Raw genomic sequence first — 72089 nt, 5'->3', positions numbered from 1 at the left:
GTTTATGATGATATGATGTTCATTGGTACTTAGGTATTGCTACGTGAAAATTGGGGATTAAAGAATCTTGCATCTCTCTCTCTTTTTCCCTCTTTACCCTTCTTAAGCAACTAACCTGCATATGTACTTATGTTACAGTCTTCATGGGTTAATATGTGGTGAAAACATGAAGCTAGTTTGTGATTCTGATACAGGTGGTCATGTACTTTTTAACAATTCCAATCTTACCCTTTTGGCCCCTTTTGCTGATTTGAAGTAATTTTTTGTAATTCTATAATTTTCATATCAGTTATATTTTCCAGGTGAAGTATTTAGTCTCCTTCACTATTCACAATCACCTCAGGTAAAGCATGTCTAAAATTGTATCTGAGTATAATTTTAAATTCACGAATTCTTTACAATTTCAAATTCGTGTTTGATGTTTTATTTACTTGAGTATGTTTGTTTCATACCACTTTATGTAGAAAGATCTGGATGGTAAGCCACTACCTGGAACATTGTTGTTTAGTTTAGGTGATGATGATGAAGCGATTGAAGTTGATTTTAGTGCATAGTATTTAAAAGAATTTGTATAATTCTAAAAAAAGATAACATTTTTATTCATTTTCTAAATTGTATATGATCTTTGATCTTAAGGAATGAGTTGGTGTGGTAGAAGATCAGAACTGGACCAATTGCTTTACATGCATGTTTACCATTCTATTTAAGGTTAGTTACCAACATCTCCCCTCCCATGTTTTTCAATAGTTCCTTTTCCCATTGTTCATTAAACCCAAATCTGATTTACCCGTAACATTTGGGGTAAAAAGTTGTTGTGACATTGTTCTAGAGTAACATTACATGAATTTATGAATATATTCAGAAGAATTGGGTCAATTGACAACCGCTGCAGCTAAGGTCGAATTCTATTTTTTTCTTTGCTTCAAGTAAAATTTTCAGTCCTCATTCTTATCAAGAATTTGATGTTCATCATCTGGATGTATGAAATTGCAAACATCTCATTTTTTTAAGCTTAATATTAGTGACTAAGTTAATGAGTTTACATTTTTTGTCAACTTTCTCACTCTTAAGAAAAAAAAAATGTTTCATAATTTGCCATACTTAAGTTGGAAAAAAAATATTGAAATGAAACTTTTAAAACATAAAGTTTGATTTTTGTTTAATTTGTTAGTCAAAACGACCATTTTCACCTTTTTATCCGATTTTGTCCTTTTATTGGATTTTTTTTGTTTTTTTGGAATTTGACCCATTTAAACAGAAAACAAAAAAAAATCTGATATGAAGCTCTTAAAACAGGAAATATAATTTTTTTTGCTCAAAGTATTCATTTTCACCATTTTGATCAATTTGCCCGTTTTTCGCCAATTTGATCTTTGTGAGCTTTTTTTTCTCTTTTGTCATTTCAACCATGTAAGCTAAAAAATAATGTATTATAGCAATTAACTTTCTTGATATATGCATATGCTGTTGCAGGTATATGAAGTTAGTTAAAAACTATGGTTTGGAGATTTCTCATATTGGAATTGAACCCAATAATGGATTAACATGGCAAATGACAAAAAGAAAAGGTGATAAAGAACTCCACAAATATGTTAACCATTTTTTATTTTAATTTCTTATTTTTAATATCAATATTAGTTGAAGTGTGGTAATCCGCACTATGTTTCTTCAATGTAAGCCTATTGGACTATGCATAAGAAATGAATCATATGGTTCCAATTGTTGTAGGATATGATTCGTTGTATGTTGGAGGGATTTTTTTTAATGTAGGATTACTTCTGATTTGCTTGATTTTAACTTAATAAAGTAGCATCTTGGGACCCAAAACTCTAAATCAACTGTTTCTGGTTTTGTACGTCTTCCAACAAAGTGACAATATTTTTTGGACCAAAAATGTTGCAACAATCTCAATTAAGGGCTTCAATGCATCATTCAAATGACTAGACTCTACGGTTAAATTGTTTACCAAATAAATTGTGTTTTAATTCCAATGCATCTACTTTGTTTTCAAGACCTACAAATACAATTTACAAATACTCACAATCTTTGCATATAGTCGTTCGCAAACACAGGCCAACGAAAACAGAAATATCATAAAAAATTCCATGAGAGATATATGATAATAGTATCTACATCCATTGGCCACAGGAAGGCCAACGAAAACAGAAATATCATAAAAAATTCCATGAGAGATATATGATAATAGTATCTACATCCATTGGCCATTCCTGTGGCCTATCCAATCCCGCAAAGCGGGACTCTTCCATAGTTCAAATTAATTGCAAGGATGCAATATAACAATTAATAAAACGTGATTATTCAAATTTATAAAACTCTATTATAAATAATATTAAAATATTTAAAATCACTGTTTAAATAATAAATAAATATTCAAATTCAAATAAATATATTTAAATGTTATCTATTTTCATATTTACACAATTAAAATTTGACATTTATTCATATTTATCAAAACTTCAAATTCGAAAAATGAAGGAAAATTCGAAAATCCCGAATCTGCTGAGTTCACGTCGTGAACAGCTGGTTCACGGAATCCTAAAAAAAAAGAGAGGGAACAGAATCACTTTCTTTCAGTGACATATCCACCAGGGTAGGTGCTTTCTTCGCGAGTATGTGAACCCCGATTAGGGTTTTATCACATTACGAATTTTTTGATTACTCATTCATCATTCAGTTTCAAACAAGTATTTTCAGAAAACATGGATGTAGGGTGATCGTAACTATGAACCAATGGCTCTGATACCATTGTTGGGTAATACATGCATCAAATACACTCTATAACTAGGCAGCGGAAGAATCGAAACAACAAAACGATTTACCTAAGTGTACATGCAACCTATGGATCTATGGCTTCATACTATTATACCCTATAAAATCCGAAAATACAAGGAAGAATATTAACCTCTTTAGCAGCTAATGATCTTCGAGCTTGACTCCTTGTGCGTGCCACCTTGTTTGGATGATGAGGATCCAAACTAGAATCCCTCTCTTGGTTCACACCCAATGAACTCAAAAGAGTAGAAATAAATATTAAACTAAGAGGGATGAACTAAAAGAAAGTTCTTCCACAATGAGGGAGAAAGAAGGTGGCGAATACTCAAGCCAAAAAATGAGCACAGAGGAATGAATCCCTAAGGCCCTATTTATAGCATTGGATACCTCCTAGGGTTTTATCCTTCCATCCATGTGGGATGGGATAGGCTAAGAACGAAATTTCCTTTATCCAAAGGGAGATTTCGTCCAACCCCCTTCCTTCTAGGGTTCTGGAATGTTCCCTGATCAACCAACTATTGATTAATTCACATTCAACCCTTCTATTAATTAAACTGTTAATTAATTCCCAAATTGTTTTCCAATTAGTTTCTAACTAATTATTAAACCATAATAATTAATAAACTAATTACTCCTATTATTTATTCTACTCAATTTTGAGTCTTGAGGGCAACCCAATAGGACCCTGCTATTATTAGAAATATCACCAATTAGTTAATGACCTTGGACACACTTCCAACAAGTTATTGCTTTGGAGTTTGTATTTGTATGTTCAATAGAGAAAAACTTAGATCCAAAGCAATTAGGGTTGCATGTGCACATAGGAATGTTGTAATTCTCAAAACCTATCAACGTGTTGAGTCAAAAGTAATTATATAGGGTTGTGGGGCTCTTCAATACCTTTCTGTGCATATAAAGAACGCCAAAAACGGAGTTGAAACGAAGAAGTTATGGTTGTTTGAAGTTAAGCTGGAAAAGGAAGTCTGACAGTACGTTGGGCATACACTAGGTAGTACGCTGGGCGTACTAGGTTGAAGAGCACACATTTTTAGGGCGATACATTGGGTATAACTTATGGTACGCTGGGCATACCACCACGGTGTTAAAATCCAAATTTCATAGTTTTGAGCCTTATTTAAGGACTCTAACCCCTTAGGGTCGTTCCTAACATCAACCTCCACCCTCTTGAGCCTCCAACTCGAAACCCTAGCCCCTAGAGCAAATCTTGACCCCTTTTATGTTTTTGGGTGCATTTTGGATGAAAAAGAAGTTCAAGTTTGTTGACTGTTGAAGCTCAAACTTGTGGATCCAGAGCCTACATTGCTTTTCTCAACTCCAGAAGGTATAAAGCTTGAACATTGATGATGCATTTGTTAGATTTAGCTAGTTTTGGGTTTTATGAGCATTATGGTCTCATAATCTTGGTATTCATGAGTATGGCTTACTCTAATCCAAAATGAGTTGTCCTTTGAGACGTTTTTGGGTTTTATGAGTCATAAAATTGTGATATTGGTCCCTTTCTTCCTTCCGTGGAAGAGTTATGATGCTTTCGTTTATGTATTAAGTTAGGGTTTTGGTGTATGGACTTCTTCTAGCCATGGAAAGTCATAAAGTTGGAAACTTTATGATTTAATATTATTTGGAACTAGATTTGAGCTTTAGATGTGAGATCTTAATGGAATAAGCACTTAATGAAGAAAAATAGAACTAGGCATACCTGGTGGTACATTCAGCATACCAGGCTAGAGCCCTGTAACCAAGAATGGATCTACTACACTGAGCGCACTTAATGAAGAAAAATAGAACTAGGCATACCTGGTGGTACATTCAGCATACCAGGCTAGAGCCCTATAACCAAGAATGGATCTACTACACTGAGCGTAATGACTAAGTACGCTGGGCGTACTCAGTGTGTGTTGACCTCTTCACTTTTTCCCTCTTTGACCAGAAATTTGACGAAGTTTGACTTAGGGGCATTTTGGGTATTTTTAGCAGTAGTTTGAGATTAAGTCATTGTTTGTAATATAGGTGATTTGTAGAGTTGGCATTTGGAGCAACATTCATTTCTGCTATCTTTTAGATTGTGATGTGAGTTTCTCCTCACTGTACTCGTGGGTCGAAGACACCAATGTCGACCCACTAGGTTATGTATCATGGTATATGGGATGATGTTATGCCGATTATATGCTAGATTGGTAGATCTGTATGATTACCTATGTTTGCTAGTTATATGTTATCCATTACATACGTCGACATATTATGGGTGGGTTGAGACTGTACTACTTTGTGCTGTCGGCCAACAAACCCGGCAATCCAATCGGAAGATTATGGGCCAGTGGCAATCCAATCAAGAGATTGTGGGCCAGAGTGGCAATCCAGTCAGGAGATTATGGGCCAGGGTAATCCAGACGGGGGACTATAGACCCAACATGCATTATGTATATTGTTTGGTTGTGTGGTACTTTGGAGAAACTCACCAAGCTTTGGCTTACAGTTTGATTGCTATGGTTTCAGGTACTTTAGAGGGCAGGGGCAAGGTGAATGCTTGATCGCGTATATCCTTTGTATTTTATGATATTTGATTTTGGGATACTATGATTCATGATTATAACTTTTGGAAACTATGTTTTGTAAACATTTATGGTTTTTAGCTTGGTTTTGAAAATGAAAATTTTACCTTGCTTTTTGGAATGCTACAAATAAATAATCAATTAGTAGTAAATTGCTATAAGGTGTGACCCTATATGATCATATGTCATTAGCAAATATCATTTTATAATGCCTCTTGGGAATAAAGATTTTTCAACATGGACCAACAGTTTTGAGGATGACGATACAATCTTCGTTTTTGTCTTTTACAAATTTCAAGAAACTCAACCACATATTTTATGATATTGAAATCCAAAACGCTCTAAACTCTATCCAGATCTCGTGTATATGAAATATCTACCAAAAAAACATAAAAATATTAATAAATAAAATATATTATAAAAAATACATGATTTTTTTAAAAAAAAATAACATTTATTAACTTGAACTTCATATTCGACAAACTTCTAATGTGGTTTTCAACAACTTATAGTGTAGTTCCATCTTGTAGACTAAACACCTCACATGTACTTCTGCGACTCTAATCCAACTCTTTCATACATTTCTTAAGCTTTGTCATTATTTGAGAGGATTCACTTACATATCTAATGGATTTCGACACATTCCATATGATAGTTGTGTACTTTTAGCCCATCTTTGACATTAAGGTTCAAGATACGAGTGTAACACCCTGTTTATTTATTAAATAAATAAATTAATTAATGAACGAATAGAAGCCCTAAAATAAATAATTATATATAAAATGATGGTCTCGTAGAGCTAATTGTCACACTCTAAGAGATTGGGGGTTAAAAGTGTAAACTCTGGACTTAATTTGTAAGTTTTATGGAAGGCAGGGACTAAATGGAAATTATTGGGACTTCATTGAAGAGATTTTGGAGGCCTAGGGGCTGTTTGGTAAATCAGGTATCAAATTTGAAGGGGATTTCCGAAGCTGGGGTAGAAAAGGTAAAATTTGGGCTTAGTTTGAAAAAGATCTCATGGAGAGGGACCATTTGTGACATTATGGTAAATTAGCTTAGGGTGCCGGGTATTTAGTCATTGCATAACCCTAACTCTAGAGGGTATCACAAGCCGCCACCCTCCTTATGCCTTCCCTTTCCCAGCCGCTGCCTTCCCTTCTCCTATGTTCCGGCGTCACCACCACTTTGTCAAGGTCGCTAGCCGCCGAGCTAAGTGCAGCCGTCGCCTTTGTCGTTGCGAATGAAGATGAAGACCAGCGGAGGCGCTGTGCAGTCGGTCGTGGAGAGGGTCGAGTCACAGCCGCCATGCCGCTGTGGTTGCTGCTGCTGGATTACGCGCTCATCGCCGGTCACCGTGACCTTTCTTGCCGGGGAAACGAGCCATGGAGGAGCCGCTGCCCTCGGTTGAAGTCGCTGCCACCATTCCTTCTTCTTCGTCTTTTTCTGTCATTGTTCACAGCCACACCCGGCTGTTGCCGGTGCTGTTCCAACCACCGCCGTTAACTGATGTCGCTACCGTGTTCGTCGACGACAACCACCGTCTGCCGCCCCGAGCGGTCACCGAGAGTGGCTGCCAACCGCCATGTCCGACGTACGCCACCGTTTAGGAGTGGTTGAGTTTGTAGTTCACGAATCGGGTGTGCATGCTGTGGTATTGTATTAATTCGTGTGTGTGTGTGTGTTGCGTGACCGGAAGATGCAAATAGAACCACCACCACCACCGTGAGGTGGTGGCTGCCGCCAAGCACCGCCGCCGGCCACCATGGTGTGGCTGTGTGTGTGAGTTAATTAGTGTGTGAATTAGTTAGTGTGTGTGTTAGTGAGTGTGTGGATTATTTTGGATAAAGTTTGTAACTGTAATTAGCATTGAATAATAAAAAAATAATAATAACCACCACCGTAAGGTGGTGGCCGCTGCCGTGAGCCGCCATGGACCACCACTACCCTAGGTGGTAGTGGGTGGTGCCCCGCAAGCAAACCCTAATTGACCTATAAAAACCCTAATGGGCTTACGGATTAGTTTTGTTTTTAATGGGCCATGTTTGGGTGAAAAACCCTAATTAGGGTTTAGAAAACCCTAATTGTGAGTATTTGGGCCTTAGACTTATTGGACCCACTTTTGGGCCATTAAGATTGGATTGTGTATTAAGCCCAATTTTACCATATCATTTATCTAGTAGAGTAAAGGACTTAATGGATTAAGTCCTTAATGGGTTAAGTAAGAAACACTTAACCCTAGTTATCATTTTATGTGAAACCCTAATTTCACTTGGGCTTTGTGTTGGGCCATCCAAGAACAAGCAAATGGACTAGAATAATTTAATGGGCTTTAGGGTAAGGTCCATAGGAGGGTGTGGGCCCAATTTGGAAAATTGGGCCATAGATGGGCCATAGTTTGGGCCTAGATGGTTGTATGATATTGGGACCTTAGAATGAGACATGTTGGACTGGACTGAGCAATTGGGCCTTAAGGGAAGTCCATGTAGAGGTTGGGCCCAATTTGGAAAATTGGGCCAAAGGTTGGGCTTTGAGCCATAGTCGGACTTTGGGCCTTTGGATTGGGCCTTGGGACTGAGTCAAGTTAAGTTAAGGGTAAAGTAGTCTTTTACCCCAAGCATGGAATTATGGATATGTGATAGAACCTAATTATTAATTGGGTGTTATTTTGGTGTTGACAGTTCGGGAATCTGTCATCCAGCAGCTGGGGTTGAGTCTGCGGGACTTCAGCAGTGTGAGATTGTGTCTTCGGGACTTCAGCAGTGTGAGGTGAGTTTCCTTCCAGTAGGAACGGGTCTACGGCCACAATGCCGACCCGTTATTTAGCAGTAGTTCCGGACTTCGGTCTGATGCAGTAGTTCAGTGTGCTTGATGTCTTTGTGATTCAAGCATGTTTTTGTGTTATGTGTTTCGGACTTCGGTCTGATGCAGTATGCAGTATATGTGTTTATGCCAGTAGTTGTGATTATGCTATGCTATGTTCAGTTAGTTCCGGACTTCGGTCCGATGCAGTTTCCGGACTACTGTCCGATGCAGAGGGCAAGGCCCTGGTTAGTTCTGGACTTCGGTCCGATGCAGTTTCCGGACTTCGGTCCGATGCAGAGGGCAAGGCCCTGGTTAGTTTCGGACTTCGGTCCGATGCAGAGGGCAAGGCCCAGTAGTTGCTTTATATGTTATTGTATGGTATGTGGTAGTTTGGGGGAGCTCACTAAGCTTCGTGCTTACAGTTTCAGTTTTGGTTTCAGGTACTCAGTTTTCAGAAGAGGAGCTCGGAAAGATTGCAGTGCACACACCATTTGTTCAGCCTGGGATGTTTATACTCTGATATACATGACAGTTGTTATATTATTCTGAGATACAGTGTATGTGTATCAGCTTTATGATAATTGCATGCTAGTTTAGGGCTAAGGATCTAGGAAGGATGCCTTATGTGCCTGTTATATGTGTACCAGCTTATTGAGAACTGCATGCTAGTACAGATTAGTCAGTATGATAGCCAGAGTAGTATATGCTTGATTATGTGTACTCAATGCTCGAATGCTGCTTGCTTTGTGCTTTTAGGAGTTCTAGTTGTCTTTCACTAACTAGTAAACGAATATGTTAAGTTACATATTGCAAGGACTAAATAATTTCAGAAGGTTAGGTCTAGCTCTATTTCGCAGCTCTTGTTTGAGTCCAACCGTTGTAGGGTAGGATCTCTCATTCGAAGAATTATCTAGTCTGAGTAATATGTAATAGTATTCGCGAGCTAGTTATGGGAAGAAAGCAGGGACTTCTTATGCAGCTGATGGCGGAGAGTGGGTTGGTTATTACCCTAGGGCAAGCCAAGGATGAGATTAGCATGAGATCAGCAGTAGTAGTCGAAGGGACTTGGTGGAGTCGAGGCAGTACCTGAGGAAAGTACGGATAGATGTGGAAGGTAGTATGGGCTCGTACTACTGAAAGCAGAGGATCCGTACTCGAATCAAGGAAGGCTGAGATGAACCCAGGGAACTTGTAGTGTTTGAGATCCCTCGAGTTTGGATGAGTATTGTGATGTTAGTGATGGTATGTTGTCGAGTATAGTGACGCTACGTGGTAGACCAGATGGTAGTTCTGGTGTCGATGAGGGATCAGGATCGGACTCTGGAGCCGGGCAGATTGATGATCAGATGAGGGAGTTCATTCTATCTGAGGGTACGCGTAGTATCATTGATCAGACTCCTATGATCTTCGTTGTGATCAAGGAGAGCAGTTTAGAGATTTGTGATGAGAGGCAGAGTGCATTCCGCACTGAGATGGCAGTCATGATAGAGATGCGTACATTGATGTGACGGGAGTTCAGAGCTTTTGAAGCCTCAGATTGTCATGGGGGTTAGGGACCCCATTGTTAGCAGCAGATGGTTGGCAGATGTCGCCAACACTTTGTGTACCAGACATTGTCTCGAAAGGAGACAATATATGACCTACTTCCTGTCTCCTGAGGGATAGAGCACGAGATTGATAGGAAGAGGTTGGTAGTGAGTTGAGTGATGATGCTGTTAATGCCATGTCATGGGATGACTTTTAGACCAGATTCTGGGCAGAGTGTGCCCAGACGATTGAGGCGCAGCGGTTGGCGCAAGAGTTGTTATGTAACACCCTGTTTATTTATTAGATAAATAAATAAATTAATGAACAAATGGTAGCCCTAAAATAAATAATTATATATCAAAGGATGGTCTCGAGGAGCTACTTGTCACAAGCTTAGAAGATGGAGGTTAAAAGTGTAAAATCTGGATTTAATTTATAAGTATTATGAAAGGCAGGGACTAAACGGTAATTATTGGGACTTCATTGAAGAGATTTTGGAGGCCTAGGGGCTGTTTGGTAAATCAGGTATCAAATTTGAAGGGAATTTCCGAAGCTGGGGTAGAAAAGGTAAATTAGGGGCCTTGGTTCGAAAAGAATTTTATGAAGAGGAACTGATCTTGACATTATGGCATTAAATTTGAAGGGCACGGGTATAAAGCCTTAACATGTTCCAGTTGCCACAAAACCCTAACCCTAGCTAAGGATGCAGCCGTCACCCACCCTTATACCTCCCTTCCATTGCCGGCACCACCAGTAGTCGTGACATCACCACCGAGAGCAGTAGAGCCACCGAGGCTGCTGCTGCCTTGCGCAGTTGTTATTGAAGCCGGAGACACCGAGAAGCGTCGTTGCTACTCCAGTCGCCGACGAGGACGCGAGAAGGCGCCTCCTTCTCCTGCTGCGGATGCTGTCGTCGGGGCTTGCCATCGTCGTCGCCACCCTCTTCGTCTCTTCCTCGACGCCATCGTCAGCTACGACCTGCCGCCGCTACCATCGTGAATCAGCCGCCTGCCGCCGCCTGCCGCCGCCTGCCGCCGCCCCCACTGCCGTGTCTTGACACCACCGGCCACCGAGGAGGCGGCTGTGAGTTATGTGGGTGTGCTTCGTGATTTTATTGTGATGTTCGTGTATTGCTGCTTCAAGCCTAATGTTTGAGTGTGTGTGTTTGGCTGCAAAATTAAGGAGTTAACCACCATGGCCGCCAGCCATGGTGGCTGCCGCCACTCACCACCGCCGGCAACCAAGGTGGTTATGTGTGTGTATGTTTAACTTAGTTAGTGGGTGTGTTACTTTGGTATTTTCATTGTAATTGTAACAAAAAAATGGAATAATGAAAAGAACTTGAAAACCACCACCTTAGGGTGGTGGCTGCCGCCTCCTGCCGCCACCGGTCGCTGTGTCAGGTGGCGGTGTGCTTAGTTGTGTTGTGATTCGGTTGGGATGTTTGGACAAGGGACTAAAACCCTAATGGGCCTTGTAAGCCCTAATGGGCCCAATGAAGCCCTAATTGACATTAAAGCCCAAACATGTGTCTAACGGGCTTAATGGACCCTAATGGATCTAAGGACTTAGCTAACGAGCCTATTGGGCTAAGATGGGTTGGAAACCCTAATTAGGGTTTGGAAAACCCTAATGTCATGAAACCCTAATTTGGGATTTATCGGGATCGCATCGGGATTAATTAATGAACTTGGAATATTAATTAATAATAATTTACAATCAACCCAAGTCAACATTGGACTTAATGGATTAAGTCCTTAATGGGTTAAGTAGGAAACTTAACCCTAATCATCATTTTATGAAAAACCCTAATTTCACTTGGGTTTATTGTTGGGCCTTCTATTGGGCCTTGATGATTGGGTTATTAATGGACCATCCAAGATCAAGCAAATGGACTAGAATAATTAATGGGCTTTGACGTAAGGCCCATATGTGGGTTGGGCCCAATTTGGAAAATTGGTCCATAGATGGGCCATAGTTTGGGCCTTAATTATTATATGATATCAGGCCATTAGAATGTCAAATGTTGGACTGGAATAAATGGTTGGGCCTTAGAGTGAGACCATGTAAAGGTTTGGGCCCAATTTGGAAAATTGGGCCATATGTTGGGCTTTGACTCATAGTTGACTTTTGGGCCTATGGATTGGGCCTTGGGCTTGAATAAAGCCAAGCATGGGGTAATGTAGTAATGACCCAAGAACGTACTTATGATTATGTAGTGGAACCCAATTAATAATTGGGTGATATTTGTTATTGACAGTTCGAGAATCTGTCATCCAGCAGCTGGGGTTGAGTCTGCAGGACTTCAGCAGTGTGGGATTGTGTCTACGGAACTTCAGCAGTGTGAGGTGAGTTACCTTCCAGTAGGAGTGGGTCTACGGCCACAATGTCGGCCCACTAGTAGGAATTGTTTGTTAGATGATTGTCTTTGTGATAATTATCTGGTGTGTTGTTATATGATATGCTTTATGTGCTAGGATGCTATGACATATGTGTTAGTAGTGGTAGGGGTGATATAGCCCCTAGTTACCGGTTGAAAGATACCGAAGGGGTAGATAGTACCCATGCATGCCTAGCAGTATGATCATGATATGTTATTATGTGGTAGTAGTAGGGGTGAAATAGTCCCCGGATACCGGTTGAAAGATACCGAAGGGGTAGGTCGGGCACCCAGATATGCCTGACAATATATTCATGTATGTTATGCTATGTTATTATGTAATAGTGGTAGGGGTGAAATAGTCCTCGGTTACCAGTTGAAAGATACCGAAGGGGAGGCCAGCACCCAGATATGCTAGGCAGTTACCGGTTGAAAGATACCGAAGGGGAGGCCAGCACCCAGATATGCTAGGCAGTTACCGGTTGAAAGATACCGAAGGGGAGGCCAGCACCCAGATGTGCTAGCCAGTTACCGGTTGAAAGATACCGAAGGGGAGGCCAGCACCCAGATATGCTAGGCATTATGTGGTTATATGGTATGTGGTATGATGGGGGAACTCACTAAGCTTCGTGCTTACGGTTTTCAGTTTTGGTTTCAGGTAGTTCGTTTTCAAGGAAAGGAGTCGGCTCGATCGCAGCGCATCACACTATGGTTTTCCGCACATGAGATCTTTGGGATTACACTCTGATATTGTTTTATGATAACACGTTTTGATTACTTCTACTTTGGTTTTTACATGACATGATATTATGTATGTTTTCTTATACTGTTGGTTTTATAATAACTTATCTAAAAATGAAATTTTTGGCCTTGAATTTTGGGATGTTACAAGTTGGTATCAGAGCCTTGGTTTGAGGGATTCGGACATACTCCCGGGTGTGTCTGAACTCAAACTAAGGGCTTGGTATGAAAATTTTCAAAAGTAAAACCATTTTATAAAAAGGAGTTTGAAAAGAATCTGAAAAGAGAAAAGAACTTTTAGAAGAACAAAGTGTGTGATGCGTGCAATCAGCCGAGCTCAAGTAAGTTTTCCCCAAGATACCCATACATGTTATGTTATGGTATGATATGATATGATTATGAGAATTGCATGCTAGATTAGGGTAAGGATCTAGGAGGATGCCTTATATGCCTATTGAATGTGCTTGTAGACTTGCATGCTAGTACTGATCAGTCAGTAATAGGATAGCCTGTTTAGGTTATGCCTGATTGTATGAGCCTTTGATTTGCATGTACAGATTCCTGATTAGAGGATAGAAAGGTTTGATTGGATTATGATGGTTAGCTTTTCCATTGTCTGAATGTTGTTTGCTTTGTGCTTTGTGGGACTCTTTGTGATGTGAGTTAGCTATTAAGTGAATATGCTAAGCCACATGGGACACAGGCCGGGTAATCTCAGAGTGATGGACTTGACCCTATTGCGCAGCTCTTGTCTGAGTCCAACCGTTCTAGGGATGGGTCTCTTACTCGAAGGATTACCTGATCTCTGTTGCATGTGGCTATATTCATTAGGTAGCTAGTTAACATTACTGGGAATTTTTCAGCAGCTCAGGACTGGGTGAGTTCGGGAACCTAGGAAAGCCTAGGATACGTTTCAGTGGGTTAGTAGTGAGGATCAGTGAGACTTGGGTGTACCAGTTTGAGGAAGTGACTTGGAGGATTCAGGAGGATTGCTGAGGGAAGTATGGATAGGTGTGGAAGGTAGTATTGGGCCCGTACTACTGAAAGCACATGATCCATACTCGAATCAGTGAGAGTCTTGAAGAATCTGAGAAGCTTCTGGGAAGAGTTAGTGACCCGATTTGGGGACAAAGGATGTTCCAGTTGTTGCAGCTTAGCCATGGGCAAGTGAGCTAGCGAGCGTGATAGGGTGTCAGACTCTGAAGGATATGACTTCCAAGAGTTTGTAGATGCGAGATTGGTTTGGAGTGCCATGGGAAGAGAGGGTCGTGAGTGCCATGGGAAGAGAGGGTCCTGCCAGGCGAGTAGAGGGTCTCGGGGAGAGACTCGTGACCTCCGATCATCGGGTGAAGGGCCAGTAGGGCCGGAGTCAGTGCAACGCGTACGAGAAAGTGCACGAGGGAGTTTGTCACTCCAAGGGTTTAGACTGCTACAAGTGTGGCAGGGTTGATCATGACAGTTGAAGGTGATTAGTATTCCACCAGATGTTGCGGGTATGTCATATTCTACTGCTAATGGATGGATGTTGGGGGTACGTATCGCGTTGGAGTTATGAGTGAGTTTGGATAGGTCAGATCTCGGGTCGTTTTTCTGCTAGTGTTTGGTTATCAAGGATCGTATATGCCATCCTGCATGCTGAAAGGTCCTTGATGAACCCACAGTGGGACGCATCTTGCGGAGTGGGTTCCACGCGTACCGTTATCATTTCGGATCTTTGTCGGGATCTATGCAGGAGTATTATTTAGAGGATACTCAGTCAGGGTTAGAGTGATAGTTCTCCAGTGAAGTCAGCGTTTAGGGGTTCTATTATTGTTCAGGTATGGTCGGTAATTGTCTATGGATGAACTTCGGAGTTCAAGGCACTACCGTTGCTAAGACAGGACTGGTAGCATGAAGATAGTGGAGCCAGTTGCGGGTGTTGGGCGCATGGGTGTTCGGTCATTGGATGTTCAAGAGAATTGCATTTCTCGTGTGGGCTATGTTTTGTTAGAGTTCAATGGTGCTGCAAGATTGGAAGAAGGAACGAGGATTCGTCAGCTAGACTGAAGATTAAGGTCTTCAGTAAACAACATGGGAGATGATCTGAGGTGTCAGACTGTACCAGATTCAAGAGTACTCTTCATGATTTCAGAGGATGGACGATCCCAAGGTATAACCGATGATTAATCGCTAGCATTGGTAAGCACAGGTTGTCATCAGTGGGATATTAGAAAGCGAGACGGATTGGGAATCCTGCAATCCTCGCGTGCAGTGAAGACTTAGTCGAATCTAAGTGGGGGAGAGACTTTTTGTAAAGTTCTCCAAATGTGAGTTCTTGTTGCGCGAGGTGCAATCTCTTGGGCACCTTGTCAACCAGAAGGGTATTCTGGTCGATCCGGCCAAGATAGAGGCTGTGATGCAGTGGGCGATTCCGAGGTCTCCAACCGAAATTCGGAGTTTCCTGGTCTAGCGTATTATTACCGGAGATTTATACGGGACTTCTCCGAGATTGCAGTTCCTTTGACCCGACTGACCAAGAAATCGGTGGCCTTTTCGTTGAGGGCCTGAGAAGCAGACAACCTTCGAGACTCTCAAACAGCAGGTTTCTGGAACCAGGGTAGAGCTCCAGTTAGGACTCAAGTTCAGTTGTGTGTTAGGTCGAGTGCGTGTTCGACCCGGTAGGGAAAGTGTTGTAAGACTACGGGGGAAGCTGTAGCATTCACTAGCAGTCAGATAGTTTGGAAAGTGTTGTAAGACTACGGGGGTAGCCGTAGCATTCACTAGCAGTAAGATAGTTTGGAAAGTGTTGTAAGACTACGGGGGTAGCCGTAGCATTCACTAGCAGTCAGATAGTTTCGAAAGTGTTGTAAGACTACGGGGTAGCCGTAGCATTCACTAGCAGTCAGATAGTCTAGAAAGTGTTGTAAGACTACGGGGGTAGCCGTAGCATTCACTAGCAGTCAGGTAGTATGGGAAGTGTTGTAAGACTACGGGGGTAGCCGTAGCATTCACTAGCGGTCAGATAGTGATAGAGTGTCGTGAGACTGCGAGTGTAGTCGTAGCATTCACTAGGTTGGTAGATGGCATGAGCATGTTGTAAGGACGCGGAAGGAATAGTAGTACCCACCAGTTTGGGTGCAGCAACGAGGATATGGAAATCCACGGAGTGGATTTCGGATTTACCCAAATGGATTAGATATGGTTAAGCCAGTAATGAGACTGTAGGGACGTCACTACAGTTATGAGATCAGGGAAGCAATGGAGTGCTTAAGGTCGTTTTTTATATAAGGCTACCATTGGTTAGGTAGCAATTACTTTTAGTCTTGGATTTGATGATGACAGGATTCGACGCATGGACCCGATCGGGTAGATCAGGAAGTTGTTAGAGTCGTTGTGGCATGATAACTATTGGCAACTAGTTCCAGAGAAGGATTTCGTTCAGAAGTCGTGTGAGACTACTAATTAGGGAGTCCTTTGGCTCCACAGCCGGGCCGGAACCGGTATTTCGGATGCTTGGCGAACGAGTTGAGACCAGGGAGGTCTCGGTAGATTTTGGAAAGCAGCCAGGTGGTAACCTACTGCTTCAGGTAGATCAGTGTTTGGGCAGTTTCAGCGTTTGGGCGGTATTAGTATTTCTGTTTTGGGTTGCAAATACGGACGAAATAGCTGGTTTATTGAGGAGTGACATGTCAATCACAGCGGGATTAGCTGAGCCTTGGCTAAGTATTAGTGGTCTGCAAGGATAATTGGGTTTGTGACCCTGTTTTATAGTGGGAACATCGAGCTATCAGAAGTTGAGTAGTCAGTTGAGGGATAAACATGCTAGAATCAACGGTAATGATTTAGTATGAGTGGTCTGTCAGGGATTCAGACCATCTCGAGACATCAGATTTCGGACAGAGTACATGTGGTCTTGTTGCAAGGAATTCGGCACCTGCGGATTTTAGGGTTTTATGAGGATTGGTCATGGCTACCCTCGGAAGGCTAGGGCGTACCCAGGTTAGTGACCATGCTACTAGAGTGGTTGGGCGAGTAAGGAATGGTAAGGAATGATTTCGAGGACGAAATCTAATTTAAGTGGGGGAGAATTGTAACACCCTGTTTATTTATTATAAATAAATAAATTAATGAACAAATGGTAGCCCTAAAATAAATAATTATATATCAAAGGATGGTCTCGAGGAGCTAATTGTCACAAGCTTAGAAGATGGAGGTTAAAAGTTTAAAATCTGGATTTAATTTATAAGTATTACGAAAGGCAGGGACTAAACGGTAATTATTGGGACTTCATTGAAGAGATTTTGGAGGCCTAGGGGCTGTTTGGTAAATCAGGTATCAAATTTGAAGGGAATTTCCGAAGCTGGGGTAGAAAAGGTAAATTAGGGGCCTTGGTTCGAAAAGAATTTTATGAAGAGGGACTGATCTTGACATTATGGCATTAAATTTGAAGGGCACGGGTATAAAGCCTTAGCATGTGCCAGTTGCCACAAAACCCTAACCCTAGCTAAGGATGCAGCCGTCACCCACCCTTATACCTCCCTTCCATTGTCAGTGCCACCAGTAGTCGTGACATCACCACCGAGACCAGTCGAGCCACCGAGAGCAGTCGAGCCACCGAGGCTGCTGCTGCCTTGCGCAGTTGTTATTGAAGCCGGAGACACCGAGAAGCGTCATTGCTACTCCAGTCGTCGACGAGGACGCGAGAAGGCCCCTCCTTCTCCTGCTGTGGATGCTGTCGTCGGGGCTTGCCATCGCCGTCGCCACCCTCTTCGTCTCTTCCTCGACCCCATCGTTAGCTACGACCTGCCGCCGCCGCCATCGTGAATCAGCCGCCTGCCGCCGCCCCCACTGCCGTGTCTTGACACCACCGGCCACCGAGGAGGCGGCTGTGAGTTGTGTGGGTGTGCTTCGTGATTTTATTGTGATGTTCGTATATTGCTGCTTCAAGCCTAATGTTTGAGTGTGTGTGTTTGGCTGGAAATTAAGGAGTTAACCACCATGGCCGCCAGCCATGGTGGCTGCCGCCACTCACCACCGCCGGCAATCAAGGTAGTTATGTGTGTGTATGTTTAACTTAGTTAGTGGGTGTGTTACTTTGGTATTTTCATTGTAATTGTAACAAAAAAAAATGGAATAATGAAAAGAACTTGAAAACCACCACCTTAGGGTGGTGGCTGCCGCCACCGGCCACCGTGTCGGGTGGCGGTGTGCTTAGTTGTGTTGTGATTCGGTTGGGATGTTTGGACAAGGGACTAAAACCCTAATGGGCCTTGTAAGCCCTAATGGGCCCAATGAATCCCTAATTGACATTAAAGCCCAAACATGTGTCTAACGGGCTTAATGGACCCTAATGGATCTAAGGACTTAGCTAATGGGCCTATTGGGCTAAGATGGGTTGGAAACCCTAATTAGGGTTTGGAAAACCCTAATGCCATGAAACCCTAATTTGGGATTTATCGGGATCGCATCGGGATTAATTAATGAACTTGGAATATTAATTAATAATAATTTGCAATCAACCCAAGTCAACATTGGACTTAATGGATTAAGTCCTTAATGGGTTAAGTAGGAAACTTAACCCTAATCATCATTTTATGAAAAATCCTAATTTCACTTCGGTTTATTGTTGGGCCTTCTATTGGGCCTTGATGATTGGGTTATTAATGGACCATCCAAGATCAAGCAAATGGACTAGAATAATTAATGGGCTTTGAGGTAAGTGTTGGATTAATGTCTAAGTCCATAACTATATTTGGTATGTACTTGACCCGACCCGGCATGGTCCATTTGGGTTGCACTTCACCGGCACAATTTATATGGATAGTCTTTTGAGAATAGTATATTTATGATTTATATTAATATATTATAAGTACTAATATATTAATATGGAATCATATTATTTAATTAGTATTGATCAAGAATTAATTTAGAATTAATTAAGTGATCAAAAAGAACTAATTAAATATGGACTCTTATATATATGGAATGGGCCAAGTTCATTTAGGTTGGGCTAAGCTTTCATGGATGGTCCATGGAGCTTTTAACCCATGGATCCTATGTAAATGAAAGGTCATGGGTATTAGGGTTTACATGGATGTAACCCTAATCCTCCATAATATATAAAGGGGTCCTTGGCTCACAAAATTGGCATAAGTGTGTGAAAATAAGAATGGGCCGATTTTACTGTGCATACATATTCTCTCAAGTTCTTCCAAGGTGTTTTGGTGATTTGTGATTCCATTTGAGGCTTCCACACTATTGGGGCTAAGCTCTTAAAGCTTGAAGACATCAAGCTACATCAAAAGGTATGTCATCTAACTAGAACTTTGTAGTATAGGTGCTTCATAATATGCTAGTTAGGATGAAACCTTGGAATAGTTAATATTTGCATGTATAATAGAGAAAACATAGATCCAAGGTTTATAGGGTTGCATGTATACCATAGGAGTGTTAGAATGCTCAAAACCCAACAGTGGTATCAGAGCCAGGTCGTTTTCTGTTATATTGATGCAAATGTTTTATTTTCAAGTTGGAAAAAAAAGGAAAAAAAACATGACGTTTGTCAAATTTTAAGATAATTACTTGTTTTTGTGAAAAACTAATTATTTGTAAAATTTGAATCATTTGCTATATGAGTTGAATTAGGTCAAATTTAGTAAAAGATAAAATGATATGATTATTTTATTAGTTTTAAAAGTTTGATCTAAAGAGTTTTTTGAAACCTCCATAAGTTATGGATATGAAAAGTTTTTAAAAAAATTGATTCAAAGTTTTTTATGGAGTTACAAAACTTGGTCTTAATGTTTTAAAGAATTCCATAATTTGTTCTTAAGTTATGGAACATGAAAAGTTTCATCATAAAACAAGTATTTAACTCCATAAGTTATGGAATCCAAAAGTTTTCAAGAGTTACAAAACTTGCCCTCAAGTTTTGGAATTTGGAAAAAGTTTTTATGATAAAAAAAAGAATTGAATTCTAAAACTCTTGGGTTCATAACTTCAACAATTAATTAAATGGTTTTAATTTTGAATTTAATAATTGGAATTATGATGTTTTTATTGAATAATTCAATTAACTCTTATGGACTTTATTAATAGATAATTAAAGTGTTTAATTAAAAGAGAATTAATAATTCCATAATGACATGGTTTACATTTAATTAAATTAAGAGTATAGTTTAATTAATAGATTAAACCACCAAGTATTTTAAATGTCTAAAATACACCTTTATACTATTATAATATTAAAAGTTTAATATATTATATGTATAAGAGCAAGTCGTCTTACCATTAGTAGGCCTCATTCACGAAGCCGGTCTATAAGGGGGGTATAAGGTTACTGCCTATAAAATAGCAGTTTAATGGGTGTCCACTCTCACTCACCGCTTCCTTGACCGGTGGAGGGTCGTTAGCCGAACAGGTAGGACAAGGACTATAATTCTCCCTTCATTAAAAGTATTAATGATAAATACTAAGTAACTAAACCTTTTATTAATTCCCAATCTTAGTTACTTAGGAAAATGTGAATAAGGTGCTAATCCATGAAATTACACTTTGCACTTTGTTTAAGCTGTTAGTGGAGCGTGTGTGGTTAACCGGCACACTAACCTGGACTTAACAAGGTAGGCAAAGGGTAACTTAATGTTTATCATAGTATCGTTGGAGCGTGTGTGGTTAACCGGCACATCGATTGAGGGGTAAATATTAAGGGTACCAAGTATATTTGCATGGTTACTTCACACCTTGTTTTGTGATCCTCGACATCCCAGTCACAAAACCTGAAGGGCACACTCGAGATTGAAACATGCCATTGAAAAGTTCAATGAATCTCAAAAGAATCTAGGAGTTTCAAAACCAATTAAAACCTAATAATACATTTCGTTTATCTTGGTGGAAATTGGTGAATCGTCAATCACCTACCTTCAAATATTTTATAGCTTGGATTACGGCATCCCTCTTCCAAGTTATAAAATAGTTTGTTGGGTCCTAGCCTTAATATATCATATTGGGTGTTATATTAAGGACTTAAATCAACTTTACGTGAATTTCTCCCATTGTTGATGTCTGGTTTAGACAACAATGATCTTCCCAAACCAAGCTTTCCTAATGAATATGACTTCCCGAGTTTGGCTCATGGAAGTCATACTTCTCTTCCTCCACCTCCTCCAATTATTCTCCCTAACCCACAAGTTCAAGGTCACTCAAGCCCTAATGGCAAGCAAGGTCTATGTGTGATCACATCTTAGAGATGAAGTCACATATTGACAAGCCGGGAGAGTTGGGTGTCAAAGTCTTGAGAAAGTTGGATGTTCAATCACTTTCTAAGTCACATAGTGAGTTCCTTTGGGACTACTATGGAACAGACTATGACATGAACCTTAATGATCATATCTATTTGCTTGGTGTTGCTGAATCAGCAATGATTTGGAACGATAGTAAAGCAAATTTGATTAGAAGATCAACTTCCCAAAAACTTTATGGACAGTGACAATGGTGACACTGGAAATCCAGAAAAAGCATTCTCTTCCCAATGGAAAGGGATTGGCCATAGTCAACCCGGTTGACCAAATGGTAAAGAGAAAGGCTAAGTCTGAGATAGTCCCATTACCAAAGGGTCCATATGTTTATTTTGCCAAAGGAAGGGGCGTTGATTGCAAAGCTGCCAAATTTACCTAAGGATGTTAAAGTCAATAAGTTTGACTCTACATCAGGTAGAGCCCATTATCTAACTCTGTTAAGTTCTATTCTGAGATCCTCATTACATGATGTGACTGGGTCACATGTTGATGTTTTAAGAATCAAAGAATAGAGAGAAATCTTAAAGGAAGTATATGCTGATTCTGATCACGAAGGTGGATTTCGATCGCATTAGAATTTTGAGCAGTTGCTTAAGAAGTTATGATATATTGCTAAGGAATAGATAACAATTTTCCATGTAGATTGTAAGGATAAGTTTTTCCGCAAATTTTTAAAATAAAAGAAAATTGTTTAATTTTATTTATTTGAAGTATCCTTACAATGGCATTTGTGGAAAATTGTTGCTTATATGATTCCACTGACAGCAATATTGGAAAATGGATTTGATTCTTTCATTTGTGGTAGTGTCTAAATTTACCAAATCAGGAAAGTTCCTCATCGCCCAAGTTTCAATTGGACCGAAACTTGGAATCATGCAAGTTGAATAGTATGATGAATGAAAACTTTCAAGCATTGGAAAATCAAGACTAATTACTTGTTCACATGGATGTGTGAGTCAGGTGAAGGACTAAAGGGATCGAGTACACATTCTTGTGCACTGGTCATGTCCACCACAAAGCTCGTTAAGACTATTTGATTTACTAAAGTTTAGTGAATATGGTTATACTTACAAGTTTAAGTATAATTCTGAAACATTGGAAAAGTCTCAATGTATGGCAGAACGAATGGGAAGAATCAAATTAGGCAGAAAGATAAAAGTTTCTCAAATCTGAAAAGATGGGAGAGTACTTTAGTATCATGTTTGTGATCATCTTAATGATTTAGAAATCATATCACAATTAGTCCTCTAAAGGTCATCTTAGTGCATTCTTATGACTAAGAAGAGGAGTCATGAATTGTTGAAATGGTTAAATCAGGAAGATGAGTCATACTTCGTTTCAAAACAATTCTTAGTCGTACTCCAAGATTGTAACTTGAGTGACATATCTTAAAGAAAGGTTTAAAACACTTGTCAAATGTAAGAGTAAAAGTGTCCTACTCTTGTACATTTGAAATTGGTAAGTTGTGATGTTTTAGATAAAACAAAGACCAACTAAGGCCAATTGTGTGAAGTGTTTGTCTTGATAAAGAATCCACACTATCTCTTGAATATTTGGCAAGATAGTCTTATATGTCAAGAGGATAGTGGGAGTCTTAAAGATCCTAAAAAGAATTTCAAGAACTAATCAAGAATAAAACCTGAGGTTCTTCACTAGCACACGACTTGAGGTTTATAACCTATCATGTTGACATATTCTGTGCCCATTCCAGTTAAAGATGGCTTTGCATAGGAGTTCTGAAAGTTCTCAATTGGTTGCATAACAACTTGGAAGCAATGGCAGGCCCTGTACTGCCAGGTGGCAAGAAGTTAAGATTGCATAAGTTCAGTCCATATGAGTTTGGATTTGTCATTATCCTTGTCTTGTGACTATGGTTTTGACGATTCACATGGATAAGAACACATACACCATAAAATCTAAGGGTCATAAGGTTTCTCTCCGATTCATGAAAATGATGGTGAGGAAACACTTCCACCAAGTAGATTTGAAGCAGATGGCAAAAGGTCTAAACAATTGAGACTATGATTACGGCATCCCTTTTCATAGTTCTGAAATTGTTTAGACACACATGCATGCTATCTAAGGAAAGGTGTATGATTTTGATAAAGTTTTATCAAAGCATCTCGTATCAGAAATCTGAACTTTGGTAAGAAAGTCAATAAAGTATTGATTTCTAGAAGTGCAGCTGATTTCTGAGTACATGTCAAAGCTAGTGGGAGCATAAGTGTTATGCTAATAATCATCATGTTAGTGGGAGCATGATAATTATTGTTAGTGTTGCAAGTTAGCAATGTTAATTATAGAAAACAAAAGTTTCAATTCGTGAGGCTGCAGGGATTGAAAAAGTTGTTTTGCTATAATTAAGGGAGAGGATATACTTCATTTCAGTTCTAAAGGCTTAGATTAAGACCTTAATCATCTTTAGTCAAGAATATATATATATGAATTTCATGTTGGATTGGTTCAACTTAAGGAAATTCTATATATTGCGTTCTCAAAATTCGATTATGATTACGGCATCCCTCTTCATAGTCAAATTTTGAAAACATGGCAAATAAAATATTGTAGCAAAAGACTGGTCTAGAATCATGTCTTTATGTGAGACATCATGAATCGTGTACCATTTGCTTTGGGTACAGGATCGATTGCATGTGCTATAATATTTGTCATTTCTAAATTTTTCCAAATGCCCAGAGGCATTAAGAAGGGAAAAGGTCTAGAATTGGATATGACTAAAATGATTAAGCAATTGTCGAGGACAATCTGAGGTTTACCAAAGATTGGTTGCTCAGGGACAGTTGGAAGTATAGTGCTAATTTTGGAAGGACCATATTGACATATTCTGAAAAGAGGCATCTCTTATTCAGAAGTGATAGTCAAAATGAGAATATGGAGTTGTCTCCATAGGTGGAAGTTATCTGTGTAAGATTAGAAAACTTAATGCAAGAAGCATGTCCAAAGCAATGTACTTTGAATATGAGACTTAGTTTCCATGGAGTTGATCTCCATTGGAATACCTTATAACGACTGTTGACAAGTCTTTGTGACTTTGTACATATTCATTACAGGAGGGTCAGTGCATATAAGTTTAAAATCTAAACAGATTTCGATAAATGATAGGAATTTGAAATTCTCACATTTTTCGATAAGGATTTGGGAGTGTGAAATTAGAATCATTGAAATTATGTTCAATTGGTTTATTTCACAAAGTAAGGATCATAGACAAACATAGAGTGCATACTTGGTGTATGGCAAAGCTATTGTTTAAGAAAAACATAGTGTACATGCTTGGAGCATGGGACAACTAGTGTTTTTAATTCAAGTATAAAGTTGATAAAACCGAAACAATGAATAATGAGTAATCAGTATGGTGATAAATAAAAGTGTTTATTTATATTCATAGGGTTTGGTACCATATTTGATTCATTTATTCTTGTGTTTCACTTTGCATGTTTTGACTTCCAGAATAACTAAGTCGCTCTTCCTGAATGATTAAGTTATTCAAACCATCCACAGTCGGTCATATGTTGGAAGTAGATATGAATCAAGACTGTCATGGGTTGGTTTGTAGAGGTCCAAGTTGGTGGACAAAGTGGTGCTACAACACTCATGAGTGCTCATAAGTTCTAAGTATTGGATTCAACCCGCGCTCATTTGAATCACTTCATGGATTTTATCACGAGTGATCATGAGACGATAATATCTTATATTCTTCAAACCTAGAGATATGAGTTGTTACTATGAGTTGGTTATACATTGATTGCACGAAAACGCATTTGGTAACTCGATGTTATAAAACGTGCCTTTGTGTATGATTCAACAAGTAGTAGAACAAGCCATATGAGTCGAAGTTTATCCATTCCTTTTACCTTCGGGATAAAAGCGATATTTGTGGGCCCCTCGATGATTTAGTAATGACACATGTGAGTGCTTGGCCAAGCCAGGACTGATTTGATTTGTTCAATCAGTCAGTCATCATAAATCGGAAATCGGGAAACAACAAATGAACAGAGAGAATGATTATAATCCATGTCTCAGTCCATATAATATCTAGAATGGAGGAATATATGATCCCTTATCTAATGGACAAGTCATTGACAAGGTCAGAGTTCGACAGCAGCTTTAAGAGCTACGATTGCCAGTTAGGTTTTGAAGTCATACTCAATAACAGTTTTAGACTTATCCAAGTGGCAGACTGTTGGATTAATGTCTAAGTCCATAACTATATTTGGTATGTACTTGACCTGACCCGACATGGTCCATTTGGGTTGCACTTCACCGGCACAATTTATATGGATAGTCTTTTGAGAATAGTATATTTATGATTTATATTAATATATTATAAGTTCTAATATATTAATATGGAATCATATTATTTAATTAGTATTGATCAAGAATTAATTTAGAATTAATTAAGTGATCAAAAAAGAACTAATTAAATATGGACTCTTATATATATGGAATGGGCCAAGTTCATTTAGGTTGGGCTAAGCTTTCATGGATGGTCCATGGAGCTTTTAACCCATGGATCCTATGTAAATGAAAGGTCATGGGTATTAGGGCTTACATGGATGTAACCCTAATCCTCCATAATATATAAAGGGGTCCTTGGCTCACAAAATTGGCACAAGTGTGTGAAAATAAGAGTGGGCCGATTTTAGTGTGCATACATATTCTCTTAAGTTCTTCCAAGGTGTTTTGGTGATTTGTGATTCCATTTGAGGCTTCCACACTATTGGGGCTAAGCTCTTAAATCTTGAAGACATCAAGCTACATCAAAAGGTATATCATCTAACTAGAACTTTGTAGTATAGGTGCTTCATAATATGCTAGTTAGGATGAAACCTTGGAATAGTTAATATTTGCATGTATAATAGAGAAAACATAGATCCAAGGTTTATAGGGTTGCATGTACACCATAGGAGTGTTAGAATGCTCAAAACCCAACAAGTGTTTGGTTATCAATGATCGTATATGCCATCCTGCATGCTGAAAGGTCCTTGATGAACCCATAGAGGGACACATCTTGCGGAGTGGGTTCCACGCGTACCGTTATCATTTCGGATCTTTGTCGGGATCTATGCAGGAGTATTATTTAGAGGACACTCGGTCAGGGTTAGAGTGATAGTTCTCAAGTGAAGTCAGCGTTCAGGGGTTCTATCATTGTTCAGGTATGGTCGGTAATTGTCTATGGATGAACTTCGGAGTTCCAGGCACTACCGTTGCTAGGACAGGACTGGTAGCATGAAGATAGTGGAGTCAGTTGCGGGTGTTGGGCGCATGGGTGTTCGGTCATTGGATGTTCAAGAGAATTGCATTTCTCGTGTGGGCTATTTTCGGTTAGAGTTCAGTGGTTCTGCAAGATTGGAAGTAGGAACGAGGATTCGTCAGCTAGAGTGAAGATTAAGGTCTTCAGTGAACAACAAGGGAGATGGTCTGAGGTGTCAGACTATACCAGATTCAAGAGTACTCTTCATGATTTCAGAGGATGGACGATCCCAAGTTATAACCGATGATTAATCGCTAGCATTGGTAAGCACAGGTTGTCATCAGTGGGATATTAGAAAGCGAGACGGATTGGGAATCCTGCAATCCTCGCGTGCAGTGAAGACTTAGTCGAATCTAAGTGGGGGAGAGACTTTTTGTAAAGTTCTCCAAATGTGAGTTCTGGTTGTGCGAGGTGCAATCTCTTGGGCACCTTGTCAACCAGAAGGGTATTCTGGTCGATCCGGCCAAGATAGAGGCCGTGATGCAATGGGCGATTCCGAGGTCTCCAACCGAAATTCGGAGTTTCCTGGTCTAGCGTATTATTACCGGAGATTTATACGGGACTTCTCCGAGATTGCAGTTCCTTTGACCCGACTGACCAAGAAATCGGTGGCCTTTTCGTTGAGGGCCTGAGCAGCAGACAACCTTCGAGACTCTCAAACAGCAGGTTTCTGGAACCAGGGTAGAGCTCCAGTTAGGACTCAAGTTCAACTGTGTGTTAGGTCGAGTGCATGTTCGACCCGGTATGGAAAGTGTTGTAAGACTACGGGGGAAGCCGTAGCATTCACTAGCAGTCAGATAGTTTGGAAAGTATTGTAAGACTACGGGGGTAGCCGTAGCATTCACTACCAGTAAGATAGTTTGGAAAGTGTTGTAAGACTACGGGGGTAGCCGTAGCATTCACTAGCAGTCAGATAGTTTGGAAATTGTTGTAAGACTACGGGGGTAGCCATAGCATTCACTAGCAGTCAGATAGTTTGGAAAGTGTTGTAAGACTATGGGGGTAGCCGTAGCATTCACTAGCAGTCAGATAGTATGGGAAGTGTTGTAAGACTACGGGGGTAGCCGTAGCATTCACTAGCGGTCAGATAGTGATAGAGTGTCGTGAGACTGCGGGTGTAGCCGTAGCATTCACTAGGTTGGTAAATGGCATGAGCGTGTTGTAAGGACGCGGAAGAAACAGTAGTACCCACCAGTTCGGGTGCAGCAATAAGGATATGGAAATCCACGGAGTGGATTTCGGATTTACCCAAATGGATTAGATCTGGTTAAGCCAGTAATGAGACTGTAGGGACGTCACTATAGTTATGAGATCAGGGAAGCAATGGAGTGCTTAAGGTCGTTTGTGATATAAGGCTACCATTGGTTAGGTAGCAATTACTTTTAGTCTTGGATTTGATAATGACAGGATTCGACGCATGGACCCGATCGGGTAGATCAGGAAGTTGTTAGAGTCGTTGTGGCATGATAACTATTGGCAACTAGTTCCAGAGAAGGATTTCGTTCAGAAGTCGTGTGAGGCGACTAATTAGGGAGTCCTTTGGCTCCGCAGCCGGGCCGGAACCGGTATTTCGGATGGTTGGCGAACGAGTTGAGACTAGGGAGGTCTCGGTAGATTTTGGAAAGCAGCCAGGTGGTAACCTACTGCTTCAGGTAGATCAGTGTTTGGGCAGTTTCAGCGTTTGGGCGGTATTAGTATTTGTGTTTTGGGTTGCAAATACGGATGAAATAGCTGGTTTATTGGGGAGTGACATGTCAATCACAGCGGGATTAGCTGAGCCTTGGCCAAGTATTAGTGGTCTGCAAGGATAATTGGGTTTGTGACCCTGTTTTATAGTGGGAACATCGAGCTATCAGAAGTTGAGTAGTCAGTTGAGGGATAAACATGCTAGAATCAACGATAATGATTTAGTATGAGTGGTCTGTCAGGGATTCAGACCATCTCGAGACATCAGATTTCGGACAGAGTACATGTGGTCTTGTTGCAAGGAATTCGGCACCTGCAGATTTTAGGGCTTTATGAGGATTGGTCATGGCTACCCTGGGAAGGCTAGGGCGTACCCAGGTTGGTGACCATGCTACTAGAGTGGTTGGGCGAGTAAGGAATGGTAAGGAATGATTTCGAGGACGAAATCTAATTTAAGTGGGGGAGAGTTGTAACACCCTGTTTATTTATTAGATAAATAAATAAATTAATGAACAAATGGTAGCCCTAAAATAAATAATTATATATCAAAGGATGGTCTCGAGGAGCTAATTGTCACAAGCTTAGAAGATGGAGGTTAAAAGTGTAAAATCTGGATTTAATTTATAAGTATTATGAAAGGCAGGGACTAAACGGTAATTATTGGGACTTCATTGAAGAGATTTTGGAGGCCTAGGGGCTGTTTGGTAAATCAGGTATCAAATTTGAAGGGAATTTCCGAAGCTGGGGTAGAAAAGGTAAATTAGGGGCCTTGGTTCGAAAAGAATTTTATGAAGAGGGACTGATCTTGACATTATGGCATTAAATTTGAAGGGCACGGGTATAAATCCTTAGCATGTGCTAGTTGCCACAAAACCCTAACCCTAGCTAAGGATGCATCCGTCACCCACCCTTATACCTCCCTTCCATTGCCGGCGCCACCAATAGTCGTGACATCACCACCGAGACCAGTCGAGCCACCGAGAGCAGTCGAGCCACCAAGGCTGCTGCTGCCTTGCGCAGTTGTTATTGAAGTCGGAGACACCGAGAAGCGTCGTTGCTACTCCAGTCGCCGACGAGGATACGAGAAGGCGCCTCCTTCTCCTGCTGCGGATGCTGTCGTCGGGGCTTGCCATCGTCGTCGCCACCCTCTTCGTCTCTTCCTTGACCCCATCGTCAGCTACGACCTGCCGCCGCTGCCATCGTGAATCGGCCGCCTGCCGCCGCCCCCACTGCCGTGTCTTGACACCACCGACCACCGAGGAGGCGGCTGTGAGTTGTGTGGGTGTGCTTCGTGATTTTATTGTGATGTTCGTGTATTGCTGCTTCAAGCCTAATGTTTGAGTGTGTGTGTTTGGCTGGAAATTAAGGAGTTAACCACCATGGCCGCCAGCCATGGTGGCTGCCGCCACTCACCACCGCCGGCAACCAAGGTGGTTATGTGTGTGTATGTTTAACTTAGTTAGTGCGTGTGTTACTTTGGTATTTTCATTGTAATTGTAACAAAAAAATGGAATAATGAAAAGAACTTGAAAACCACCACCTTAGGGTGGTGGCTGCCGCCTCCTGCCGCCACCGGCCGCCGTGTCGGTGGCGGGTGCTTAGTTGTGTTGTGATTCGTTTGGGATGTTTGGACAAGGGACTAAAACCCTAATGGGCCTTGTAAGCCCTAATGGGCCCAATGAAGCCCTAATTGACATTAAAGCCCAAACATGTGTCTAACGGGCTTAATGGACCCTAATGGATCTAAGGACTTAGCTAACGGGCCTATTGGGCTAAGATAGGTTGGAAACCCTAATTAGGGTTTGGAAAACCCTAATGCCATGAAACCCTAATTTGGGATTTATCGGGATTAATTAATGAACTTGGAATATTAATTAATAATAATTTGCAATCAACCCAAGTCAACATTGGACTTAATGGATTAAGTCCTTAATGGGTTAAGTAGGAAACTTAACCCTAATCATCATTTTATGAAAAACCCTAATTTCACTTGGGTTTATTGTTGGGCCTTCTATTGGGCCTTGATGATTGGGTTATTAATGGACCATCCAAGATCAAGCAAATAGACTAGAATAATTAATGGGCTTTGCGGTAAGGCCCATATGTGGAGTTGGGCCAAATTTGGAAAATTGGTCCATAGATGGGCCATAGTTTGGGCCTTAATGATTATATGATATCATGCCATTAGAATGTCAAATGTTGGACTGGAATAAATGGTTGGGCCTTAGAGTGAGACCATGTAAAGGTTTGGGCCCAATTTGGAAAATTGGGCCATATGTTGGGCTTTGACTCATAGTTAACTTTTGGGCCTATGGATTGGGCCTTGGGCTTGAATAAAGCCAAGCATGGGGTAATGTAGTAATGACCCAAGAACGTACTTATGATTATGTAGTGGAACCCAGTTATTAATTGGGTGATGTTTGTTATTGACAGTTCGAGAATCTGTCATCCAGCAGGTGGGGTTGAGTCTGCGGGACTTTAGCAGTGTGGGATTGTGTCTACGGAACTTCAGCGGTGTGAGGTGAGTTACCTTCCAGTAGGAGTGGGTCTACGGCCACAATGTCGGCCCACTAGTAGGAATTGTTTGTTAGATGATTGTCTTTGTGATAATTATCTGGTGTGTTGTTATATGATATGCTTTATGTGCTAGGATGCTATGACATATGTGTTAGTAGTGGTAGGGGTGATATAGCCCCTAGTTACCGGTTGAAAGATACCGAAGGGGTAGATAGTACCCATGCATGCCTAGCAGTATGATCATGATATGTTATTATGTGGTAGTAGTAGGGGGTGAAATAGTCCCCGGATACCGGTTGAAAGATACCGAAGGGGTAGGTCGGGCACCCAGATATGCCTGACAATATATTCATGTATGTTATGCTATGTTATTATGTGATAGTGGTAGGGGGTGAAATAGTCCTCGGTTACCGGTTGAAAGATACCGAAGGGGAGGCCAGCACCCAGATATGCTAGGCAATTACCGGTTGAAAGATATCGAAGGGGAGGCCAGCACCCAGATGTGCTAGGCAGTTACCGGTTGAAAGATACTGAAGGGGAGGCCAGCACCCAGATATGCTAGGCAGTTACCGGTTGAAAGATACTGAAAGGGGAGGCCATCACCCAGATATGCTAGGCATTATGTGGTTATATGGTATGTGGTATGATGGGGGAACTCACTAAGCTTCGTGCTTACGGTTTTCAGTTTTGGTTTCAGGTAGTTCGTTTTCAAGGAAAGGAGTCGGCTCGATCGCAGCGCATCACACTATGGTTTTCCGCACATGAGATCTTTAGGATTACACTATGATATTGTTTTATGATAACACGTTTTGATTACTTCTACTTTGGTTTTGACATGACATGATATTATGGCTGTTTTCTTATACTGTTGGTTTATAATAACTTATCTAAAAATGAAATTTTTGGCCTTGAATTTTGGGATGTTACAAGTTATCTCCACCAGACGACTGAGATTGTGGCAGAGATCACTGCCAAGTCTCGGGAGAGAGAGCTTAGTTGGTACCACAGTATGCAACAGATGAGGAAATGAAGAAAGTAAGTTATCAGAACATACTGTAGAATGATAGCAGAGAGATCGTGAGTGTCTCGGGGTGCAAGACCCTGAATGATATGACTTATGGAGCTTGAGAACGGGATATGGACTTGGAGCACATTGGTAAGAGGGAACCAGATTAGTTGCTTATATTGAAGGGTCTCGGGAGGAGACCCTAGATTTAGGATTAGCTTTCGAGAGACCAGCAGGATCAGATTCGGTGCAACACTTGAGGGAAACTGCACAAGGGGGCCTTTTGTTGCAAGGGTTGAGTAAGTGTAACCCTGAGTTATCCTTGGTTTGTGTCTGAATTATATTTTCAAGAGATGTCATATGCCAATTGCATGCCGAGAAGCATTAGCGAATAGTGATAGAGCAATTACCCAGATTACGGGATTGGGAAAGTACAGCGTCATCTTGGTTTATTCCAAGACTGAGGAGCAGCACGAGAAGCACCTGAGGGAGGTGCTAGAGACTTTGAGGAGGGAGAGAATTTTCGCAAGGTTCTCCAATTGTGAGTTCTGGTTGCACGGGGTGCAATTTCTTGGGCACCTTGTCAATCAGAAGGGTATTCTAGTCGATCCGGTTGAGTTAGAGTCCGTGATGCAGTGGGAGATTCCGAGGTCTCCAATTGAGATTCGGAACTTCCTGGGTCTAGCGGGTTATTACCGGAGAATTATTCGGATTTTTAGAAGTTGTGTGATCTTTTGGACTGACTAGTATTGAAACACTAGCAATGGAAAACGTGGTTTTCAGCAGATTGGGCATAGAATGCTAAGAAAGATTGAAAATCCTTCCAGTATTGTGTGTTGTGAGATGTTAGTTGAATCAAAGTGGGGGAGAATCGTCTATGGATTCAGAAGTAGGAGCAGTTTTGAAACTGGGATAAGCTTCGCATCTTTGTCAGGAAGGAAGACAGCCCAAGTGGCTGTATAGTTTGAGGGTAGTGTGAAATGGAAGTTCGAAAAAAAAACTTGCTCATGATGAGATCGCGTTCTCGGAATGTTTTCTAGCAAGCCTTAGGGAATCAGTCCAAGGATTCCAGTCAGGACATGGGTTCAATTTTGGATGAGGTCGTGTGTATGCTCAACGTCGGATGCGTTCGGATTAATAAACATCGAACGAGATAGTGTGCGAAAGTGTTGTAAGTCTACGGGTGTAGCCGTAGCATTCACTAGCAGCCAGATAGTATTAGAGTGTTGTAAGTCTGCGGGAGTAGCCGTAGCATTCACTAGCAGCCAGATAGTGTTAGAGTGTTGTAAGTCTGCGGGTGTAGCCGTAGCATTCACTAGCAGCCAGGTAGTGTTAGAGTGCTGTAAGTCTGCGGGTGTAGCCGTAGCATTCACTAGCAGCCAGATAATGTTAGAGTGTTGTAAGTCTGCGGGTGTAGCCGTAGCATTCACTAGCAGTCAAATAGCATCAGAGTGTTGTAAGTCTGCGAGTGTAGCCGTAGCATTCACTAGCGGCCAGATAGTGATAGGGTGTTGTAAGTCTGTGGGTGTAGCCGTAGCGTTCACTAGCAGTCAGATAGTATCAGAGGGTTGTAAGTCTGCGGGTGTAGCCGTAGCATCCACTAGCAGCCAGATAGTGATAGAGTGTTGTAAGTCTGCGGGTGTAGCCGTAGCATTCACAAGATTAGCAGATAGTGCTAGAGTGATGTAAGTCTGTGGCTGTAGCCGCAACATTCACTAGGTTGGTAAATAGCGTGAGTGCGTTGTTAGGACGCGAAAAGAACAGTAGTACCCACCAGTTCGGGTGTAGCAGTGAGGATATGGAAATCCACGGATTGGATTTCGGAATTTCCTAGACGGATTAGACCTGGTTAAGCCAGTGATAAGATTGTAGAAGCGCCACTACAGGTATGAGAGCAAGGAAGCAGTGGACTGCTTAAGGTCATTTATGACATGAGGCTACCAATGGTCATGTAGCAATCACTTTAGCCTTGGGTTTGGTGACGTCAGGATTCGACGTATGGACTCGATCAGTTAGATCAGAAAGTTATTAGAGCCTTAGTAGCATGGTAACCAGTGACGGCTAGTTCTAGAGAAGGAATTTGTTCAGAAGTCGTGTGAGGCGACTAAGTGGGAGACCTTTGGCTCCGCAGCCGGGCCGGAACCCGGTATTTCAGATGATTGACGAACCAATTGAGACCCGGAAGGCCTAGATAGATTTCGGGAAACAGCCATGTGGCAACATACTGCTTCAGGCAGTTCAGTGTTCGGACAGTTTCAGTGTTTGGCAGTGTTAGTAATTGTGTTTAGGTTGCAAGTACGGACATAATAGCTGGTTGAAATGGATAGTGACAAGTCACTCACAGTGGAAATAGCTGGGCAATGGCCAAGTATGAGTGAATCACATGGATAAGTGGATCTGTGATTTCTGTTTTCTAGTGGGAGCCTCAGGTTATCAGTAGTTGAGTAGTCATTTGAGGGATAAACAGACTAGATTCAACGATAATGATTCAGTATGAGTGGTCTATTAGGGATTCATATCATCTCGAGACAACAGACTTCAGACGGAGTAGACGAGATCTTGTTGCGAGGAATTCGTTCACCTGCGGATTTTAGGGCTTTACGAGGATTGGTCATGGCTACCCTGGGGAGGCTAGGGTGTGCCCAGGTTGGTGACCATGCTACTAGAGTGGTTGGGCGAGTAAGGAATGGTAAGAAATGATTTCGAGGACGAAATCCAATTTAAGTGGGGGAGAGTTGTAACACCCTGTTTATTTATTAAATAAATAAACAAATTAATGAACGAATAGAAGCCCTAAAGTAAATAATTATATATCAAATGATGGTCTCGTAGAGCTAATTGTCACACTATAAGAGATTGGGGGTTAAAAGTGTAAAATCCGGACTTAATTTGTAAGTTTTATGGAAGACAGGGACTAAATGGAAATTATTGGGACTTCATTGAAGAGATTTTGGAGGCCTAGGGGCTGTTTGGTAAATCAGGTATCAAATTTGAAGGGGATTTCCGAAGCTGGGGTAGAAAAGGTAAAATTTGGGCTTAGGTTGAAAAAGATCTCATGGAGAGGGACCATTTGTGACATTATGGTAAATTAGCTTAGGGTGTTGGGTATTTAGTCATTGCATAACCCTAACCCTAGAGGGTATCACCAGCCGCCACCCTCCTTATGCCTTCCCTTTCCCAGCTGCTGCCTTCCCTTCTCCTATGTTCCGGCGTCACCACCACTGTATCAAGGTCGCTAGCCGCCGAGCCAAGTGCAGCCGTCGCCTTGGTCGTTGCGAATAAAGATGAAGACCAGCGGAGGCGCTGTACAGTCGGTCGTGGAGAGGGTCGAGTCACAGCCGCCATGCCGCTGTGGTTGCTGCTGCTGGATTACGCGCTCACCGCCGGTCACCGTGACCTTTCTTGCTGGGGAAACGAGCCATGGAGGAGCCGCTGCCCTCGGTTGAAGTCGCTGCCACCATTCCTTCTTCTTCGTCTTTTTCTGTCGTTGTTCACAGCCACACCCGGCTGTTGCCGGTGCTGTTCCAACCACCGCCGTTAACTGATGCCGCTACCGTGTTCGTCGACGACAACCACCGTCTGCCGCCCCGAACGGTCACCGAGAGTGGCTGCCAACCGCCATGTCCGACGTACGCCACCTTTTAGGAGTGGTTGAGTTCGTAGTTCACGAATCGGGTGTGTATGCTATTGTATTGCATTAATTCGTGTGTGTGTGTTATGTGACCGGAAGATGCAAATAGAACCACCACCACCACCGTGAGGTGGTGGCTGCCGCCAAGCACTGCCGTCGGCGACCATGGTGTGGCTGTGTGTGAGTTAATTAGTGTGTGAATTAGTTAGTGTGTGTGTTAGTGAGTGTGTGGATTATTTTGGATAAAGTTTGTAACTGTAATTAGCATTGAATAATAAAAAAATAATAATAACCACCACCGTAAGGTGGTGGCTGCCGCCGTGAGCCGCCATGGACCACCACTACCCGAGGTGGTAGTGGGTGGTGCCCCGCAAGCAAACCCTAATTGACCTAGCAAAACCCTAATGGGCTTACGGATTAGTTTTGGGCCTAATGGGCCATGTTTGGGTGAAAAACCCTAATTAGGGTTTAGAAAACCCTAATTGTGAGTATTTGGGCCTTAGACTTATTGGACCCACTTTTGGGCCATTGAGATTGGATTGTGTATTAAGCCCAATTTTACCATATCATTTATCTAGTAGAGTAAAGGACTTAATGGATTAAGTCCTTAATGGGTTAAGTAAGAAACACTTAACCCTAGTTATCATTTTATGTGAAACCCTAATTTCACTTGGGCTTTGTGTTGGGCCATCTAAGAACAAGCAAATGGACTAGAATAATTTAATGGGCTTTAGGGTAAGGTCCATAGGAGGGTGTGAGCCCAATTTGGAAAATTGGGCCATAGATGGGCCATAGTTTGGGCCTAGATGGTTGTATGATATTGGGCCCTTAGAATGAGACATGTTGGACTGGACTGAGCAATTGGGCCTTAAGGGAAGTCCATGTAGAGGTTGGGCCCAATTTGGAAAATTGGGCCAAAGGTTGGGCTTTGAGCCATAGTCGGACTTTGGGCCTTTGGATTGGGCCTTGGGACTGAGTCAAGTTAAGTTAAGGGTAAAGTAGTCTTTTACCCCAAGCATGGAATTATGGATATGTGATAGAACCCAATTATTAATTGGGTGTTATTTTGGTGTTGACAGTTTGGGAATCTGTCATCCAGCAGCTGGGGTTGAGTCTGCGGGACTTCAGCAGTGTGGGATTGTGTCTACGGGACTTCAGCAGTGTGATGTGAGTTTCCTTCCAGTAGGAACGGGTCTACGGCCACAATGCCGACCCGTTTAGTTAGCAGTAGTTCCAGACTTCGGTCTGATGCAGTAGTTCAGTGTGCTTGATGTCTTTGTGATTCAAAAATGTTTTTGTGTTATGTATTCCGGACTTTGGTCCGATGCAGTATGCAGTATATGTGTTTATGCCAGTAGTTGTGATTATGCTATGCTATGTTCAGTTAGTTCCGGACTTCGGTCCGATGCAGTTTCCGGACTACTGTCTGATGCAGAGGGCAAGGCCCTGGTTAGTTCCGGACTTCGGTCTGATGCAGTTTCCGGACTTCGGTCTGATGCAGAGGGCAAGGCCCTGGTTAGTTCCAGACTTCGGTCTGATGCAGTTTCCGGACTTCGGTCCGATGCAGAGGGCAAGGCCCTGGTTAGTTTCGGACTTCGGTCCGATGCAGTTTCCGGACTTCGGTCCGATGCAGTGGGCAAGGCCCAGTAGTTGCTTTATATGTTATTGTATGGTATGTGGTAGTTTGGGGGAGCTCACTAAGCTTCGTGCTTACAGTTTCAGTTTTGGTTTTAGGTACTCAGTTTTCAAAAGAGGAGCTCGGAAAGATTGCAGTGCACACACCATTTGTTCAGCCTAGGATGTTTATACTCTGATATACATGACAATTGTTATATTATTCTGAGATACATTGTTGTGATTTTTTTCTATGACGTATGATGACTATGGTTTTATTACCGATTTAAAACGAAATTTTCAGACTGTATTTTTGGGATGTTACAACGAGCCATTCACCTTATGTGAAAATATTTTCCATTGTCTTACAAGTTAGGGAATTTATTTTTTGTTAAAAATTCTAGGGCCTTATCGTTTGAAGTTGCGTCATTGATGATCACTCTCAAAACGTTCTGTATATCTCACTCATATATACACTCCAATCATAAACAACTCACATCCTCCCATTGTAACTATCTAGGAGCCTAAAATCTAGGATTCTTTTATGCATGATCCAATTTTCGTCAATATAGTGATCCGCTACAACTATATAATTGACTATTTGACATGAGGACTTTCAAGTGTTAATCGTCAAATGTATGGTGCTATTTGTTTAATCAAGTAAACAAACATTTTTTTCTTCAATATAATAGTCTACAACATCCCGATTAAATTTATGCCTCGATGACAAAAAACATCCCGACTAAATTTATGCCTCGATGACAAAATAACCCACCCATTAAGTGCATTTGTATACTCAATAAATGCTTTTTTTTTTCTAAATGCTTAAAGAGTAATTCATCTATAACAAAGAGGTCTAGTAATTTTTTTTAATCCTAAGGTCATCATTCTTCAAAGTTGTAACACTACCCACCCCACAAAGTTCTTTCTTAAATTACAAATGTGTTGTTTGTTTTTTTAAGCAAAAATTCATAAAGTCTGCGGACCACCTCTGCAATCCTCTGTAGTAGAAGAGGTGGACCAAACGACTGCAGACTGTAATAAAAAACGTGTTTGTTTTTTTAACATCTGCATGTTGCTGCAGATATTAAGAAATTAAAATTAACTGATTTTATAATCCGAAAATAGTTTTTTAATACCGAAAATTTAATAATTTCTGACATTCGGCAATAATTTATGATATTTCAGCAAAAAAATAATTATATCTCAACAAAAAATAAAGATATTTTAGCATAAAATAATGATATTTCATCAAGAAATTATTATTATTCAATATAAAAAAAACAAAATTCAACAAGAATAAAAAAAACGAAAAAAATGTGAAATAAGATTTCAGCAATATATAATCAATATTTCAGCAAGAAAAAAAAGAAGAGGTTGGAAGAGACAATACAAATGTTGCGTCAAACAGAACACGCGCAAATGTTTTTTACTCCGAAGACTTCTGAAAAAAAAAACAGTTGCGAGATGAAAAGTGTTGCGCGTGTGTTGCGCCGCACACTAATAAGAGGTCTGAAGAAGTTTTTTTTTTCCAAAAAACAAACAACACCAAAGTGTTTTGGTTTTTTCATGTTTTCCATATTCTTTTTGCAGGAACGACATGTTTAAGTAAACTAGATGTGTCATTATGTGGCATATCATCTTTAAGAATGGTTGATCAAAACTAATATTTACCATTATTCTTTTTTGTATCAAAACTAATATTTACCATTATTCTTTTTTGTTCCATCATCATCTTCTATCCAAACGATCCAAAAGGTTTTCCAATAATCCGATATCTCTTTGCCTACTTTTGGTTCCTTTTTTTTTTGACTTTGTCACATACTTTTTTTTTTCCTTATCCACATCGTTACCAACAATAATAAGGTAAGGTCAACAAATATATCATCTTAATTATAAAAAAACAATTACATGAATAACATTAATCATGAATATTACAATATCAATTTACAAGAATTAATTGAATTATATGAATAGAATAATCGATATAAAGAAACCAATAAAACATTACAACATTAAAAAGTTTGACTTACTTGACTATCTTCGATGGAGGAGGAATCAAATTTTCCATATATGTCCTTGAGTGTGGTAAAGAAACTTTTAAAATATCATTCTTTTGTAGAATTCTTTGTTGATCGTGGAGATGAACAATTATTTTTGAGGTTTGTTTTATTGTTTGGGTAGTCAATATCGAACACAAAGAGCATTAGGGGTCTCTCTCTCTCTCTCTCTCTCTCTCTCTCTCTCTCTCTCTCTCTCTCTCTCTCTCTGAATTAGAAGATTTGGATTTAAAATTTAAGTGCTTTTTAAAATTTTAGTTCAATTTTAAGTAAAAACTGAAACATATTTTTATGTGGGATTAAGAACCGACTCATAAAAAATTTATGTTAGTTCGGTTTATGAGTTCTAATTCGAGTCCATATTGACTTATTCCGTACGATTTTTGTGCTCATTCCTAGCTTAATCAATTAAAGATATCAAACAAAACCAAGAAGGTAGTTTTGTTTTGTTTTTGGGATTATCAAGAAGGTGATTCTCTGGTTTGATTTTTGTTTGAGAGTTTCTGATTCTTGACATCTAGTTTAAGTCTGAACATGTATTAAACTATTAACAAACAAAAGCAACTTTTAATCAATAAGAAAGTAAAAAACGGACTGATGGACCTTCTTTTGTCGAAATTAGAAACTTCGGAGTTGTAGAGCCCATATACATGGGCCTAGATTCATATTGAGCTCAGTACCCAATAACCCAAAAGCTATCATCGACGATCGACCTCACAAATAAATCACACTCCAATTCTATGTTAGGGTTTGTCTGAACTCTGAACGGGTTTTCAATCAGGATCCGAGCAGTACTGTTGCGCATGGCGAAACCAACGGGGTCTGGTTTAGGCTCATCCTCCCGCTCTCGCTCTCGCTCCATATCCTACACTTCTTCTTCAGCTCCCTCTCCGAAGAAAAGGTTTACTTTATTTAGTTAGACTTATTCATATCCATTTTTATGTTTAATGATTATTTAGGGTTTTGTAATGCTGAGGTTTTGGTCCTTTTTATCAGTTCTGATGATGAACCAACGCCAGGCCGCTCTCCACCACCTCAATCTAACGACGCTTCTCCACCTCCCAGGTTACGATGCTAATTTAATTTGTTTATTTTACTTCTTTTGATATTTCTATCTGTAAAACGCCCCCTTTCTTGAACATGAGCTACAACATTGTGCGTAATCTGGTTTCAATTTAATTTGGGTTTTGCACGTTTTTGGAATAAATTACTGACTAGACGGACCATTAAACACCCATTGTAAATATACTTTTCTAGGTGTATAATACTGTACCAAACTCGATATCAGTTTTTCATATGCTAAATGCGAGTTTTGACTGAAGCTTTTAGAATCTGTGTGCATCTATCTTGAATCCTAGTTTCGACTGAAGTTTTCAGGAGCTGTGTTTGTCTATTTTGAAGTTGAAGTAGGTGAATACTTATTAAAAACTTAAGCACTTTTTTGGGCTTGAAGTAATGTGTATGAATCCAGAAGGAATAGGTGGTTCATGTTGTTTTGTTTAGTAATTCCAGAAGGTCAAAGTTTTTTTTTCTTTTTGTTTTTTTTTTTAACTCAAATTGGGATTAAAGTGGATCAACATGAGCGAAGATGGTATTAAGACACAACAAAAGGCATATGCTATAACACCTCCTGAAGCTTTACTGCTTCAAATCATTAAATCTTTTTAAAGCTTCAACAATTTTAAAGTCATTATTTTACTTTCCACTATTTTATATGTCTTTTTTTTAAAATTTGGTTCACCTCATCATTAATGTAATGGTTTGGTTGAATTGCATGACCTTAGTATAGAACTAACATTAACTTGTGTATAGACTCCCTCTCTGTAATAGCCACCATTCTGCTTGTTACACATATTAAAAGGCCACTAATTGTTACATAAAAATAATCACCACAAATCTCTTTCTGCTATTTGTCTTGTATTTATTAAAAAGGGTACACCGATGAGTAAATTTCTAACTAAGTTGAGTTTGATTGAAGACAATAGTCAACTACGATATGAATACAACTTAATGTAGTTGCTCTTCCAATAGTTATACCCACAAAGCATAGGGATGTAAAGTATATTATCTTTTGCAACAGTTTTGTGACCTATAAGGCTAGGATTCAGAGCCTGGTGAAGGACAGCAATCGACATGAAGAGGCTATCGAGATTCCATATCATTGCCTAGGTGCTGTTGAGATACACAAGAGGACCCATGAGGCCAGGATTACCGAACTTGAGCTCGAGGCTCAGGTATTACACCAGAGGATAGAAGTTGCAAAGGCCACAAAGGCCAGGATAGAAGCTGCAGAGGCTGCAAAACAGAGGGCTAACGCAATCAAGGCTATACTAGTCTCTCTTTTTGGTTAGTGGTAGATTCACTTGGGTGGGTGGTGCCTTAGTGCTTGGGTTAGGGATATAAGGATACGTCGTTATATGCAAGAGTGTAGAACCCTTGCTATCTCTTTAGGCATATTATTTTGGATAATATTATATAGATCTTTTCCATCCTAACCCCATTAAACTTTTGTGATTAGCTTTTGATTGATGTAACGGTTTCAAAGATATGTATATAAGAAGCATATGTTTATTATCACAACAACATGTTACTTTGAATATTGTTCATTTGAATATTCAGTCATTTGCAAACTAAATTAAGGAATCCTTAGTGATTTCAAAAACATTTAAACTAACATTTCAACTTAATACGATCAAATACATTTGCATAGTTTTGACTAACATGATTGTTCAAACAACTTATATGCTTTATAAAAACTTGTATAATATGACGAAATAATGCCTCGAAGAAGAGGTACTTGAGGTTGACCAACACCGACATTAAGGCCAACCCTTACGCAAAGACAAACATCGATGCCAACTCCCGTATTGGACTTGACAACAATCAGACTAATGATTGCACGAGCTACGGATGCACTAGCAAACTATGAAATCATTAGAAATGTTGGGTCCGGGGCAAGGTGATTGAGTTTGAAGTTCAAGAAATTGTGTATAAGGAATTGGTGATTGAGTTTTTAGCCACTATTTCTTTTGGGAGGAAAGATGGTATATATGTTGAAGACAACCTTTCTTTTTTCCTTGGCGGAGAAAGGCGCACCCTTATCCTTGCTGATTTCCCCATAAGAACGGAGATCTATCTTCCGTCCGAGGTCCATTCTGAATCTTATCTCCAATATATTGTTGGTTGTGTGTGGATTACAGAAGGGTTCAAGGCGGAAACACACGGGAACAACATTGCAAATGGAGCCTGCCACAAAGGGACCGCTCAAGAGAGTGACATCCAGTCGCCTTTTCATCGCCTCTTGCATCGGCTCATCACGAACACCATCAATCAGCGCCAGTAGGGTGACAAGTGCCCGACTTTGGACGTATTTTTCTTATGGGCTCTCATATCTCCCGATGCTTATGTGGACCTACCTTTCCTTTTGGCGAAGTTTCTTGTTGTTCGGGAATGAAAGGATAGGCGCGGGTCTTCTCTTTATGGTGGTATGTTGATCACTAGGCTTGCGCGTTCGTAAGGTATTCTTGATAAACGCGAAGCCGTATTTTTACTGTGGAGCCTCAGAAACCTTTCTCTATTCTCCTTTATAAGCGGGGAAACATTATTGAAGATCATGGGATGGGACATTTTTCCATTTCTACTGACACTCCCCGAAATCAACCTGGGAGGCGGGTAAGGCAAATAGGAGGGGAACCCGAAGAAGACGAGCTGCCAGTGGTACCGACTGAGGAGGAATTACCCATGGATCCTTATAGTATTGCACGAAGAAGATTTGAAGACAATTTGGCAAGGAGTGCCAACTACACCAATATGAGTCTGGATCACCTTATGGCGCAGATGCATGTCTCACGACCTGCTCATTTCCCCGCTTCGTACCCTTCGTACCCTTACGCACCGAGCTGGGAGGAGTTATGGAGAGAACAATAAGGCGGAGCTGGAGGCAGTGGAGGAGGAGATGGTGTTGGCGATGATGAAGAATGAGAGTTTTTATCCTTTTGTTTAAGTGGATTCAAGACTTGTTTTTTTTATGTTTTTATTTTTCAGGTGTTTGGTTTGTTGGATACTTATCTTTGGTTGTTTAACTATGTTTCCTAGTTTCATTACTTTTCTATGATTTAGATTTAGGGAATTTTTAGAGTCCGAGTGAAGGTATTTTTGGCGAAATGAGGTTCTTTATAGAGAAAGATTAGAAAACGGCGAGAGAAGCAAGATTAAAGCATTTTCGGGTGTTCATTTAAGTCAAAAAGTGCAGAGTCATGTCCAAGCAATGTGTTTATTAGTAGGTGTTCAAGAATAGCTCGTGAATCTGTTTATTTCTGCATAGTTTTGGGGAATTTTACGACCAACACGACGTGGCAATAGACAACACGTCGTGTTGTCGCAGTCAGAACACCGAAATATTATTTTGATTAAGCCACAACGTCGTGTTCCATTTCACCACGAGGGGGGTGCCTTTTCAAGTCCGATTTTCGAGTCTGATCACATACATTCTGAAGTCCAAGTGTCAAAGCCTTTAATAAGTGAAGGGGGGTATATTTGGAAAGATTATTATCTCGATGAGTGGCGTTTCTAATTATACATTGATTCCCATGACATGGATGAGCTGTTCCACACGACATGATTGACATTTTCCTATGTCGTGGGGGAGTTTTTCATCACGTAAGGAGGCTGTCATTCTACATACCACTTTCGTTTCCACACTTTAGAGCAAGCTAGCGATCCTACACATGATTAGAGATACATCTTCTATCCCATGGGAGTGTTCTTTTTTCTCCCTCTTTAATTATATGTTTTTGCATAATATGCAATGAGGGCATTGCATAAAATAAGTGTGGGGTAGGGGGTATATTGCATTAGAGAGAAAGCTTTTGAGTTTTCAAAATTTGCATTCATATAGACTTGAAATAATAGTTTAACTTAGAAAACTTAGCTAATTAAAAAATTTGCTAGTATAGTGTTTTTGTGGCTTCCCATTTCCTAGTGAAAAGTAATGAGGTATGAAAGGTAATCTGGTAGCTTATATGGCATAATACGTTTTGCAGCCTAAACCTGAAATCTATCCAGGAGAGCTTAGGTATTCATTGCACTTAGACTAATACCTTAACCAATAAAGGTTAAAGTTAAGCTCATTGCTTAAGCATGTAGGATTTGAGTGGGAAAAAAAAAGTTAGATACATGTAAACAAAGCAGAAAAAAAAGAGAGAAAATTTACAAAAAAGTTAAAGAATTTTGGAGCAGTCAAAGTATGAAATTCAAAGATCAAAATTCTGATGAAATCCAAAAAGTTGAAGATACCAAAAATCAAACAAAGAAGGTGGTGAATTCAAAGAAATCAAAGATCAAATATTTAAAGAAAGTGAAGAATTCAAAGAGCTCTATTGTGGTATCAAAGTTGTAATTTTTCTAGAGTTTATGTATGCTTGGTTGTTTAGCCAAAAATACCTTGAGGTTAAGAAAGATTTCTAAGGATTGTTTCGGAGGGTTGCAAAAATGAGTGTCGTATAAGTTAAGGGGTGAAGGTTCATAAGGATTGTGAGTATTTATGAATGGGAAGTTCTTAGGAATCATAGACATAAATACATGCATTGTTGGGTTTGAAATAGATTGTTTTGTACACTGCTGGTAAAATGAAAAATCAATTTGCTTAGGGGCAAGCAAAGAATAAATGTGGGGTATTTTGATATGGGCATATCTATACACATAATTATACATCATATCTTCATATTTTTAATTACTTTTATGCCCTTTATTGAACAAAAGGTACTTAATTTGTTATGAATTGTGTTGTAGGGGTAAAAGATATGCTTGGAGCAAAAAGGAAGCAGGAAGTTGGATGTTGGAAGCTAAGAGTTTGAACCAATGCTTAAAAATGAAGAAGAAATACACTCAACACGTCGTGGTGGATTTACCACGACGTGGTGATTTGAAGCTTCCTGAATGATTTCGAAGACTTGTGGAACACGGGATAAACACGAAGACCACGACGTGGTGACCTCAACACGTCGTGGTGCTCTGAATTCGGGAAAATTATAAATAGATCACATTTGTCTCCGAATTGGGACTTTTGGCTTTGGATGCAATCATCACTTTTAAAGGAAAAACACCTGTTCTAAGGTTTGGGAGCAAGGAGTTCGTTTATAACCTTGGAAGTAGGAGCATTAAGGCAACCAATTTCTACACTTTGACTTTTCATTAGATTTTGCCATGTCAAATACTATGAATTTCGAGTTTGTCTTTGTTTGCTGAAATCATGAGTTAAATTCTCATGACTTTCGTTTAGCCTAAGGTTGATTGTTTATTTGTGGTTGAATTTATGGATTGGTTTTAGTTATTTGGTTATTTGTTGATTTTGCTTATTAAAGAACCTTATTTTCTCTATTTATTGCTGAATTTGATTAAGTTAGTATGACTATCTTCCTTAGTTGAATTTGAATCTTATGATCTTGTGAACTGCAAAATTGTAGGAGTAGAGTTTTGAATAAAACCTAGGGTTAAGTAGAAAAGCGGGTAAAAAGGTATAGGAGCTAATATATAACGACAAATCATATATTGAATTGAATCAATAAACTAAATTGATCAATCTATTATAAGTCTAGTTAACTCGAACCGAACACTAGTAAACTTGTTATTTGTCTGTCTGATCACCAAATAAATAAGCTAGTTTGCTAAAGGATTAAGTTAGTGAATACTAATTTGGTCATCTTAGGAATCGGTAACCAAAGAAACTAAAATTCATTACACTTCCATAAATCAACCATAATAACAAATAAATCCGAAGTTAAACGAAAGTCTCTTATTTACCTTGGTTAATTAATCTTTGTTCTCTTGATTTTGTTCTAGTGTTAGCTTAATTAGTTGATAGTTAGTTAGTTTGGTAAATTAAGTTTCTAGTCTTGCAAGACTAGAGAAAAAACCATTTTTCAATTTTATTAGTAATTAATTAGTAGTAGATAAAAATTAGCTAAAATACTGTTCCCTGTGATCGATACCTGTATGTTCTATAATATCTTCAACAAAGTACACTGCATTAGGAAATAATTAGTTAATCCTACTAACGTGACTAATTATTTCCTAAGGTAGTGTACCTTGTTGAAGATAGTATAGCACACTAGACAGGTATCGATCACAGGGAACGATATTTTAGCTAATTTTTATCTACTACTAATTAATTACTAATAAAATTGAAAAAGAGTTTTTTCTCTAGTTTTGCAAGACTACAAACTTAATTTACCAAACTAACTATCAACTAATTAAGCTAACACTAGAACTAAAGCAAGAGAACAAAGATTAATTAACCAAGGTGAATAAGAGACTTTCGTTTAGCTTCAGATTTATTTGTTATTATGGTTGATTTATGGAAGTGCAATGGATTTTAGTTTCTTTGGTTACCGATTCCTAAGATGACCAAATTGGTGTTCACTAACTTAATCCTTTAGCAAACTAGCTTATTTATTCGGTGATCAGGTGGAGAAACTAACAAGTTTACTAGTGTTCGGCTCGAGTTAATTAGATTTATAATAGATTGATCAATTTACTTTATTGATTCAATTCAATATATAATTTGTCTAGATAAGGCTCAATCCCTTCCATCAACCCATTTTGACTAATCCAATGCCAATCTACTACTGCAGGCATATGAACCTTCCTTTGCTTCATCCATTCTAGTTTTGCATTCTATTTTGCAAGAATTTCGGGCCCAACAACTCGTGGAAAAGTATACCATGGGAAGTTGGGGCGACTCCTGGGTTGATTTCGGCGTGAACGGCTAGCCATAACTGCAAAATAACCAAAAAGAACATACAAGGAAACCTTAGGCAAGATTAAAATCAGAATAAAACAGATTAGGCCTTAAATTTGTTCACCACGTCGAGGACCACGACGAGTCGTCGTGGTCGACGAACTGTCAATTTCTCTAGGAACAGTCGAGCACTAATCCGCACATAATCAACTAAAATTAACTTCAGGGATTGTTTTGGGGATGAAAACGAGTAGGATAGCAACAAACTCAAAGTAAAACATCAATAATCGGGTCCGATTTTTGCAAAAATCGGAACCCTAGGTCTAAAATCGGTCGTAGATGTTATTCTAATCAGCAAATACATACCAAATACTAGTAGATACTCAATTATTAGCACATAAATCATACTTTTTTTTATTGAAAAAGCAAAGAAATTGAAGCCTTGGAGGGAAGTTCTTCGTGGGAGACGATGGCACGACGAGAGCGAGTAGTAAGAAAATGATTTTGACTGTGGAGAGAAAACCCTAATTTTACTGAGTTTAGATCAACAACACGAGGTGTTGAATTCACTACCTCGTGTTGATTTTAAATATTCCGAAAATTATGTTCAATTATTTTGCCACCTCGTGGTGATTAAAGAAAAATTCGTTATGGTGAAAATCTTATAAAATTAGCACCTCACACTTGTTTTATGTCATTCCCCACTTAGAAATCCATAAAAAAAATGCAGATGAATGAGAGAGAAAATAAAACAAAATAAAATAAAAGGAAAGAAAATGCAAACTCAAAACTAAAGGTTGCCTCCTGCAAGCGCTTCTTTTTGGGGAGTCATGAGTCAGACTCTTTCTCGTTTACGTTGATTCAGCTCGTGTGAATTTGACGATTTCCCCCTCTTTTTCTTCAATTGGCATTCCTTCTTTGTAAAGCTTTACTCTATGCCTATTAACCTTGAAATGGGTTCCGTCTCTGGATATAAGCTCAATAGCTCCATGTGGGAAAACTTGTTTAACAACGAATTGCCCATCCCACCTAGTTTGTAATTTGCCCGGAAAAAGCTTTAATCTTGAATTGAAAAGTAGCACCTTTTGTCCCTTGTGAAAATCTTTATGTCCTTTTAGTCTCATGTCATGCCATTTCTTAGTCTTATATTTATATATTATAGAACTAGTGTATGCTTCGTTTCTAAGCTCTTCAAGGGCATTCATTTGCATAAATCGGTTGGTACGAAGTTCGGCTAGTTCAAAATTACAAATCTTCAAAGCCCAAAATGCTTTATGCTCAATTTCAACCGGCAAGTGACAATTTTTTTCCATAAACCAACCTATATGGTGTAGTACCAATAGGTGTTTTAAATGCCGTTCGAAATGCCCAAAGTGCATCATCAAGCTTGTCCGACCATTCCTTTCTATTACCGCCAACCGATCGCTCCAATATTTGTTTTAACGCCCGGTTTGTAACTTCGGTTTGCCCACTTATTTGTGGAGGATAGGGTGTTGAAAACCTATGGTGTACACCATATTTTTGTAACACCTTAGCCAATTGATCGTTTGCAAAGTGGGTGCCCCGATCACTAATGAGAGCTTTAGGAACACCAAATCTTGAAAATAACTTTTTAAGAAAACGCACCACCACACGCGCATCATTAGTAGGTAATGCTTGCGCCTCCAACAATTTAGATACATAGTCGACCGCTACCAATATGTATTTATTTCCTTTTGACGTTGGAAAGGGTCCCATAAAGTCAATCCCCCATACATCAAATATTTCACAAACTTGGATGCTATTTTGGGGTATCTCGCTTCGGGATGAAATGTTCCCCGACCGTTGGTATGAATCACAATCCTTAACATATTGAGCAACATCTTTTAAAAATAGTAGGCCAATAGAAATCGGTCTTAAAAACCTTTTTAGCCGTTTATTGTGCTCCATGATGTCCTCTGGTGGGCCCGCTATGGCAGTGTTTCAAGATTTCTCGACTCTCCTTCCCGAACACACATCTTCTTATCATACCATCTGCACAGCTTCGAAAGAGGTATGACTCACCCCAAAATTAATACTTGATTTCTGAAAAGAATTTCTTCTTATGTTGTCGGGTCAAATCTTTTGGAATATATTCACTTGCTAAGTAATTAGCTATGTTCGCATACCAAGCTACCTCTCCTGCTATTACTAATAGATATTCTTCGGGGAAATCATCTCCAATCTTATTTTCTTCCATTTCCTCCAAATACGGGTTCTCTAGTCTTGATAAGTGATCAGCTGCTACGTTTTCCATTCCCTTTTTGTCTCTAATTTCAATGTCAAATTCTTGTAAAAGCAATACCCAATGTATCAGTCTTGGTTTAGCATCTTGTTTAGCAAAAAGATACTTAAGGGCGGAATGGTCGGTAAAAACAATAGTTTTGGATAAGACTAGATATGGGCGGAATTTATCAAAAGCATAGACCACCGCGAGTAGCTCCTTCTCGGTAGTAGTGTAATTCTCTTGAGTCGGGTTTAGAGTTTTGCTTGCATAATATATAGGTTGAAAATGTTTGTCAACCCTTTGTCCCAAAACAGCTCCAACGACATAGTCACTAGCATCACACATTAGCTTAAAAGGAAGACTCCAATTTGGGGCGATCATAATAGGGGTACTATTCAACTTCTCTTTCAACAATTGAAAGACTTCAAGGCATTCTTTAGAAAAATCAAATGGAGCATCCTTTAATAGAAGTTGAGTCAATGGCCTCGTGATCTTCGAAATGTCTTTGATGAAACGGCGGTAAAATCTCGCATGGCCTAGAAAACTTCTCACCCCTTTTACATTTGTTGGAGGTGGTAATTTAGCTATAGTGTCAACTTTTGTTCGATCCACCTCTATCCCTAATTTTGATACTTTGTGTCCTAGCACAATTCCTTCCTTAGCCATGAAGTGACACTTTTCCTGATTTAAGACTAGGTTGGTCTTCTCACATCTTGCTAGCATTAGGTCTAAGTTGGACAAACAATCTTCAAAAGACGACACAAAAACCGAGAAGTCATCCATGAAAACCTCCATAAATTTATCGATCATGTCATGGAATATAGCCATCATGCATCTTTGGAAAGTGGATGGTGTGTTGCATAACCCAAATGGCATCCGTCTATATGCAAAAGTCCCACTTGGGTAAGTGAAAGTGGTATTTTCTTGGTCTTGTGGGTCAATTGGAATTTGAAAGTACCCCGAAAAACCATCTAGAAAAAAATAGTAAATATGATCGGATAGTCTTTCGAGCATTTGATCGATAAATGATAAGGGAAAGTGATCCTTGCATGGAGCGTCATTAAGCTTTTGATAGTCGATGCAAACACGCCACCCGGTTACCGTTCTTGTTGGGATTAACTCGTTATCTTCATTGGTAACCACTGTCATTCCTCCTTTCTTTAGTACCACGTGTACCGGACTTACCCATGGGATATCGGATATAGTGGTAGAATTTTCCTACAACAATAGTTACCATTCAAGCATTAAGATGGTACCTTACCAAGCATTGTACATATAGAAGTGTCGTACACCGCCTTGTTGGCTTGAAACCAGAGAGAAGCAGTGTATGGGTCCTGAGATTATCCATCAGACTGCTAAGAAGTTGAAAATGATTAGAGAAAGGATGCAGTAGCTCAAAATCTTCAGAAGAGCTATGCAGATAAGAAGCAACAACCGATTACTTTTGAAATCGGAGACCAAGTGTTCCTTAAAGTCTTGCCATGGAAGGGACTTATTAGATTTGGGAAGTGAGGGAAGTTGAGTCCAAGATTCATCAGACCATTCAAAGTTCTTTAGAGGATTGGAAACCAAGCTTACAAGCTGGAGTTACCGGAAGAATTGGAAAGTATTGATAACACCTTTCATGTGTGTTATTTAACGAAGTTCATGGGATAAGTTCCCAATGTGATTCCACTTTCATAGATGAGGATTGATGAGAACAAGAGTTTAATTGAATAGCTCGAAGTGATTGTTGACCATAAGACAGAGAAGTTAAGATGTAAGATGGTCAAATTATTGTTTGTGCGATGGAACCATACGTCTAGGCCGAATCTCACCTGGGAGACCGAGGACGACATGATAAGTCGCTATCCACATCTGTTTGTTGATGCATGATTCCGAGGACGGAATCATCCTAAGGGGGTGAGAATTATAACGTCGGCGTTTCCTCGCTAGGCATTAATAAAATAATATAATTATAATGGTCAACAATTGTAACCTTTTCAAGAATAAATAGAGTTATTAAGTATTATGTGTTTTATGAGTAGTTATATGTAGTATACGTGCTTAAAACGATATAATGAAATAAGAAATAAAATATGTGTCTTAAATAGAATAATAATTAGGACGAATAAGCATGATGAAAGTCTAAGTAGTCATAATGAGGATTTCAGGGATATAAGAAACGCTCAAATCGGCTTAGAACGAAGAAGTTATGATCCGTTGAAGTTTTGTGTGTAACATTCTGTTTAAAATAAAATAAATAAAATAAATTAATTATTAATTAATTAATTAATTAATTAATAAATAATAAGCCCTAAAACCCCAAGATGTATTTTAAATTTTATTTTTCTTTAGCCCTAAATCCATAATATCAGTGTTAGCCATAAGGAGTTAAATGTTATAATTTCGGGAATTTGGAGTCTATTTTGTAACATCTGGACCGGAAATGTAAAATATTTTGTAGATGAGGGGTTGTTGGGTAATTAGTGGATTTAAATTGAAAATGAACTTTGGGGGAGGGACTGAAAGTGTTTATTTGGCTTAAGTTTGAATATGGACGGGGGCATAAACCTGTCACCCTCCTCTTGGCATTCATTTAAAACGCAACCCTAACCCTAACATGATCCAGCCGCCGCCACCTCCACTGTTGAAGTTGAAAACCACCAAGGCAAGCATCATCGTTGCACCCGCTACCGACGCAGACGAGAACCGCGAGACGACGTCGCATCAATCGGAGACAGAAAGAACGGAGGCATGTGATGGTCGTTGTTGTTGATCTCGGTTAAGAATCGTGCCACCTCTCCTTCTCCATTTCTTTTCTGCTGATACGTCGCCGATGCCGCTTCGGCGGTTGTTCCATTTGTTGCCATCTCTTCCAACCGTCACACGCTACAGTGAGGGTTATGCAGCATTGGACTTAATAAATTAAGCCCTTAAGGGGTTATGTGTGGAACACTAACCCTAGTTATGATTTTATGTGGAAAATCCTAGAATTGGGGAGCTCTATTTTGGACAATGATCGGTGTAACGCCCACATATTCGGGCTAAGTCAATTTAGAGACAATGAGCATCAAAAATGAATTTTTGATAGAAGATTATTTAGAAGGAATAATCTTAACCATGTGGTAGTATATGTTACAAGGGTTCCGTACATATAAAGAACGCCAAAATCCGAGTTATAACGAAGAAGTTATGGCCCGTCGAAGTTTTACGGCAAAACCGGCACGACAGAGAGGCGTAAATAGTGAATTTACGATGGAGGACTTTTTAGCCTTAGTGATCTAAACAAAAGTTATAGTATACGTTAAACCGAGAACATACAAAAAAAAAAGAACGCCCAAATCTGACTTCGTATGAGGAAGTTATGAATTTTCTAAGATTTGGCATAGCAGTGCACGACCTGAAACTCGAATTTTAGTTCGAGCGGTTTTTGGCCTACGCGACCTAAATTAGAGTTGAACATCTCGTTAATATTAGCGTAACGATAAAAAGACAGACGAAAATGGAGCTCATATGCGAAAGATATGGACGAAGCTTAGTCTCTACTTTTCGAGCGCGACGAATTCGATACAGTTTTGTAAATCCGAGATAGAATGAGAATTAGCCAACAGGGTCTAAATGAAAGTTGTAGTACTCGTAAAAATACCAACGCGTGGATATAAATAACGTCGAAAACGGAGCTTGTATGCGAAAGATATGGACGAAGCTTAGTCTATACTCTTCGAGCGCGATAAATACGATACAGTTTTTGTAAATCTGAGATAGAATGAGAATTTGCCGACGGGGTCTAAATGAAAGTTGTAGTACTCGTAAATACCAACGCGTAGATATAAAGAACGCAGAAAAGGGAGCTCGTACGCGGAAGATACGGACGAAACTTTGGGACTACTCTACGATAAAACTCCTATAAATAAGAGATGAACTCTTCATAATTTCTTCACACCATAAGCCTTTCTTTCTCTCTCTCTAACTTCTCTCTAGCCTCCCTAAACCCCTCCAAGTCTAGGGAACCTCCCTAGCATTAGAAGAAATCCCCGGAGCGCCCACTGTAAGTGAGCTATGCCTACACTATTTCTAATATAGCTTTTATTTAAATATAGTAATTTTATTAGGACCTTATAATAATTATTTGGGCTATTATTATGAGTTATATAAGTGTCATTATAATATCTTTTTAACCACTCGCGGTATAGGGAATCTGGTTTGGAGGGCTGCTTGGGTTGCTGGATTCAGAAGTGCTATATGCCAAAATGATCCTACCCTCCGGTGTTTCATGTCTGGGCCCTGTCTGTACATAGTGGGTGAAGAGTATTGTTTAACACATATATAATAGTAATAATAACTAGACTATTAATTAGTCTTGATGAATATTAGACTAAACTCTAGTGGTAATGATACTAGGTTTTGTCGAAGGAAATTGTTTTAAGTAAACGAAGCGATGTCCGAGTACAGAGTCATCACCTTATCAAGTGAGTGCATAGTCCCTTTCATGAACATGATTTTAATACAAGTATTGATTGAAGGTATTAAATATATGTTTATGTGTGAGTTATTTAATGTTGGCTGAAATACATGTTAAAGAACATACCTGATTATATATGATGATTTAGGATAAATAATAAACCTAAATTAATTATGAGGAATATTGGGTAGTATCTTCTTACGAGTACGAGTGAGTTATACTCATAGAATAGAACTTTAATATATGTCATTGATCCGGGAGCATGGATTAGACATAGTCATTGTCCCTAGTCCGAGAGTATGGATTGGATATAGTCAAATGTCATTAATCCGGGAGTATGGATTAAGGCATAGTCAGTTGTCCTTAGTTCGGGAGTATAGATAGGACATAGTTATTCGTCATTAATTCGGGAGTATGGGTTAAGACATAGTCAGTTGTCTTTAGTCCGGGAGTATGGATAAGACATAGTTATTCATCATTAATCCGGGAGTATGGATTTAGACATAGACATTTGTCCCTAATCCGAGAGTATGGAATGGACACAATTATTGATCCGAGAGCATGGATTAGATCCGGGAATAAGAGGTAAAATTTAAGGTCCGAGAGTATGGATAGTCTCGTTGTGAGGATTGAAGGAGTGGGGTAAGAGTTGATTATATATATGAGGAAATTGTATATTTTGTGAAATCTGAATTATATATATGATATAACATTGTGGGATTGAAATCCCTATGTACTCACCAGGTTTCCCAACCTGACCCACTCAAGCTTATTTGTATCACAGGTGTCGATATGAAGTTACATTACACTAAGAGATTAAAGAGATGTAGATCACTAGTGTAAATGAATGTAAGTTCTGTTTATACTTATGTTTCTGAATTGATGATGACATCCCAAATGTTTTAAAATGAACAAAAATACATTTCTTCGGAAATGCTTTAATAACGTATTTATCATGTTTCTTTTTGGGAACAAATTCCGCAACATTTTTATTAAAAGAAGTACTCTGATTTTTATAAAGCATAAACAAAAATCGGTCTTTTCTGGCCGTGAAAAAGAGGATGTCACAATCGGGCGTGTATTTAGGCCACTAATTGGATTATTATTACACCCAAGACTGACTAAGTCAAACCTTAATTAGTCCTACCCTTATGTGATTAAGTCCTTAATGGGCTAAGCGTTCTACTTAACCCTAATCATCATTTTATGTGAAACCCTAATCGTTATTTCATGTGAGGTGGTCAATGTTGCAAGTGACTATGACCTGTGATTGGGTATTGACTCAAGTATCTTCCTGTAGGTGATTGGAAGTGAGTTGAAGCTGGTCGAGTTCTTGGTTGCTACAGTGGTTATCTACGCGTATATCGATGTGAGTTTCGCCTCACTATACCCGTGGGTCGAAGACACCAATGTCGGCCCACTAGTTTTGGTTATCTGTTAGTAAAGGGATACCTTAGGGACTGTATATAGTCATGTAGGAGAGACTGAGGACTCTTGATCTAAGCTCTCTTACCTGTTCCTTGTTTGGTTGTGGTTGTAGGGTAGGATCACCTGTTCAGGTGACTATCTCACCTCTGAGTATATACAACCATGCATTCCTTAGATTGCTGATATTTAGTATGTTGCTATGTTGTAGTGATCTGTTAGATTTGTGTTCTGGTATTGAATATGTTGCTATGTTGTACTGATCTGCTAGGTCTGTGTTCTAGTATTGAATATGATGTTATGTTAGAGTGATCTGTTAGATCTGTGTTCTGGTATTGAGTATGCTGCTATGTTGTAGTGACCTGTAGAACTGTAAGTTATCTATGCTTGCTGGTTATCTTCTATGGAGTGCCCTTAGGGACTGTCTATGGTTATGTAGGATAGCATGAGAACTCTTGGCATAGGCTATATTGCATGTTCCTTGTTTGGTTGTGTCTTTAGAGTATGATCATCTGTTCGGGTGGCTATCTCACCTCTAGTTACTTATGGTTATGCATTCTATGGAAGTTGGCTGGTAGCAAGATTGTATGTTGTGAGAGTGCTAGTAGGCGATAGTGAGTTGTATGATTGTTGTTTGACTGTATTATATGCCTACTTGATCCTAGTTGTTATATGTTGACATGTTGTGTTGGTTTGGGTTGAGGCGGTTCTGCTTTGTACTGTAGGCCAAGATACTTGGCGCGGGCCGGTTGTAAGCCGTAGGCACCGAGGCTTGGGATGAGCGGTTGGGTTGAGGCGGTAGGCCAACAAACCCTGGTATTCCGGCCCTGATAGACTGAAGGACTGCGAGGCGGTCCAGTCAGGCAAAATGCCCGAAGAGCGGCAATTATGCATGCTTATATGTTTATCGTATGGGTTATTTTGGGATAAACTCACTAAGCTCTATGCTTACCCAGTTGTTTATTGTTTCAGGTGTTATTGGTGGCTATGGGAAGGCGAAGGCAGGATTGTACACACTCATCAACAACATTGAGGATTTAGTATCGTCTATGATACTCTGGTTTTTAATAAATGTAATTTGGAATAAGCGGTTTTCTTACTAACGGATTTATAGATTAGGAAGTTTTACTTTAATAAAAAAATTGGTTGTGAAATTGGGACGTTACATTGCGTTCAACCTATTATTACATCAAGTGTCATAAATAGTGAATCGGAGATAGATCGCTTACTAGCCTAAGTGATGTAAACAAAATTTGTAGTAATCTTAAAATTGAGAACATGCACATAGAGAACGTCTAAATCTAACTTCATATGAAGAACTTATGATTTTTCTAAGTTTTCAGCGCAACAGTGTGCGCATTGATATTGAATTTTAGATTTGTCAATTGTTAGCCGAAACAATGTAATCGAGAGTCAAAGATCTCGTTAATAAGAGTCCAACAATATAAAGACAGTCGAAAACGGACGTGGGATGAGAGAGTTATAAAATTTTTAATGGACTTTAACAGTCTAAGCCTGTTAAAAATATAAAGTTAAAAATAAAGTTAAACTTAACCGACGGAGTCTAAATGAAAGCTGTAGATCTCATCGATAGCTACGTGTGGGTATAAAACCCATCGAAAACGGAGATCATATAAAGAAAATGTGAGTTTTCTAAGATTTTATTAAAATTTGTGCGCAACCGCGCGCATAGAAAGAGTCACGACTCCCCTCTGATAGCCCATAAGATTTCGCCACGTGTCACCATTAGATGATTGCCACATCACCCTCTCTGACAATTTATGCGACATGCCCCAACAGGGTGCACGACGCGCTACCTTTTTGAGGTATAAATAGCCTTTGAAGCTCTGCACATTCCCCACACCTTTAATTCGTCTCCCTCTTGAAATTCTTCGTATATTAGCCCAAAATTCTTTTAGAATTAGTATTCCAATGAAGCCCTACAACCCCTGAGTGCCTGTCAAGTAGTAGCCTTTTAGTAGAAGCTCTGTTAGTGCAATTTCCGGACTTTTGTCTAGGGCATCTCTGTCACATCGAAGGAAAGGCTAAGTGTTGAAGCGAAGTGCTGCCTAACTTTCTAGTCATCCACTTTATCAAGTAAGCGCATTGTTACTTTCAACATACAAATAGATATAAAGTATCTAGGATTAAATGTTATATGTGCCTATTATCTGAATTACTTGATATTTGTGTTAGATAAACTATATGATTTTTAATTGATTTAATCATATTTGTATTTTCTTGTATATTCATATAAAATATATTGGGTAGTGATGGGTGATGAAAATGATGAGCGGACTTGACTATTTATGAATTAGTCGTCTAGTAGAGTATAAATGACGATCACAGATTATTGTAGATAGTCATGTGGAAACGTTAGCAGGCTCGCAACCTGTAGGTGTTAGTGAGCTATATGTTCATTAATGTACTCTATCCCCCCCCCCCCATGGTTGCCTTATGGACACAAGTTGCTAAAGTAATCCCCCAATCAATATTGTCTACCCGTTGATGATGTTGATCCTTAGGATAAGTCCCTTGAGATCAACTTTTAGGATCAATATGTGAGAATAACGGGAATGGGTAATCAGGTGAATTATTTGCTATGAATTATATAACTAAAGAATTTAATTATTGTGGGATGAAAACCCTATGTGCTCACAAGGCTCCCAAGATGGGGAGTCCCATAAAACCAAGTCCTAGAAACAATGACATGATGGTGCAAACATTATTACCTCTGCTACAACATCTTACAAATACCATAATCGCCAAACAAAACACATAGTCATACATGCCGTTATCGTCGCCATTCCCATACACACATTATCAAGCATATTGGCCTCCTCAACATCATCAAACATATGCTTTGCAATCCATATCAGGAGGACAACCAACGTCACATCAATATCAAACTAAACAACATGGAAATAATAGACAAAATAACACAAATGGAGATGCAAGCAGCAGAAGAGTCTTGAGGTCAAATAACTCACCTTTAGTCAGGAGTATACCTGAGTACCAACTACCGATTGGAGCAGACATACCAGAAATCTCAAAATATGATGGGACGGGAGACCTAGATGATCATATCGAAAACTATAGATGGACAATGGACACTTACTATTTGGAAAAAATATATTGGTGTGTATTCTTCCTAATTACCTTGTCTGGCGCAGCGCGACTATGATAGAAAACTTTACCAATGGAAAGCATACACGACTTCAACCAACTGAGGGAAGAATCTGTGGGACATTTCATTCAGCAAAGGAGGTACATGGTAGATGCACAAACCATTCTGGGAAGTAGGCAATGAGAAGATGAGCCGCTAAGTGCCTTCGTTCGAAGCTTCAAAAAAGCTACACTTAAAACCCCATAAAAGGCGATAACATGGTGATCGATGCTTTCACATATGGATTGCACCCAAGGATTTTGTATAAAAAATTAGTGGGTAAACAACCGTCTTCAATAAAAGATATGATGGAAAGAGTTCATCGGTATATGAAGCAGGAAGATGCAACATCTGAGAGTCACAACCAACCAGGGTGTAACATACATAAAATATGGTCCCAAAAATTTCATTTTTAATTATTAAATAAAACCATAGTTATAAAAACATCCCGTCAAAACAAGTCAGATTATTCAAAACATCACAATTCGAGTATCATATCAAAATATCAGAGTAAACATCCCAGGCTAAACGTCATGGTGTGTGCGATGCAGTCATCCCGAGCTCTTCCCTTTGTTACCAGAAGTACCTAAAACCAAAACTGAAAACTGTAAGCACGAATCTTAGTGAGTTTCCCCAAACTACCACATGTCATGCACATAATCACATATAGTGGGCCCCACCCTTCATTAGGCCCCGCCCGACATCGGATTAGATCCGGCATCGGGCCCCGCCCGGTATCGGACAGTGTCCGGCATCGGGTCCCGTCCGACATCGAGTAGAGCTTGGCATACATATAAACATATCAACAAACACACATATAACAATCACAAAATACGAGCATACAAACATTCCTCGGGCACCGCCCGACATCGGACCGTAGTCCGGAAACATACAAATACAGACACATGAAAGAATCACAGAGACATCAAGCATACAAACATTCCTTGGGCATTGTCCAGAAAGCATATAAACATTCATCAGGCACTGACCGACATCAAAACTTAATCCGGAAAACAAATAAACATTCATTGGGCACTACCCGACATCGAACCGTAGTCCGGAACATACAATCATACACATATATATACGGGCCGGCATTGGTGCCTTCGACTCGTTCAAACAAGAGGAAACTCACCTCAAATATCGGATGATAGCTGAAACATCTCTGCTCCGGAATCAGCTCTACTCAACCCTAAACTAAAACAACCTCTTAGATACCATTTCATACCCATAACCCCCTTAAGGATCAACTTTGGTCAAAGACAAGGTCACAGTCAAAGTCAAAGTCAACGCTCCGAGTTGACTCAACTCGTCGAGTTATCCTTCAACTCGGCGAGTTTCCATAAATCATAGAATTGCGATACGTCGAATTAACTCGTCGAGTTCTTCCTTTTCAACCGAATTGGGACACTTCAAGTCAACTCGCCGAGTTCCTCTATGAACTCGTCGAGTTCTTCAGTCTGTTAACCCCTTCTTAATCCATTAAGCCATTACTCTTCAGATCTAAATCCTATATTCCAGATTTAGATTGGAAATGCCTCTAGAAGGGTAAAGTTTCCAGCTTTACCCATTAATACCCCTCCTAAAGGGGATTAAGCTCAACCCTAACCCCCAAAAGGCTTAAATCTAAATCCAAAGGCCATCAAACTTCAAGATAGGGCACAAGAACATAGATCTAGACCTTAGAGACTAGATGATCACGTAAAGTTTCCAGCTTTCTCTACATGCATGGCCATTAGAAGCTCAAAAGGCCAAGATGATGGTTTAAAGGTTGCATGGGACTTCCATGGCGATAAAGTTGGCACCTTTATGCCATGAAATCCCTTCAAGACCCTAGATCTGAAAGGGTTATCCACTTGGTACATCCAACTCCCAAGGGTCATGATATATATGGACAAAAACCAAGCAAAAAGGTGCTAAGAAGGAGATCTAACCAACTATTAGGCAAGTTTGAGACTTGATTACCAGAAAGTGACGAAAATGGAGTGAGGTTTCTGGATCTAGCAACTCTTCCTTGTTCCTTCAAGCTTCCCTTCCTTCCAAGAGCTTCAAACACCCACAAAACAATCAAAATGGCTCACAATCACTCAAATATGATTTAGAGCTTCGAGATATAGGGTTAGGGACATGGAGGATAGAATTGAGGGAAAACCTTAGGGCTTAAGTTGTTTAAATAGGGTGAAAACCACAGAAATTAGGGTTTCATTACTGCCAGCCTACTCGTCTATTTGAGGCCTCCCAACTCGTCGAGTAGTTTTCTTAAATCCGCGGCCCAAATCATCTCTACTCGACGAGTCTGGGGCTCCCAACTCATCGAGTTTCTCTACAAAAGTGAATGTTTTATAAGTTTAAATACATACCAGGAACCAGGCGTTACACAGGGGGAAAATATGGGTCGAGCACCTTATACTAGAGGCCACGTGCTGGAAGGTACAAGATACTAAGGTATTAAACCAGCCCGCTTGAATCGCTTTTTATATCCAAATCACAACACATCAGTAACTATACATGGCCCTCATAATGATGTGGCTACGATAAGCGAAAACAAGAAGAACACAGGAGGTAAAGTGGAGAGAAAATATGAAATAAAGATCAAGGAAGATATTATGAATTCCATGAGTCCACATGGCATGATACCGTTGAATGTACCATGTTGCAACGAGAACTAAAAAATAGAGTGAAATCATGATAGTTAACCAATCGGATTAAGAGCCTTTGATCTAAAAACCTGCAAAGCATAGCACCTATAGAACCAAAGGTAGAAAATATAAGGAATAACGAAATATTCATGCTGCAACATGCTGACCAAAATGAGACACTTGATGAATGGGAAAACTGCACGTTCACATTTGATGAATGGGACTATGGACATGACCACTAGAAAAGGGATGAACCAATCATAATCAGAGGACTTATGGGAAAAAAACTATGTCAGCGACATCTACGTCAATAGTGGAAGCTCCATAGATGTCATGTACAAGCGTTTTTCAAACAATTGCCAAGATATGTACTGGAAAAGGTGGATTCCATTGAGAATCGCTTGATAAGTTTTACAGGCTATAATGTGTGGCCATAAGGGTTAACCACACTACCACTCACCCTTATCGATTATAAAAATGGGATAAACAATACTAGGCTCGTTTGTTTTGTCGTTATAAATGCATCCTCACCCTAGGACATCATTTCAACAGGACGACAATGTAAAAATTTAAAGCCATAACATCAACGATCCATGGGGTAGTCAAGTTCCACATAGTGTCAAGCATAGGAATAATACACCAAGAGAAGACTAAGACAAAGAGAAAAAATTGAGGACACACAATATCAACAACAACCTTAACCATCTTGATGCCCCTGAAAAATTAGAAAGGTGGCAAAGAAAGATGACAAGAACACAAGTCAAAACACACCGACCAATGAGCAAACACCAGGAAATGATGGATTCAAAGAAAAGTAAAAGTGTATAAAGCAGACGCTACAACTATTAGCAGACAAAGCATCAATGCACATCACCAAAAGAAGTACATATATGGTTGCTAAAAAGCACAAATAGACAATAGAGCAAGGAGAAGAAATAGAGTAAGGTGAGGTAGCGGGGATAGTAGCTGAAGCAATTTTTAATACAAACAATCCAAGTGTGGCAAAGAATAGAAGGACACAAACAAGAAAAAGTAAGAGAAGTTCACCTACGAAGGGCAAGGAAACAAGGGGAAAAGAGTCACGATGATGTGGTAAGAAGATGAAAAATCTAAATGAGATATACGAGGTAAGCAAGAATAAAGAACTCAAAGCTCCCAAAAGAATTAAAATAAAGAAGAGACCTATAACCGATTTCCCACAATAGGGAGCAAAGAAGGCTCGCACGGAAAGATTGGAAGCAACACGGCCCAAGATCAATGCGTGAGGATAAGCACAGTAAGAGGAAGGAAAAGGCTTATCCAACACAAAAAAGGATAGGCGAAGGCATCAACTTACAAAAGAGATTGTTGTAATAAAGGTGGTCGCAACCGCCATCTTTATTTTATGACTATGTGAAATGGGAGGCAATTAACAAACTTTAAGAATACCTTTATTCTTTATAAAATGTAGTTTGGTCAGCCGACTACATCCACAAAGGTTGGGTAACACACTCTGGCCTAGGCTACCTGCTTAGCTTAAGAATACCTTTATTCTTTATAAAATGAGCTCGGTCAACCGACTACATCCACAAAGGTCGAGTAACACACTCCGACCTAGGCTACTTGCTTAGCCTAGGAATACCTTTATTCTTTATAAAATGCAGCTCAGTCAGCCAACTACATCCACAAAGCTCGAGTAACATACTCCGACCTACACTACCTGCTTAGCTTGGGAATACCTTTATTCTTTATAAAATGCAGCTCAGTCAGCCGACTACATCCACAAAGCTCGAGTAACATACTCCGACCTAGGCTACTTGCTTAGCCTAAGAATACATTTATTCTTTATAAAATGTAGCTCGGTCAGCCAACTACAAACTCAAAGGTCGAGTAACACACTCTGTCACACCCCCAAACCAGAACGGCGGAAACGTTCGGGGGCGGATGACGTCATGCTCAGTATCATAACCATAGTGAAGAAAGTAACACACAACCATCATAGATATAATTTAAAAGATTACATTGTTCCCAAAATACATGTTCCAAAAATACATGTTTTCAATTAAATTACATATGATGATAAAATGTAGCAAAATAATCTACGCCTTAGCGTCTTGACTTCAGAAATCTTGCGGTTACCTGTATTACTGATTACCTGAGAATACAAGTTGTTTTGAAAAGAGAGTATCAGCATAAAGCTGGTGAGTTCACAAGTATTTTATAAAAAATAAATCTTGTTTCCTTAACGTTTGTTACAAGTTTGTTTCCAGAAAATCCAATATTTTCTAAAAATTTGTTGTAAACTGAATTGAAACAAGGCCTAGTATGTGTAAGTAAATCGTCATACTTAGGTGTGTGTTTTATATTTAAATAAAACTCCTTTGTATAAAGCCTTAGAATTTCCGTGAATTTTATGCTGTGTAAATATTCCATGCGAGATGTTATAATCATACTAAAGACTAGATGGCCTTGAATGCGACGTTCTTCAGGCGTCGGAAAGTTATGACACTTGTCACCACAGACCTGCCGGTCTAGCTGTTGCAAGCAGCTCAGGTGCGGGTTTGTCGGACACAGTATAGATCTATACACAACTATCACGTTCTCACTCCAAGAGATTCTGATTATAACTAAAGGACTTTTCTGTGGTACTTGGAGTACCCGAAGGAGTATGTCTCACAAATATTCATTAACGAGTTCACGTAGTGTGTAGTGAAAGTTCATTTTGTAAATCGATAATGTTATTGTTTTCTTTGTTAGATGAAGTGTTCAAAACTATACCTATTATAGTTTATCAAAAGTGTTGTAGGATGGTATTAAAACCTGGTTATGCATGTATATGTATTTCAAATAAAGGACATTGGAAATACTAAGTGTAAATCTTACACACCTTGCTCAACATATTACAAGGTGTGAATAACTCTTAAATATGTATTTGACAGTTTTACCCTTAACTCTCACTGTTTTTGAGTATTTATAGAAAAATCATCGTAAGTCAAAAACTGAATCCGTAAACTCTGAGTATTTGGAAAAAGTGTCTACTATGTTCATAAATTTTCCCATAATTTTTGGTGGTCTCAAACTAGTGTGAAAATGTTCATTTTCACAACCTGGTCTGATTTCGTTGCTGCAGTGATAGGCAGTTTTGTAAAAATCACCATAAATTGTAGGAAAATCGTATGGAGATGTGCAAGTAGTCATTTTAAAGGTATAAACCTGAACTACTTGCATATTATACAGTTTTGAAAAATATTAAGTTTAAGTTGGGTAAAACAGTCCGTGAACAGGTCACAACTTTTCTGTTGTAAGCTGTCAAGTTAAGTTTTGAATATGTTTTGGTGTTTTAACTTGTATTCCCCCCTGAAAACTGAAGAAAACTAGAAAATATAGGGGTATGAACTCACCTTGAGTGATGACTTGAAGAGTGGGAGGTTGAAGTTAAGAAATATCAAGTCAAGGGCACTTGGTGACCACGTGAGGACTTGGATGACCCTAAGAACGATTTTTGGCGTTAAGGTATGAGTCAATGATCCAAGAGTGTTATGAAGTTATGGAATAATACTTGAGTTTAGATGGAATACTTACCAAAAAGTGCAGTAGCAACTCAAGAACACTTGCACAAGGTGGTGGAATGTAGAGAGAAAGAAGCTTTCTTGGGGTGATATGAGAAGTGTGGAAGTTTTTGAAATGAGCAAGTAAATCAAGAAATCCTCCAGGGATTTCTTTATATAGCAGGTTGCTGGAGCAACTTGTGAGTTTGAAGTGATGTGTGCCTTGGTTTGTGTGATGTAGATAAGGTTAGCTAATGAGAGGATGACACATGGAGGCAAGTGGGCACACTTGACCCACTTGTGGGGTAGAATACTCCTCTTATAATAAAATAATGATTTTTAATTAAAAATCCTTGAAAAATAAATAAAATATGAGTTTTGGGGGGTTAAAAATGGTAAAAATTTGAATTTGGTGAAAAAAATCCCGTCAAAAACGGGTTTAGGAGGCGAAAGTAGTCAAAAACCGGCATTAGGGACCGAACCTGCGAGGTTCGGCTCTAAAGGGCTAAGAACCGAGAGTAGGGAAAGGAAGGACCGAAAGTAGACCGAAGATCCGAAGTGGGTGTCCGAAGGTCCGAGGTCTCGCATGGGGGGGGGGGGTGGGGGGGGGGGGAGGTTCGGTCCTCGCTGTTGGCTTCGGTCCGAAGGGGCTTCTGACACTTTCGGTTCCTAAGAGGAGTTTCGGTTCCTAAGAGGAGTTTCTGTTCCTAAGAGGTGTTTCGGTTCCTAAGAGGAGTTTCGGCTCTATATGGCTGTTTTTCGAGAAATCTTTCCGTTTTGCGTCATTTTTGACCAAGTTAAGGGTCGGGATGACCCGGATGACTATAAAAAGTTTGAGAGAGATTTTGGGAGAGATTTGGGAGAGATTTCACATACTTGGAGAGATTTTACATACTTGGAGAGATTTGGGAGAGATTTCACATGCTTGGAGAGATTTCACATACTTGGAGAGATTTGGGAGAGATTTCACATACTTGGAGAGATGTGGGAGAGATTTCACATACTTGGAGAGATTTCACATACTTAGAGAGATTTGGGAGAGATTTCACATAGTTGGAGAGATTTCACATACTTAGAGAGATTTCACATAGTTGGAGAGATTTCACATACTTAGAGAGATTTGGGAGAGATTTCACATACTTGGAGAGATTTGGGAGAGATTTCATCTTAGCCATTATTATCGTAAAATCTCGTAATGCAAGGTTCGTGAACCCTGTTATGCTTCGTTTATGATTGTTTTAAGTCCCCGAAAGGGTCCTTAGTCGTGTTTTGATGCGTTTAACTCTCTTTTTAGGGTTTTCACGTTGTTAACACATTGATTTTTCGAGACACTTAAATTTTTGACATACAAATGCACATTTTTATTCATAGAATAACATCTAACGTACAAGCACTAATTAAATTCGACCGGTTTGACTTGTTTGACTTTGACTAGAACTTGACGGTTGTCACAGTATCCCCCCGTTAGAAGGAATTTCGTCCCGAAATTTTTGTATTTTGAGTGGGACTTCATGGGTCGGGGAAAAGATGTGGGTATTTTTGCTTCATTTGGTCCTCACGTTCCCAAGTAAACTCGGGTCCTCGCTTGGCGTTCCACCGGACCTTTACGATGGGAATGCGGCTTTGTTTCGTCGATTTGACCTTTCTGTCCATGATTTCAACAGGTTCCTCTACGAAGTGGAGGTTCTCATTGATCTCAATTTCTTCCAAGGGAATAACGAGGGTCTCATCAGACAAACATTTCTTCAGGTTTGACACATGAAAGGTAGGATGGACGTGGTTGAGTTCCTGTGGTAGTCGTAGCTTGTATGCCACTGGGCCAATCCTGGCGAGGATTTCGAATGGCCCGATATACCTTGGATTTAATTTACCACGTTTCCCAAAACGTATTAATCCCTTCCAAGGTGATACCTTCAGAAGTACTCGATCTCCCACTTGGAACTCCAAGGATTTTCGTCGCTTATCCGCGTAGCTCTTTTGTCGGTCTTGGGAAGCCTTCATTCGCTCTCGAATTTGGACGATCTTCTCGGTTGTTTCCCTTATGATCTCCGGGCCAGTGAGTGCGCTGTTAGGGACTTGCCCTTTTGCTAGTTGCGTATCGCCCACCTCGACCCAGCACAGGGGTGATCTGCACTTACGGCCGTAGAGGGCTTCGAACGGAGCAACTTTGATGCTAGTGTGATAACTATTATTGTAGGGAAACTCGATAAGAGGTAAATGGGTATCCCACGCTTTACCAAAGTCTATCACACAAGCTCTTAGCATGTCCTCTAACGTCTGAATGGTTTTTTCACTCTGACCGTCGGTCTGTGGGTGGTAGGCTGTACTCATGTCCAGCCTAGTTCCCATAGCTTTCTGTAGTGACTGCCAGAATCGTGACGTGAACCTACTATCTCTGTCAGAGATGATGGATATCGGTACTCCGTGAAGGCGCACTATTTCTCTAATGTAAATCCTTGTCAGCTTCTCCATTTTGTCTGTCTCTTTTATTGGTAGGAAGTGTGCGAATTTGGTTAATCTGTCGATGATTACCCAGATGGTGTCAAGCCCACCCGTGGTCTTAGGTAACTTGGTAACGAAATCCATCGTAATCCGCTCCCACTTCCACTCGGGTATCTCTGGTTGTTGAAGTAGTCCCGAGGGCTTTTGATATTCTACCTTAACTTTGGCGCAAGTCAGGCACTTGCCCACAAAGGTAGCTATTTCAGCTTTCATGTTCGGCCACCAATACATCTTCTTGAGGTCTAAGTACATCTTGTCTGAGCCGGGATGCACGGAGTAGCGAGTTTTATGTGCTTCGTTCATGACAACGTCCCTGAATCCACCAAATTTTGGTGTCCAGATTCGGTTCATGAGACAACGAACTCCGTCATCCCTAACTTCAAGATTTTTGTCCATTCCTCTCAATGCTTCACCCGTTACGTTTTCTGGATTCAAGGCTTCTTTTTGAGCTTCCTTGATTTGTGCAGACAGGTGTGAGTGGATGGTCATGGTTAATGCCTTTACTCGGCGGCCCGAGTACTCCTTTCTGCTTAAAGCGTCTGCAACCACGTTGGCCTTTCCGGGGTGATAACGAATCTCGCATTCGTAATCGTTTAGCAATTCAACCCATCGTCTTTGTCTCATGTTGAGTTCTTTTTGGTTGAGGATATGTTGAAGGCTTTTGTGGTCGGTGAAGATAGTGTATTTGGTGCCGTAGAGGTAATGCCTCCAGATTTTTGGGGCGAAAACTACCGCTCCTAGTTCGAGATCGTGCGTCGTATAGTTTACCTCGTGCGTCTTCAGCTGTCTTGAGGCGTAGGCAATGAGCTTTCCTCGTTGCATCAACACACATCCAAGACCTTGGTTTGATGCATCGCAATAAACCACAAAGTCCTCTGTTCCATCTGGTAGGGACAAGATCGAAGCACTGCACAGAGCTTGCTTCAGTGTTTGAAACGCAGCCTCTTGCTTATCCCCCCAGACGAAAGTTACTCCTTTCTGAGTCAAGGTGGTGAGCGGTTTTGCGATTTTGGAAAAGTTTTGGATGAATCTTTGATAGTAACCGGCGAGTCCTAAAAATTGCCGGATTTCTGTGGGCGTTCTTGGCGCTGCCCAACTTTCGATTGCCTTGATCTTTGAAGGGTCCACATGTATTCCTTCCTTGCTGACTACATGTCCGAGGAAATCCACTTCTCGAATCCAGAACTCGCACTTTGAGAATTTTGCGTACAATTTCTCTGCCCTCAGTGTCTCCAGGACTTGACGTAAATGTTGGCTGTGTTCTTCCTCACTTCGGGAGTAGACTAGTATATCGTCGATGAAAGCAATCACGAACTTGTCTAAGTAAGGTCGACACACCCTATTCATCAGGTCCATAAACACCGCGGGTGCGTTTGTTAAGCCGAAGGGCATCACTACAAACTCGTAGTGACCATAGCGCGTTTTGAAGGCTGTCTTGGGAATATCCTCCTCTTGAACTCGCAATTGGTGGTACCCTGATCTAAGGTCAATCTTTGAGAAGAAACTTGCTCCTTGCAGCTGGTCAAAGAGATCATCGATTCGAGGCAAAGGGTATCGGTTTTTAATGGTGAGTTTGATTAGTTCACGGTAGTCAATGCACATGCGGAACGTCCCATCCTTCTTTTTGACGAACAAGACTGGTGCTCCCCAGGGCGAGAAGCTTGGCCTTATGAAGCCTTTGCTTAGTAGTTCATTCAATTGACTAGACAATTCCTGCATTTCGGCTGGGGCTAGACGGTATGGCGATTTGGCTACAGGAGTAGCTCCAGGAATTTGGTCGATTCAGAATTCGACCTGTCTAGCAGGGGGCACTCCTGGAAGGTCTTCCGGGAATACGTCGGGGAATTTACAGACCTCCGGAATGTCCTTTATGTTTTTAGCTTCTTGATTCTTATCCACGACGTTGGCTAGGAAGGCGTGATACTCCTTGCGGAGGTACTTTTGGGCCTTGACACACGAAATGATCTGAAAGTTTGAACTGGGTTTGTCGCCATAGACGACGAGGGTTTCGCCATTTGGCAGATTAAGGCGAACGGCCTTTTCGTGACATAGGATTTCGGCATGGTGAGGGAACAGCCAATCCATGCCAATGATGACATCAAAACTTTTTATGGTGACCGGCATAAGGTCGATTAGGAAAGAGTGATTATTTAAGGTGAGGGTACACCCGGTGTAAATATCGTTAGTGTTCTCTGTTTTTCCGTTAGCCATTTCTACGGTGAATGTGTCTTTTAGTGTTTGTGGTGTTTGATTAAGCAAGCGTTTAAATTGGTGGCTCACGAAGCTTTTCTCCGCGCCACTATCGAAAAGAATGCATGCGTAGGTATTGTTGAGGGGAAACGTACCGGTAACCACAGTTGGATATGCGACGGCTTCCTCATGACATATCGCCAGAACTCTGCCCACTTCACCGGGGTTGGGGTTCCTTGCCTTCGGGCAGTTACATTTGAGGTGTCCTGCTTCTCCACATCCATAGCAGGTTCGGCTTGCTCCGGCGTTGGTAGCTTGTGCGTTCGGTTGGGCTGGAGTCCTACAGAATCGGGCGGTGTGCCCCTTTTTGTTACAGTTGGTGCAATGCATTTCACGGCATGCACCGTTGTGGTGGTAGCTGCATTTGTTGCACTTGGGCAGGTTCCCGGCGTATTGCCTTATCGGAGTGGGGTTGGCAGTGGTTGTGGCAGCGTGCACTGCAACCACTTGGTGTTTCTTGGCAGGGTCTTGAGTAGGCTGGCCCTTTTTCTTGTTCCAGAATTTTCTTTTGTTGTTTCCCCCTTTTGCTTGCTCGGAGGTGGTCGTTACAGTGCCATGGCTGGCGTTATGGTCGATGAGTTGCTGTGCCAGTTCCTTGGCACTGTCGAAGGTAGTTGGCTTTGAGGCCAATACGTGCCCTTGAAGTTGTTGAGATAATCCCCACACATATCTTTCCACCTTCTTGCTTTCAGTAGGAACCATCCCGAGACATAGCATGGCTAGATCGCTGAACCTCGAGGTGTACGACAGGATGTCAGAGCCTTTCATTTTAAGACCCCAAAATTCTTCTTCTAGCTTCTGTATCTCACCCCTGGGGCAATACTCCTTCATTAACATGGTTTTCAGATCTTCCCATGTTATCGCATTAGCCACCGGGAGCGTTAGTGCCTTGACGTGACCCTTCCACCAGGTGAGGGCCCTTTCGGAGAATGTGCATGAAGCAAATTTGACCTTGCTTGCTTCAGGGCATGCGCATATTTCGAAAAGGGTCTCGGTTTTCTCGAATCATTGTAGCAACGCTATGACACCACCACTCCCGTTGAAGGTTTTGGGCTTGGTGTTAGTAAAGTCTTTGTAGGTACACTCTCTCGAGCGTGCCAGGCCGTCTCCATTATTAGAATTTGAGGCACCACTGCCTGCACCTCCCGAATTACTGGGGTTGATTTGGGCTATCACGGCTGCCACTGCGGCCGCTATCGCAGCCTGGAACATGGCTGGGTCGAACTGAGGAGGTGGTGGTGGGGGTGGTGCAGTCTCAGCTGCGTCGCCGCTTCTAGGATTTCTACGAGGTGGCATTTTCTGCCATAATCAAGAATGAAAAGACAATAAGTCTTTGATACAAGTCGAGTGTTAAACTAAACATTATGAGTTCTTTATATGCATCATGATTCCGACTTGTAAGAATGTTGTAAGAATTCATTCATACTAGAAGTCTATAAACAATGAAATATAGACTTTATGAATTTCGATAGTATTGATTCTCATGAAATGTCTGTGATAGTATCCATACCGGTTCCAACCAACAATCACTTGATGTATAATATTTACATGTAATTAAGATTAAATAAACTTTCGAATCTAATGGGTCTGCCCTGGGCCCACAACCAAACAAGGAACAGGATCCAAGGCGGAACCACCATTTCTAGGTCGACATGGTCTCAGTTACATATAACTTTGGTTTATACCTCAGGCGATCATAGGTTGAGCACCAGTAAATTTTTTTTATCTGAAAAATAGTTCATGTTATGAATCTGATGTAGTGTTCCCAATAAAACAAATGGCTCGTCAATATCATTGATATAACTTAGTATACAGTACTTTGGAAAAATTTGACCCTACTAGGGGTCTATGCTACATCAATGTACGGAAAATTTTGACCGCCTAACAGATCTCGGAAGTGTAAACACTTAAATCGCGAGATCGGACCTAGAATACTAGAAAATAATAGTAATATTTATCCGCAAACTAGATTAAACTGGAGCGGGCAGTGCAATACTACTTGCGGTGTTTGAAGCTCTGAGGAACACGAAGTGTAGACATGAAGTTCCTCATTTCAGCTCGGGATTCCGCCGCTTGGCGCTCTGCTTCAGCCAGGCGTCCTTCAAAAGTGGCTCGGTGTTCTCGGAGTTCTTGCACTTTAGCTCGGGTTGCAATTATCTCCCGTCGAAGAAGCTCGGTGCGGTCTCGAGTCCGATCGTGTTCATCATCCAGCCGGCGGATGCGAACGGAATTGACTTGGCTGGTGGCACCAACCTCCATGAGATGTCGGGTGTTAACTCTTGTTTGCTCTTCGTGGCGTGTGACACGGTGAACTATGACAGGGAGGGCTCGGTCGGCTGACCCTCCTCTGTTGAGATCGTAGAAACCTCGTTGCATGCCATAGGGAGGTCGTTGACCTTGCTCTCGGATCCATCGATGTATAGTTTCGGCCCATTGGGGCATAGGGCCCTGGTAGTGTTGTGGAGGAATAAGGGCTGGGTGTGGATTGTAAACTTCGGGTTCGGAGTCGGTTCCATCTGAGTCTTCTTCCTCTTCGCCGTCTACGGATTCTTCTTCTTACATGGGTTCCTCGTCTTCCATGGGTTCTTCTTCGGGATCTTCCTCTGGGTCTTCCACGATCCAACCGTCATTCCCTTGGTTGGGGAAATAGGGATCACCCGGCAAATGAAATCCTGCCATCGTACCTGTGCGAGAATAGGGATAAGGAGGAATGTTGCGAGAAACTTTGGGAATAAGAAGTTAGTTGTCGAAGTTGTGACTACGGATTTTTGGTGTTAAAATACTCCTATAGTATTTTTAAGTTTGATTCTTGAAATTTTTGGTAAGCTGCAGGCTTGTTGCTCACCATGATCCTTCTTCGGCATACGTTGGTCCTACCTTGGCTGAATATAGTTGATCAGGCTATATTCATCCAAGATCTGACTATATACCCCGAAGCTGAATCATGGCGTTCAACTGGTCTTGATACTTTTATGTTATTGCCATTATGATACTGAATTAGTATGTGCGATTGTGCGAATATTTTTATAAAAATATAAATTTTTATTTTAAAGTATTTTTGAAAAGCTACGTCAGAGAATTTTGTCCCGTTGTATTTATAGTTTGTATATCTTGCGTGGTTCGATATACTTAGTTCACTATAAACAAAGCTCTGATACCAATCTGTCACACCCCCAAACCAGAACGGCGGAAACGTTCGGGGGCGGATGACGTCATGCTCAGTATCATAACCATAGTGAAGAAAGTAACACACAACCATCATAGATATAATTTAAAAG

At 40.3% G+C, this 72089-nt stretch overlaps 1 protein-coding gene across 3 annotated transcripts; it reads left to right on the top strand.

Moving 5' to 3' along the window:
• The first annotated feature begins 39588 nt into the window (after nucleotides 1-39588).
• LOC145125034 (uncharacterized) lies at nucleotides 39589-55881 on the top strand. Of its 3 annotated transcripts, none has more exons than XM_079060528.1 (3): nucleotides 39589-39776; nucleotides 39872-39940; nucleotides 44666-45255. In XM_079060528.1, exons 1-3 carry the CDS (start codon nucleotides 39679-39681, stop codon nucleotides 44814-44816), a joined length of 318 nt encoding a protein of 105 aa, XP_078916654.1. In that variant the 5' UTR covers nucleotides 39589-39678; the 3' UTR covers nucleotides 44817-45255. The 3 variants fall into 3 exon arrangements, 2 of the variants coding, with proteins under 2 accessions (XP_078916654.1, XP_078916653.1); XR_013715762.1 differs by lacking the exon at nucleotides 44666-45255 and adding an exon at nucleotides 55700-55881 and having other exon boundaries at nucleotides 39591-39776; XM_079060527.1 differs by lacking the exon at nucleotides 44666-45255 and adding an exon at nucleotides 40956-41472 and having other exon boundaries at nucleotides 39591-39776.
• Nucleotides 55882-72089: the final 16208 nt, after the last annotated feature.

Source organism: Lactuca virosa, chromosome 7 (genome assembly GCF_052849685.1).
Source record: "Lactuca virosa cultivar CGN04683 chromosome 7, Lactuca_virosa_CGN04683_v6, whole genome shotgun sequence".
Lineage (NCBI taxonomy): Eukaryota > Viridiplantae > Streptophyta > Magnoliopsida > Asterales > Asteraceae > Lactuca > Lactuca virosa.
Note: the sequence above shows the minus strand (reverse complement) of the source record. Positions and strands in the feature narration are given on the sequence as shown.

Excerpts from the sequence above, each read along its gene's own strand:
- LOC145125034 (XM_079060527.1), top strand. The coding sequence starts at position 39,679 with ATGGCGAAACCAACGGGGTCTGGTTTAGGCTCATCCTCCCGCTCTCGC. Across the intron at positions 39,777-39,871 it reads GCTCCCTCTCCGAAGAAAAG|TTCTGATGATGAACCAACGC; the intron begins GTTTACTTTATT and ends CCTTTTTATCAG. Across the intron at positions 39,941-40,955 it reads GACGCTTCTCCACCTCCCAG|TTTTGTGACCTATAAGGCTA; the intron begins GTTACGATGCTA and ends CTTTTGCAACAG.